The sequence below is a fragment of the Nuphar pumila genome, chromosome 17 (assembly GCF_984573655.1).
Source record: "Nuphar pumila chromosome 17, dmNupPumi1.hap1.1, whole genome shotgun sequence".
Lineage (NCBI taxonomy): Eukaryota > Viridiplantae > Streptophyta > Magnoliopsida > Nymphaeales > Nymphaeaceae > Nuphar > Nuphar pumila.
The window spans coordinates 84,014,692-84,086,780 of NC_143265.1; the positions used below are offsets into that span (position 1 = coordinate 84,014,692).

Here is a 72,089-nt window from a genome sequence, read left to right on the forward strand (position 1 = left end):
TGCCTTCTCAAATTTTAGAAAACAAATCTCCAATTGAAATACTTGTTAAGACTACTTTCAATTTGAAAAGATTAAGAATTTTTGGCTGTTAATGTTTTGTGCTTCTTGAAAAATACAACAAACTCTATCTTAAAGATATTGAATGCGTTTTTATTGAATATGTCGATAATAAAAAAGGCTATCAATGTTCTGATTCAAAAAATGATAAGCTTTATGTATCTAGAAATGTTATATTTCTTAAAAAAGAAAAAGGATTTGATCAACCCGAGTATGTCTTTTTGTTTGACTTATTGCCTAAGTCCAATTATGATAATAATGATGATGAAGTTAGTGATAATGTTCAACAAAATAATAAACCAAGAGAAGAAAGATAACCGACTTATAACCTTATACATTATTCTAGACATCACAATGAGGAGCATCCATGTGCTTTTGAAAAATATCGTTACTACTAAATATAGAAGAACCTAGTGTTAGAAGATCTAAGCGAATACCTAGAATTTCAAGAAGGTTTGTTTCATATGAATCATTTTCTACAAATTATAGGGCACATCTTCTTGCTATTCACTCATATTATGAACCATCTAACTATAGAGAGGTCAAAGACATAAAAGAATGTGTTGAGACTATGAAAATAGAATTAGATGCATTACATAAGGCCCATATTTAGAAGTCTAAAATCTTTCCAAGAGGAAAAAGACAACAGGATCTAGATGGGTATTTAAGGTCAAAACAAAGAGTGACAGATCCCTACAAAGATATAAAGCAAGATTAGTTGTGAAAGTGTATTATCAAGAATATTGTATAGATTATGAGAAAACCTTTGCCCCGATAGCTCACATAACTATAGTTAGGACTGTAGTTGCTATTGCATCTATTAAGAAATGACATATATATATCAGTTAGATGTTAAAAATGCTTTCTTAAATGAAAATTTAAATGAAAAAGTTTACATTGATCTTTGTCCTGGTCTGGTTATTGAAAATGATATGGTTCTTAGTCTTCGAAAGACTTTATATGGGCTTAAACAAGCCTCTAAAGCATGAAATGTTTGGTTTAATGGAACTATGATAAATTTTGTATTTAAATCCTGTTATTACTGACACTGCTCTTTTTGAAGATCTAATCTTGTATGTTGATGATATGATCATCGTTGAAAATGATCAGAAGAAAATTGAAGAAATTAAAATTATGCTTAAGAAATTTTTTTATATGACTGACCTTGGTTTTTTGAGATATTTTTTAGGTATTGAAGTAGCATATTCACTAAGGAGATACATTTTGTCTCAAATAAAGTTTGCAGCTGATATTGTTGCATGTTCGAAAATGACAGACACAAAATATGCTAACACTCCTGAAGTAATAAATACTAAAATGCGAGCTTAAGACAGAGTCATTAGATGATCCAACTCCTTATAGGCAACTTATCAGATAATTAATGTACTTATCTATTACTAGACTAGATATTGCCCATGCAATACATATTACTAATCAGTTTCATCCTGCGCATACATCAATTCACATGAGTGCTGTGTTAAGAATAGTTTGATACATTAAAAAAACTATATCTAAAGGGTCATTCTTATTCTCTTTCTCATCTTTAAATCTCATTGCTTATACTGAATTTGATTGGGGAGGAGATCCCAATAACCAACACTCAACCACAAGTTTTTGTGTGTTTGTAGTTGATTCTTTCATTCCTTAAAGATGCAAAAAGCAGCAGAAAGTGTCTTTATCTTCTACAGAAGTTGAATATAGGGTGATGGTTACAACAAAAAACCAGGTCGTGGATGGGATCCTTACTTTCAGATATGAGTGTTGATGTTTCAGAACCTTCAAAGGTGTACCGCGATAACAAGAGTGACATTTATATAGCCAATAATCACACGTTTCATGAAAGAACAAAGCATATTAAGATGGATTGCCTCTATGTTCGAGAAGAGTACTTGAAGGGGACAATTACTATATCATATGTCTGTCCGAGTTTCAGATTGCAGATTTTTTCGCCAAAGCTCTTCCTCTACTAAGATTTTTGTTTATTCTTAACAAACTTTCGGTGATGTCACCATAAGTTTGAGGGAGAATGTTAAAATACTGTATATATGTTTTTTATATGGCTGATATACGTATATTTCTACAATATACTTATATTAGGGGTATTTTGGTCTTTTTATGTCCTATAATAAATACAGTCCAATATGGACTATATAGTCTTTTTTTTATTTTTTTTGTTTTTTATTTGTAAGTCAAATACAAAGTTACCGAAAGCTTCTTAGGTAGGTGGGAAGCTCGCTTCGGAAGCGCGATACTCCTCGCTTTCGAAACTTCATGGGAAGCTCGATTCCCCACGCTTCTTCTTTGCTTTCATACACATGGTCTATGCATACCATATACTTTTCTCACGCTTCTTTTCATCTTGTTAATGTATTTTCTCTCACGCTTTCACTCACTTTCCATGTACTTTCTTTAAATTGGTAACCATCATTGTTAGATTTTAACAAAAATTTAACTCTTTTACAGGAAAATCATGAAATATAAGAATGATCGATTTTATTTTAGTTTTTATTTGTTTCTTGTTTGATTCTATATTGCTTCATTTTTTATTCATATTTCGCTTTTAAATTGAAACTTCGCTTCCCGCTTTGTATAAATTTTAAAATGCCTCGCTTCTAGCTTCTGCTTCCCATATCGTTTCTCGCTTCCGCTTCCTAGTTTGGCAACCTTGGTCAAATATGACTGGTGGGAGGCAGGCGTAAGGCTTAAGCCTTGGATTTTTTTCTTTAACTTTAAAAAAACCTTTAAAAATATCTACAAATACAAATAATTAATAGAAATGATTTATTGCTAAAGTAACAATCAATAAATAACAGAAAATTGCAAATAAATAGTGAAATTAATATTTTTTTCTTCTTCTACGAAAAATTGCAAATATAAATAATTTTATTTCTTTTTGGCTCTCTATCTTTCTCTCTTTCTTTTTCTTTCTTTCTTTGTTTCTTTTTCCTTCTTTTTTTCTTTCTTCCTTTGTTTCTTTTCCTTTCTTCATTTTCTTTCTTTCTCTTTCATTCCTTCCATTTCTTTATTCTTTCCTTTCTTTTCCTTATTTCTTTCTTTTCCTTTCTTTTCTTTCTTTGTTGCGATATTTACCTGCTCCTCAAGGCGTAGAGGGCCTCGCCTCAAGGCGAGGTGTGCTATTTGCGCCTTGAGGCATGTTTTTGATAACTATACTCCCAACAGTCATAAATATGACTGTTATGACTGTCCAACGATTGTTGGACTACCTCCCTCTTTTGCATGTGAGTCTTTATAAATAGAGCCCCACTATTCCATGTATTTTATGCTTTTCACAAGCATATGTATGGTGCTATAAAAATAATTATTTTTCCATTGAGCTCTTGTGAGATTGTATTTGACCCAATAGTGGTCTTTGTGTGTTTGCGATCTCTTATAGCCTTTTGGTGGCGTTTCATTGTGATTGTTATTCACCTCATTTCATAGGATTCCAATAAAGAATTATTTGCTACAATTAGGGATGACACTGAACCAGGGCGGGGGGCAAGGTCTCCACCTCCGCCCCGTCTTAAAATTTTGCCCTCCATCCCCGCCTCCATCCCCACATGGGTTTTGATTTTAATCTCTATCCTCGGTTCATTCCTCGTTTCATGTCTTCCATCCCTTGTCCAAACTGGGTGAGGTGGGGTGGAGCCTCGTTTTCCTTGTCCTTTCGTCATTGCCGCCTTTCGATATTAGATGGAGAGGAGAGAAATGGGAGTTCATGCATCTCATTAGAGGAAAGAGAGAGAGAGAAAGGAGAAATTTGAGAAAAGGTTTTATGTTAGGGTTATATATATATAAAAGGGTATAACAGTAATTTTCTTAACGCGGATCGGGGACGGGATGCGGTGGGGCGGGGCAAGAGTAAGTCCATCTCCGCCTCCATCCCCGCACGAGTTTTGATTTTAACCTCCATCCTGGGTTCATTCTCCGTTTCATGTCCTCCATCCCTGGTCAAAACGGGGCGAGGCGGAGCGCGGACCCGTTTTCCCCCGGTCCAGTGCCATCCCTAGTTACAATTGATGATTTCATATCCATCAAGCAGCAATTAAACCTTTTTATCAGTTGTTTTATCTAAGATTGAAGCAGATTTATGGTCAACGCCATTAGACAGTTAGAAGTTAGAACACCTATGAAAGTGAAGGGAGAATTAGCACATAAGAGGAGTTCACACTCATAATTATATACATAAGTGCTATGAGAGGGTGTATTTCATGAATTCATAAAAAAATTCAGTTGTTTTCCTTGTTAGCTGCTTCATGTGGCTGTTTGAGCATCTGCTCTATACTTGTTTGTCCTGAACATTGTCCATGATTGTATGATTTCTTAAACAAATTGTATACTTTGTAGTACATGCATGTGTTTGTTGGGTTGTGGTCTTTGTTCAGTCGTCTTTGTCAAGGAATTTTCCGTTAGTGGCCTGCCTTTTACATGAAATTCCAGAAAAGGAATGTCCTTAGTGTGTATTAGATTCTGACAACTGCTGTAAAGATTTGGGATTTTATGTTGTGTTCGTAAAATGTTTTTTTTATTAGGCACAATATTGTTACAACTGGTGATCTCTTTTTACTGCAGACATCTTCTACTTGTTATTTGTTTTGTCCGGTTGTTTTTTCACCATTGAGAGTTTCCACTTCTACTATCCTTGTCATGGTGCACCCCTTACAGGACGTGTACCAGTTCTGTTTGCCTGCTTTAAGGAACAAAATAGCAAAAATACGGAAAAAGTGAAAACCATTCATAACTTGCATGTCTGTTGAGAAGTCTAACGTGTCAGCTTTCAGCCCTTTAACCTTAGACAGCACTCCAGACTGCATGGACTGCTAGCTAGTGTTCCTGCCTAGAACTTACTGGTGTGATGGATGCTGGCCATAAGTCTGTACAAGCAAGAATTTTGCTGGCAGTATTTCTTCTGCAAAGGAACCAGCTGGAATTTTCTGCTTTCTTCCCTGTTATAGGTCCTGTAGTGTCTTCAACTGCTACCTACTTTAGGCAATACTTTCCAATTGTATATGACTTGGGATGCAGTTATGCACCTTTAATTGCTTCTATTCTATGTTACCTGGGTACGGGTGCGAGAGGGTGTATGACATGGCAATTCCAAAAAATGTGGGTATGTTGACATGGCTATATATATGTATATATATATTAAATATCACATAAATACAGAATAAAATCAAAATAAACTGAATATAATCTAAATATATATGCGTTATCTAAAATATATAATATATACTGAAAATATAAAGTTATAAACTAAAAGTATAATTATAAATTATAAATTGAATACAAACTTGTATGTACGGAGGGTAAAATGGCGTGTCCAGGTGTTGATGCGTGTCAACACGGGGACACACGTGTCAACACAGGTATGGAGGGCAAAATGGAGTGTCCAGGTACCATAGCTTCTATTGGATTTCTGCAAACTTGCAATATTCGTAGGTTTTGTGTTTTGCCCATTTGACAATTGTTTCGTGCTGAAATTTAACTAATTTCCATTGGTTTCTCAGGACAAGGATTTCAGTCTGATGGCGATCTAAGTAACACGACAGTAAGTCAATATCTATATGCTTCTTGAAACTCCACCAGTTGAGATGGTTTTGCAATAATGTTTTTTGTTGTAGATATTTGTTGGGGGACTTGATCCAAGTGTCGGTGATGAGGATCTCAAGCAGACCTTTTCTCAGTATGGGGACATTGCATCTGTTAAAATACCAGTTGGCAAAGGATGTGGGTTTGTGCAATTTGTTAACCGGTATGTCTTCAGTTGATTTTTTGGGTTCTCACCCTAAGCATTGTGATTTCTTTTTGTGATGTGAATCTCAGCAATTTTTGCTGTCTTTGAAATTGTCCTCTTACAATTTTGTGCAGGGGGAATGCTGAGGAGGCGTTGCAGAAGTTAAATGGTACTGTACTTGGGAATCAGACAGTTCGCCTATCTTGGGGCCGTAATCCTGCAAACAAGCTGGTAAGTTTCCATGAACATAGCATTTATACACGGTAATGCCGGTGAGTGGTTTAGTCCATAACTGAGTTTAGAGTTGCATGGGCTCAGGGATGCCTGATAGTTTTTCTCAGCCTGGTTGGCATTGGCAAATGTTTCTGCTAGCCAACCAAGGCTTTGTCTTGGCCCACATACATTCAACTCTGGAGTCCATGATTTTGCAATTTTGCTTGTTAAACTATATATCTCTTTCTGATGCCATTAGTTGCTTATGCTGCATCTTTTGTTCATGAAACACCAGCCTCGAGCAGATCCGGGAAACCAATGGAACGGTTCTTACTATGGGGCACAGGTTTATGACGGTTATGGATATGCTGCACCACCGCAAGATCCAGCTATGTATGCTGCTGCTTATGGAGCTTATCCTGTTTATGGAAACCATCAACAGCAGGTAAGCTGAAGAGTTTTGAAAAGCTGTAGCATTTCTAGTTGTAGGGAGAATTTTTTACTTGGATAATGGTAGTTGCTGTAGTGAAATAGTGATGTAGTGTATCATCAATGCCTTTGTGAAAGTGAGCGTGTATTGGAGCACCAAATGCTCCTGTGGCTTTTATGATCTACCTTCTGATTTCTAAGGGGATGGACAACTGAAATGGAAGGCTCAGAGAAGGCCACATAGTGCCTCCATAAAGCTTTACCTTTCATCCAGGTTGGTGGGCTGCTTCAATGATTGCATGTTCTGCTTGTTCTGCTGCCTGTGCGAGTGGTGACTAATTCTGCTGCTAGTACTTTTAGGTTAGGTTCTGGCCGAGGGACTCAAGTTTGACATTTTTTTCCATGTGAATCGATAAAGTTATCCTTGAACCGATTTGCTTTGTTCTTTTACTGGTTGTATTGAACTCTTATTATAGAACTGCACCATTTTACGGATGTATTATTCCCGACTTGAAACGCTTCGGCAATTTGATGTGTGATACTTCTGACAATTGGTGGTGGATTTGAAGCACCGCAACTTTGCACGTGAGCAAATATTTGCTTTAGGTGATTTGCATGTTGCGTTCGGAGGTCAGCGACCTTAAATCATGTGGTTGCCTCGTGCGTGCATGTGTTTCCACTGAAAGGAGAGGAGTGGAGAGAATAGAGGCCAATCTTCTTCTGCTGGTTAGTTGGACTTGGAGTGAGTTTGTGCCATGCTCCCTTTGGTAGGACGATGATGGATTAACCGATGATCAGGTATGGGAAGTTTCTGTCAATGCACCTTGCTGTCCCAACTGCGCCCTTTCGGACAACCACGTAGTACAGCTTGGAGTGTGACCACGTGTGGAACCCTGCCGGAAGCAAGCTTCTTTTTAGGTTTAGTTTCACTTGTATTCTGCCATGACATGCTTGAGGAGAGGATCGCTTAGTTGGGAGTAGGAGTTTTTATGCCCCACCTGTCTGGTTGTCCAATAGGTTAGTTTTGGTGTCTTGTCTTATATGGAAAAGAAACTGATTCTTGCAGCTCAAGTATGTGAAAGAGAGGCGTTGTTTTACCAAGGGAATATCCACCTAAATATTAAAATTGGAGAAAGGCTGGCATGCTATGCGTTTTTTTTTGTCTAATTTAGGGGCATGAGACAAACCGTCCACCTCCAACAGGAATGAACATTGAGGGTTTCGACACTGCATGAGTTGTGTGCAACCTTGTTCCAGCATCTTTATCTTAATCCCGAACTCTCTCTCTCTCTGAAAAAGGGATGCCCAAAACCTGGTGAAAACTTGATTTTCAGCATTAATCGGGTTTTGAGTAAATTTTCAAGATTTTTAATTTCTTAAAACTATGTAAAATTTTATTTTTTTTTCTTTTTGAATAAATAGCAAAAAGCTTTTGTACTTAGATTAAAAATCTTGAGTGTCAGAGTATCTGAAAAACCAACATTTTATATATACAGTTACTTACAAAACATGTACATATTGAGAATTTAAAATAAAATCTTTTAATTAGTCCTGGATCTTGAAAGTTTTGATCTTTGATGCATCTCTTATCCATTGTTCCTCACTATTTAAAGTGATTAGTACTTGGACCTGTATTTCACGTGATAATATGGCAAGTAATTATCAATTTTAAGTAATTTAAATGTAAAAATATAATTTTAATAGTAGGTTATTTAATGAAGTATTTAACAAGAAAATGCATGCTTTAAAAAATAATTATATAGAAAAGATTGTAATTAAATGTAGATTTAACAAGACATATTTTTATATCAATTTGTGTGAAGGTTTTTGTTTTGATATTTATTGTCCACCTTGGTACGTTGGAGACTACTATTGTATCAAGACTAAGCATTTCAAAGATATATTATTCTAATATATTTTACCCAGGTGCATCACTGGACCAGATCCAAAGCGGGTGGTTAACGATAAAAAATGATCCTTGCTAAGGTTAAATCATTTTAGGATGCATTCAAGATTAACTGCAGTAGTTGTGGTCTATTTGTTGATAGCTGGACGCTCCTTGAGATGCTTTTGCTCCCATAAAACTTTTACAATGTAACTCCTAGTTGTACTATTTACCCCTTTTAAGGTAAATACCGTCTTGAATGTGTCCAAAGGGTTGTCTTTATTAAATGGATCACGTGCCTCATAATTGTAAGAAAACCAGGGTTTAATAACCCAAATACCCTTTTTGGATTTTATTTATTATGGTCATATGCACTCAACCCATTCAGTAAATGTATGCTGTGAATTTGAGGGCATTGATCCCATATGATCTCTGCAAAGGCAAGGATTCATCATTTATGATTGACATTTGCGAATGTGGCAAATGATAAATCATAAATGAGATACATGTATCTTTGTGCACTTTCAAATATGAAAGTGATAGGCATTAACCCAATGTTTTCTTGAATGTGAAGATTTGCTATGCGTGTTTGGTATTCGTAAGTTTGGTGAATAAATTACGATATGCATGAGATGCATAATTGGATAGTGTAAAAAATTGTAGATATTGACCCCTCAGTGCAACTATGTATATCTTTTTGTTTCACCATATATATTCTTTTTGAAAAGACATGACTTGGAAAAAAGGTTCTTGTAAGATAAGGTAGTGCATTGAACTGCGGTCAGGTTGAAGTTCTGTTGTAACTGCGCTGTATAAAATTGAGTAAAATTCAACACTAGTGCATTGAATTACGGTTAGGTTAGAGTCCTATCGTAGTTATATTAATATTAATCGCGTAAAAGTCCTGTAGTAATGCATTGAATTTTGGTCAGGTTACAGTCCCACCGTAGCTGCATTAACTACGATCATGTTAGTCCTATAGTAGTCTCACCCTGAAATATGGGATAACATTGACTCATACTATTGAATTTGAGCAAGTAGGTCAAATGTGAACCTACACAGTACTAACCACTTGGTAAATGAGAATATGTATATGGATGTCATCTCTGTTGCATCGGTTGTGAAAACTCTTTTTTCTTCTCTTTCTTTCTCTTTTTCCTTCCTTGATATGAAATTATATCTCTTCATTTCATTTGGTTGTGAACCTGATGGTGGCATGCCCGAGTTGCTTTTAAGTAAGGTTATATACCTGAATGGAATTTATGCAGGATTGTATGCATTTATGAGCCTAATGATAGGTTTGAATGAAATGCGACATAACTGTATGCATGAATTGTATGCGAGCATAACTGTATATTCGAATGACCTGTATGCATAAGTGTATGCGTTAGTATAGGTGTTTATGATTATATGTTGTATTGCTTGTATGTATCAAATTATACATGAATTATATATTTACTTATGCATAAAGATACACACAAGTTGTTTATTTATGGATTCATAAACTATATGAGTGCATTGGGTAATTATCCACACATATGGTTATGCATGATTCATATTTTTACTACATCAACTTAGGATGATGTCAGTGTTACACTGTTAATGGTAACTATTAGTATGTGATTGTCTTTCAGACCTAGTAAGGGTCTAAAAAATTGTGCTAAAACATGATGTGTCTTATATCTCGTACTTTATGTATTTCAGATCCGCACAGTAGACGGATGAACACCATAACATGGGGACTAATAGCATATGGAATGGACTTGACTAAACAATGAATGATTTGATTCTTTGTTATATTTGAATTGCAATGGTTTGATTCTACCTTGTGATGTGCTTTGGTCTTGGGGTTGCTTTGAGAAGTCTTCCACTATGTTATAAAAAACACACACACACATATATATATCCCTTCTAGTTATAAAGGTTGAGGCGTTATACTGAATTTGAGATCCGACCTACTTGGGCCTCTCTTGGACTTGGGAGCCATCCAAATCATTTGGATGAGTCTTGGGTCTAGGTTTCTACATATAAACGGATCCAAAAAAATACAAAACTACCCTGATCCCACATACACCCTCCGACGATGCAAAATAAATCCTAACAATCATCAGAACTAGTCCTAATAAGATTATAAAAATTACATTGTTTCAAAACTGAAAATAAAAGTTACATTGATTAAAAAAGCTACACAAAAATATCTCAGGTATGATCGAATGTGGTCCAGGTGGCCTCCAGTCTTTCATGCTTGGTGCAAGCTTGGATTTCTCACTCGATTTCGATGATATGCTTTCTCGAAGTGTGTCTTCAGCACACTCTCTTTAAGATCTTCAAGTTGCATTGCATCATGTTCACATTTTATGGATTCTTGCTATGTACTTGGCTTGATGAGTGGCATGCTCAAAAGAGTTGGGTTCATTTTCATGGATGAGTTCACTTAGGAGTCCCACTCCAAATGCGTATCTCAAGGCTATAAAAGTAATATTCAATAATTTTCTTGACTTTTATAGTTTTAAGACAATAGAAATTTCGAGGTATTTTTCATGACTTTTGAGTATACCATTGCGTTCGTATCAAAATTCTGAGAAGAATGATCCTTATTTCTTCAAAATCAGAGTTGAAATGAGTACGGAGTGCGTTTGACAAGTTTTAGGGTCATTTCAGTCATTTTTGGGTTGTTTTGAAGGTATTTTCATCCTAAAGGACATAGTCATCCAACTTTGAGTTGATTGAGTTAGTCAACTACATGAGAAGACATATCCAATATTATTTGAATTAGTTCAATAGTATTCTTGTAATTTGTTTTGAGAAAAAAGTTACATTTGGGCTAAATGAGCACTTTTTCCCTTTTGAGGGCATGTCGATCTTTTCTGTTGGGACAACAGCTGCAGCTACTGCCCAAATCAGCCAATACTAACAGGTCAGACTTGCCAGGGTCAACTGGATCTTACCACTTGGTTGTTTACCTTTTGGTTAGGTCAACTAGGTGGGGACCTATTTAACTCAACTAGTGGGCTAACTAGGAGCCCACACCCCTTTTGTGATTGCGATCTGATTGGAACCCAATTAGATCTGGACCACTTGGATCCAGTCTTACCCAGACCCATACCCTGAATTTTAGAGAGCCTATTTAAGCTCAATAGGGAGAAATCTTCTTTTTCCCCTCTTGTGCTCTCTCTCTCTCTCTCCCTTTACACTTTCACCTTCTCCCTCACCCTTGGTGGATGAGGTTCATGCATTGTGGACGTTAGATGTTCCTTGCTAGCATGGTTTCCTTGAACCACGAGGACATTTCGATCCTCGAAGTGAAGGTTGTTTGCGAGTTCATAATGTTTTTTTAGAAATTTTGTTAGGATTATTGCCATTGAGAGATGTAGAGTTTTTCATCGATTTGGTGTCTGATATAACTTCTGTATCTAAAACACCATATTGTATGACGCCAACTGAGTTAGCAGAGCTGAAGAAACAATTAGAGGAGTTGTTGGAGCAAGGTTTTATTTGGCCGAGTGTTTCACCGTGGGGTGCACCTGTCCTTTTTGTCAAGAAGAAAGATGACTCATTGAGATTGTGCATCGACTATAAGATGCTCAATCAAGTAACAATTAAGAACAACTATCCATTACCGAGGATCAAGGATTTGTTCAACCATCTCAAGACAACCAAAGTGTTCTCAAAGATAGACTTGAGGATATAATGTCATCAATTAAGGATCAGAGTAGAGGATGTATCGAAGACAACTTTTTAGACTCGATATGGGCATTACAAGTTCTTGGTGATGCTATTCGGGTTGACGAACACACCTGTAACTTTTATGGATATGAAGAATCATGTTTTTTATTAGTATCTGGATGAGTTCATGATAGTGTTTATCAATGATATTTTGGTGTATTTCGATGATGTTAAGTTGCATAGAGCTCATCTTCATATTATGTTGGAGACGCTGCGAGAACATAGGGTTTATGCTAAATTCTCAAAGTGTGAGTTTTGGCTTGACCATGTGATGCTTTTCGATCATGTCATTTTCGAGAATGGTATCGAGGTAGATCCAACAAAGGTTAAAGCAATGATGGCTTGAAAGCAACCAAAGAGTATTATCGAAGTTCGTAGCTTCTTGGGTTTAGCGTGCTACTATAGACAATTCATTCAAGACTTCACTAGAATAGCAGTCCTGATGACAAAGTTGTTGAGGAAAGGAGCCAAGTATATGTGGACTTTGCAGTGTGATGAGAGCTTCAGGATTCTCAGAGAGAAGCATACTTCAACCCCGGTGTTAGCCTTCCTAGTGGTTCTAGAGGCTTTGTTGTTTATAGCGATGCCTCAAGTATTGACTTAGGTTGTATTTGATGCAACACGATAGGGTGATCACTTATGCCTTGAGACAATTGAGGACTCATGAGCGTAATTACTCGATGCATGATTTAGAATTTGTTGCAGTCATTTCACTACAAGAAAATAGGCGATTAGCGATGAAATTATTCCATCGCTAGTTAGCGATGAATTAACGAGAGAAACACATCCGTCGCTATAATCAATGAAATTTACGAAAATAGCGATGCAATATATGTCGTCGCAAAATTCGTCGCTAATTAGCGACGGATTTTGCGAGGGAATATTTTGTCGTAATGGACACACCATTTAGCAACATTTTTGCGACAAAACATATTTTGCCACGATTTAGCGACATAATATATTCCGTCGCCATTTTCGTGTTTTGATTTACGATGACTTAGCGACAAAATTAATTCGTTGCTAAGCCGTCGCTAAATGTCGCATAACCCTAATCCCAACCCTCTTTTTCTTTTCTTCTTTTGCTGCTCCCGCTCGCCACCCTCTCCCTCTCGCCACCCTATCCGTCCCGTCGACATCTCTCTGGCCCCATCGTTCACCGTTCACCGGCTGTCGATCTCCGTCAGCCTTTCGTTGCCGCCCGGAGACAGGTAATTTGTAAAATTTTGGCAGAGGGTCGACCCCCTGCGTTTTCCGGCAGGGGTTCGCCCCCTTGCTGTTCCGGCAGGGGGTCGACCCCTTGCATTTTCCGACAAGGGGTCAACCCCCTGCGTTTCCGGTAGAGGGTCGACCCCCTGCATTTTTCGGCAGGGGGGTCGACCCCATGCGTTTTTTGGCAGGGGTCAACCCCATGCGTTTCGGTAGGTCATTGGGTGTTGGGCTTCTCAAGGCCTATGCAAGATGTTTTTATTTGCCTAAGTTTTTTTGGCAGGTGGTGACTTCATTTTAAAACAGTGTTTTTTGCAGATTTCTCAACGTAACCAGCTTGTGCTCAGCCACCCGTGTTAAGTAAGTGACAAAAATAATGCAAATTGGGTAAATACCCGTGGTGAGTAAGTGATGCAAGCGCATCACATGTTATTTAATTTATTGGATGTAACACTTTATTGTTCGCATACTCACTTAGTTGTTGATATCTAGGGCTGCTTTGTTGGAGTTCGGAGATCATGCTGAGCATGATTTTAATGTATGAGAATAAAAGTGTTCTTATTTTTGGAGTACGGATTCCATGCTAGGCATGGTAGTAGTTAGTGGAATATTGAAGCGTGTTTGCTGCAGGTACATGTTTGACATTTGTTTGATATGAATGATTTCGATGTATTGCAATGTTTGATGTAATTGTATACATGCTTGCATGTAGTTACTTTCAATTTGATTATGACTTCCATGTGAAATTATATAATGAAAGCATGCTTCAAATGAATGTATTGTGTCATTAATAGTTTGCACATGAAAATATTAAGTTATCAATGCATGCATCATAATTCTTGTTATTGTATGACATCATATATTGCATGATAAATTTGATATTTTCTTCATCATAGCATTCTGATAGTTCTCTTTTAACTGGTTAAGTTATTTTTCGTAACATCATACGAAAATGACTGCAAACCGTGAATGGATGTACCGTAGGATAGTGGACAATGAGTTATTGCATGAATATATGAATGGTGTTGAAAGTTTTATTGAATTTGCAATGACAAGTGTCAGTACAGTGGATCCCACAGGTCAGATTAGGTGTCCCTGCAAGATTTGTAAGAATAATCGATTTGTAGAACCTCATGACGTTAGACATCACCTATACAGAAAAGGTTTTGTGAGTGATTATCAAAATTAGACGTTTCATGGAGAAGAATTTAGAAACAATTTTAATGCACGAGTGAATGTGGTGCACGATAATCCATATATAGATTTGATATTTGATGCAACAGCAACAGAACTAGGTTCTGCTATGAGTCCTAGTGATATAAGAACTGCAGTAGATGAAGAATCACCAAACGATGCAGCTAGTAGATTTTATGATTTACTTAGAAATGCTGATGAGCCACTTTGGAACGGTTGTGAGAGTCACACTATCTTGTCTGCAGTTCTTCAACTAATAAATTTGAAGTCCGAGTATAATTTGAGTCAATCATGTTTTGACCGTTTGTGCATGATTGTGAAGAGTATGTTGCCCAAAGATGAGTAATTGCTACAAAATTTCTATCGTGCGAAAGTTATGGTCAACGCTCTAGGTATGGGGTATAAAAAGATTGATGCTTGTCCAAATCACTGCATGTTGTATTTCAAGGATCAGAAAAACAATATATTATGTCCGTTATGTGGGCATCCTCGATTCAAGCCAAAGACAAGAGACAATGGTAGCACGAGATCAAAGGAAGTTTCATACAAGTCGCTCCGCTACTTTTCTATCACTCATAGATTGCAACGATTGTATATGTCTTCAAGGACAGCTAAACACATGAGATGACATGCAAATAAAGTTCAACACGATGAAAACAAGATCACATATCCTGTTGACGCTGAAGCTTGGAAGCACTTTGATCGTACTCATCAGAACTTTGCAATGGAAGTGCGAAATGTTAGACTCGATCTATGTACAGATGGATTTAATCCATTTAGGGGTATATAAATTCCATACTCATGCTGGCCAGTAGTTGTAACTCCATACAACCTTCCACCAAACTTGTGTATGAAACGTCCAAATCTTTTCTTGTCTCTGTTGATCCCTGGTCCGACCTCACCTGACCAAAATCTTGATGTATATTTAAGGTCATTGATTGATGAACTAAAAGTACGGTGGGATGACGGTGTTACCACGTTTGATGCCCACAAAAAATAAAATTTCAATATGAAGGCCGCTGTTCTATGGACAATTAGTGACTTCCCTGCATATGGTATGTTATCTGGTTGGAGCACACATGGAAGGTTGGCATGTCCGTACTGCATGGAGGATTCCAAAGCTTTTAGATTGACGCATGGAAGGAAGTCTTACTGGTTTGAGTGCCATCGTCGATTTCTACCCAGCGACTATCCGTTCCGATGACAAAGGAATGCATTTAGAGGAGGCACAACTGAAATGAAAGGTCCATCCACAAGATTGTCTGGCATAGAGATTCTAAGAAGATTGCGATACTTTTCAGATGTATTAACAGATGCCCGCAGTCCAACACCCTTCCATGGATTTGGGAAGAATCACAATTGGACAAAGAAATCTTTTTTTTTGGAAACTACCATATTGGCCGACCCGCGACTATCTGTTCCGATGACAAAGGAATGCATTTAGAGGAGGCACAACTGAAATGAAAGGTCCATCCACAAGATTGTCTGGCATAGAGATTCTAAGAAGATTGCGATACTTTTCAGATGTATTAACAGATGCCCGCAGTCCAACACCCTTCCATGGATTTGGGAAGAATCACAATTGGACAAAGAAATCTTTTTTTTTGGAAACTACCATATTGGCCGACCCTATTGATACAACATAATTTGGATGTGATGCATGTGGAGAAAAATGTGTTTGATAATATGTTTAATACAATAATGAATGTTAAAGGAAAAACAAAGGATAATCCGAAGGCCCGTATGGATTTAAAAGTAATAAGTAAAAGACCAGAATTAGAACTCAAAAAGTATAATGGCAAAGTACTGAAACCTAAGGCAAAGTACGTGCTTGGACCTGATCAAATAAAGCATGTATGTCAATGGTTGAGACAATTGAGATTTCCAGATGGATATGTCTCTAACATTGCTCGGGCTGTGAAGATTGACAATGGACAATTATATGGGTTGAAGAGTCATGATTGTCATGTCATTATGCAACGATTGATACCCCTAGCATTCCATGATATGTTAGACAAACCTGTATGGGGGGTATTGTCTGAGTTGAGTGAATTTTTTAAAACATTGTGCGCATCGGAAGTCGTAGTATCTGATATAAATAATTTTGATGACTCTTTCATCACCACTGTTTGTCTGCTAGAAAAGATTTTTTCGTCATCATTTTTCGATGTTATGGAACATTTGATTATACATTTGCCATATGAACTAAGGGTTGGTGGCCCTGTGCAATATCGATGGATGTACCCATTTGAAAGGTATATGTTTTTTTATATTTGTCTCTTTAATGACAGATATTTCAAATTTGAAATATATATTTTTGACAGATGCATGTTTGACCTAAAAAAAAAGGTTCGTAATAAAGCAAGAGTAGAAGGCTCTATTTGTGAGGCGTACACTTTAGAAGAGATTCCAAATTTCTCATCTATGTACTTTGAACCTCACATTTCAATACGTTACACATGCCTGCCTCGTAATGATGATGGAAAACATGTAACTGTAGCTGACAAGCTGTCAATATTTCAACCACTTGAGCATGTATTTGGTAGTTGCCGATCAAGGCTCTTGACAGATCGAGAGCAAGACGCAACACACATCTATAAAATTTTTAATTGCTCAACGATTGACCCATACATCGAGTAAGTATATGTAGACGCAACACAATTATAAATCCTTTTATGTTCTATACGTGCATACATGGTTCAATAATATAAGTATTTGTGATTTGCAGACGATTTGATCTGGAGTTGCGAAGAGAAGTTTCACATCTCACTGATGCAAAAGTAAAAAAAGAACGTGAAACTAAGTTTGTGGAGTGGTTGAAACAGTTGGTAAGACGCTAACATAAATTTTGTACTTATAAACATTACTAAGTTACTTAATTGGTCGTGATCATAATCATTGTTTATGTTTGTTCATAGGTCAACTATGGTGATGTTAAAGATCAAGGAATATGTGATTTAGAAAATGGTCCGACCAAAGTTGTGCAATGCTACAACGGGTACATCGTAAATGGTTATCAATTCCATACAAAAGATTACGGTATAAACAAATCAATGATGAATAGTGGCGTGTGTGTCAAGGGTAGTAGCTACGGTGAAAATGAACATGATTACTACGGTGTTATAGAGGAAATAATGGAGTTGACTTACTTAGGCATAAATAATAGGGTAACTTTATTCAAGTGTCATTGGTTTGATTCAACTGCAACAAGACTCGACAAAGCCTCAGGCATTGTGGAGGTGAATCATAAATCAAGGTTTGGAACATATGAGCCATTCATATTAGCCTTGCAAGCTCAACAAGTTTATTATACTTCGTATCCGAGTATAAAAAAGTCAGATAGAAATGAATGGTGGGCAGTTTGCAAGGTGAAGTCCAAACTATACCCTGAGTATGATCAGTTACAGGAAGACAAGTTAGCTGAAGACAGTGATTACTATCAATCAGATGATATCTATGACTTCTCTTATGGTCACGATGTTGCGCATGATATGCATGTCATATCTCAATTGACCGATGAAACATTCATAGAAGAATGTGATCCAAATGATATACCAAGTGGATGGGTAAACAATGAAGAAGAAGAAGAAGAAGAAAAAGAAAAAGATGAAAGTCAAACAAGTGACGAGGAAGAATTCTCAAGCTAGTGAGCAAAATCTTGTAATACAAACCTCTATTTGAATGCATTGTAATACTTGATATGAATGATTTGAATTATTTGAATATATTGTAATACTTGATGCGAATGAATGAGTTGTATTGCAATACTTGATGTAAATGATTTGAATTATTTAAATGTATTGTAATACTTGATACGAATGATTTGAATGCATTGCAATACTTGATGTGAGTGATTTGAATGTATTGTAATACTTGATGCGAATGAATGAGTTGTATTGCAATACTTGATGTGAATGATTTGAATTATTGGAATATATTGTAATACTTGATGCGAATTAATTGAATGTATTGTAATACTTGATGTGAATGATTTAAATGCATTGCAATACTTGATGTGAATGATTTGAATGCATTGCAATACTTGATGTGAATGACTTGAATGTATTGTAATACTTGATGTGAATGACTTGAATGTATTGTAATACTTGATGTGAATGACTTGAATGTATTGTAATACTTGATGCAAATGAATGAGTTGTATTGTACTTGATGTGAATGATTTGAATTATTTGAATGTATTGTAATACTTGATGCAAATGAATGAGTTGTATTGTACTTGATGTGAATGATTTGAATTATTTGAATGTATTGTAATACTTGTTGCGAATCATTTGAATGTATTGCAATACTTGATGCGAATTATTTGAATGTATTGTAATACTTGATGCGAATTATTTGAATGTATTGTATGACATTTTTTATTTGTTAGAATATGGTTAATGGAGGTTACAATGGTCGTTCATCCAGTAGTAGCCAGGCCCAACCTTCTTTTTCATGGTCTCCTGTGATAGGTATATCATTTAACTAATTGGATGCTTGATTAGTTGAAATGCGCATTCTGAGAATTTCTAACGTATTTTTTTACAGATGATATTTCGCCTGTACACGACTCACCACCAGTTGATCACAAAAGTCAGGAGCCAATACAAGATGCAGGGTCTACTCAGTCTGATACAAGAAGACTCATTCGAATAGTGTATATTGATAATCGACCGTAAGTATTTTATTTTCAATTATTGCATATCGTATAAATATTTTATATTGATATTTACTGTATACCAATTCATATACATCACGAGGTTTGAGCCACAAGAAGTAGTACACGAAATTAGGAATTCACTTCTTCAACATCTACCAGGACCAGTTGCTCAATGAGAAGAGTATCCAAAAGAGGTGATAGACAGATTGTGGTCCTCATTCATGATATACAGTTGTTTGTCATAATTAATGTGTTTCATATTTAAATTTTTTTATAATCATGTCTACTAACTTTTTGAAAATATATATAGGCTTCGAATCGTTTCGCGACTACAGTGGAAGAACATGATGCAAGGAAGGTGTGGCAGAGGGTGACTGTCAATCGATTTGCAGACATGCTGCACAATATGAAGACTGCAGCAAAAAAAGCATCTGGCGGAATAGATGATCCACTACAGTGGAAGGGCCATGACCCTATTACTATCAGGAGAGATTATTGGGAGGAAATGTGCGACAAGTGGGCGGGGGATGCATTTCAAAATCGCTCTGCGAAGGCTACACAAAATCGAGCGAAAATGCCAAAGCCCATCTACACATAGGTGGATGTAAGACTTTTGGGAGTCATCTGAAGAAAATGGTAACTCATCAATATATAATATCAATTTTATAAGTATTGTTGCAAACTTGTTAACTAAATCTTTTATCATTTAATTTCGCAGGAAGAAATATAAGGAGACATTGTACCATATAAGGATGTGTTTGTTGAAACACATAAACGAAAGACCACGAAAGACTTCGTATCAGAAAAGGTGAGAACGACAACGATATGTATTTATTCTATTAATAATCATTGCAATATGCAAGTTATCATAATGTTATCATTAATTATTAATACATACTATAAACATTATTTTGTAGGAGGCATATGAGCAACAAATGGTAGAGCTATATGACGATGACGCTACTCAGCATCCATTATTTGATCCTGCAGCATGGGTGACTGCAGCAGGTGAACCCAAAAAGGGTCATGTGTTCGGGTTTGAGAGTAATATGAACACTTCACATGTTATTGCTTCTTCCAGTTACGGCTCACAGAATTCTTTCGTCGACATAAGCTCCAAGCAGCATCCTATTCTTTCCGGTGATGATGTACGCCAGATCGTGAAGGACACAATGCGTGACTACTTCCATGAAACCGTCGCCGACGTTCTCTGAGCTGAGTTTAACAATTTTTTGCTAAACAGGGGAACTTCGATTGCAGGTCCCTCTTAGGTATGAAAGTATCATGCAATATATTGCATGTCGTTAGATTTCATGTAACTTTGATTGCCTTAACATATTCAGTTTTTTTGACTGTCTTAGAACACATATGAGCATGCTATAATCACATATTCAGTTTTTTTACTGTCGTAGAACACATATGAGCATGCTAGAATCACATATACAACTTTTTGCCTGCCTTAGAGCACATATGAGCATGGTAGAATCACATATAGAGTTTTTTTGACTGCCTTAGAACATATATGAGCATGCTATAATCACATATTCAGTTTTTTGACTGCCTTAGAACACATATGAGCATGATCTAATCACATATATAGCTTTTGTCTGCCTTAGAGCACATATGAGCATGCTATAATTACATATAAAGTTTTTTTCCTATCTTAGAGCACATATGAGCATGATAGAATCACATATAATGTTTTTTTGACTGCCTTATAACACATATGAGCATGCTATGATCACATATTCAGTTTTTTGACTGCCTTAGAACACATATGAGCATGCTAGAATCACATATAAAGTTTTTTTACTGCCTTAGAACACATATCATTCATGATAAAATCACATATAAAGTTTTTTGCTTTGCCTGCCTTAGAGCACATATGAGCATGAAAGAATCATATATAAAGTTTTTTTGACTGCCTTAGAACACATATGAGCATGCTATAATCACATATTCAGTTTTTTTACTGCCTTAGAACACATATGAGCAAGATCGAATCACATATATAGCTTTTTTGCCTGCCTTAGAGCACATATGAGCATGGTAGAATCACATATAGAGTTTTTCTGGCTGCCTTAGAACATATATGAGTATGATATAATCACATATAGAGTTTTTTTACTGCCTTAGAACACATATCATTCATGATAGAATCACATATAGAGTTTTTTGCCTGCCTTAGAGCACATATGAGCATGATAGAATCACATATAGAGTTTTTTTACTACTTTAGAACACATATGAGCACATGATAAAATCACATATAGTGTATAATTTATTTCAATATATTTTGTTTATTAATACTGACTGTTCTTTTCTTGTGTAGGTTGCTGGCGATAATCAGCGTAGCGGAGCTGAAGAGACAGATCAAGGCAATGAATAAGAAGACACACAAAATCTTGGCGATGATTAAATTAATGTGTTGAATTTTTTCTATTTTTTTTTTGTTTTGAAAATGTAATTATTGAATTGTAAATAATTAAACTTGTGAATTTTAAAATGGAACGATTAATTGTTTTAGTTTCCTTTTATATGTAATTTGATGTGTACTTTGTTTTTTATTTACAGGAAATATAAATTGTAGCGTTCTTGATATTTAATTTTCAATTATTTTTTTTCTTGTTTGCGACGGATTAGCGACGAATATATCCGTCGCTATACATATAATTTAGCGACGGCTGTAAATTCATCGCCAAGCCGAGGTCACCGTTTAGTACCGACGGATTTGCGATGGAATCCATCGTTTATTATTTCGTCGCAATTAGCGATGGAATGGGCGACAAATTTATGTCATCGCCAGTTAGCATCGAAATATTCGCGACATAAGATATCTGTCGCTACTTTGTCGCTAATCCGTCGCTAAGCTGGTTAGTGACAGAATAACGATAGAATGAGGTCGTCGCTAATCCACTGCTTTGTTGTAGTGTTTTTCCACTGAAGATGCAGTGGCATTATCTATATGTTTAAACTTTTGAGGTTTTCTCTTATTATAAGAGTCTCAAGTACATCTTTTTAAAGAAAGAGTTGAATTTTAGGTAGAGGAGATGGTTAGAGTTCTTTAAGGATTACGATTTCTCTATACCGTACTATCCAAGAAAGGCCTATGTTGTTACAGACACGTTGAGTAAAAAGACTTCAATTTCATGTCTGATCAATCAGATTTGAGATCTTCTATAGAGTTTTATTGATTGGCAGCCATTCGTGGAGAGTTTGGGTCATATTTTGTGCTCAAATCTGGTTGCTAGGCCAGAGATTCTAGACAGAATCACTCTTGCTTAGAAAGCGAGTCCTAATTATGACAAGTTTGTTGCAGAGGTTAGTAAAGACGAGTCACTTTTTTATGCAGTAGTGATGGAGTTATCCAATTTATGCAGAGATTATGGGTTCCTATTGATTCCACCTTGAGACAAGAGATTTTGTCAGATGACCATAAATCGAGGTACTCTATCCATCTTGGGAGTACCAAGATATTCAAGGATCTTCAAAGGAGTTTTTAGTGGAATTGTATGAAGAAGGATGTAGCCAATTTTGATGCGAGATGTCTCACCTACTAATAGGTGAAGATAGGGCACCAGAGACCCTGAAGGTCTTTTGCAGCCTTTAAAGATTTCAGAATAAAAGTGAGATGGCATCACCATGGATTTTGTCGTTGATTTGGCAAGAACCCATAGAAATAATGACGTGATTTTGGTGATTGTGGATAGGCTGATGAAGTCGACACATTTCTTGCCAATCATTAGGAACAAATCTTTGGAGATTATGACAGATTTATAAATTGAGCAGATCATTCATCTTTATGGTGTTTAGCGATTCATTGTATCAGATCGTGATCCTCGTTTCACTTCAAGATTTTGGATGCAGTTTCAGAGTGCGCTCAGTACAAAGCTAAGGTTTAGTTCTACTTTTCATCCTCAGACATATGGTCAGTCAGAAAGGACTATTTAGACTTTGGAGCATATGCTTCGCGCTTGTGTTCTGTAGTAGACAAGAGAGTGGGACAAGCATATTAAGCTAACAGAGTTTGCATATAACAACAACTATCATGCGAGTATGATGCTTTATACGAGAGGCCTTGCCAATATCTGAATTGTTGGAGTGAAGTTGGTGAGTGAGCTCTTGAGTCGCTAGGGTTCATTCAGCATTACTCGGATCAGGTGCAGATGATTTGTCAAGGGTTGTTGACAACACATAACATACAAAAGAGTTATGCTGACAAGAGGTACTGAGATTTAGTTTTTGTGATGTGAGATCACATCTTCATGAAGATCTCTCCCACTCAGAGTGTTTTTTGTTTTGGTAGGAAGGGCAAGTTGAGTACTAGATACGTCGGGCCTTTCGAGGTGTTGAAGATGATTGGTGCATTAGCTTATCGAGTGACTTTATCGCCACATTTTGTGCCATTTTATGATGTATTTCATGTTTTGATGTTGCAAAAGTATGTTAGAAGTCCCTCTCATGTGATCTGATATGAAGATATCGAGGTGCAAAAAGATTTGGCAGTAGAAGAGAGCCCTATTGAGATTGTAGACCGCCGAAATGAGATATTGAGAAACAAAGTGATTCTTTTGGTCAAAGTGAGATGGCAACACCATGTTATTAAAGAATGCACTTGAGAGCCAAAAGCAGATATGCATAATCGTTACCCTTCGTTGTTTGCTTGAATTTCGAGGATGCTTTTTTTAGTGAGTAGAATGTAATATCCGATAATTTTCTTGACTTTTATAGTTTTTGGATAATAAAAAATTTGAGGTATTTTCCCATGACTTTTGAGTATACCATCATGTTCGTATCAAACTTCTCAGAACAATCCTTATTTCATCAAAATCAAAGTTGAATTGAGTTCAGAGTGCACCCAACAAGTTTCAAGGGTATTTTAGTTAATTCTGAGTTGTTTTGGTGGTATTTTCATTTCAGAGGACATAGTTGTCCAAATTTGAGTTTATCAGGTAAGTCATTTGGGTGAGGGGACATATCCAATATTATTTGAATTAGTTTAATGACATTCTTGTGATTTGTTTTGAGAAAAAGGTTAGATTTGGGGTAAATGAACACTTTTTCCTTTTAAGAGCATTTCAATCTTTTTTGTTGGGGCAGCAACTCCAGTTGCAGCCTAGCTCAGCCAACCTCAGTAGGTTAGACCTGCCAGGATCAGCTAGACCTTGCCACTTTAGTTGTTTTGCTTTTTAGGCTGACCTAGTTAACCCAACTAGTAAGCTGACTAGGAGCCCACACCCTTTTTGTGGTTGGGATCTGGTTGGACCACATGGATCCACTGTTGCTCAGACCCATACCCTAAATTTTAGGAAGCCTATTTATGCTTAAGAGAGAGACAAGTATTTTTTCCCTCTCTTGTGCTCTCTCTATCTCCATTTACACTTTCACCTTCTCCCTCACCCTTGGTGGATGACCCACCTGTTCCACCCCTAGCTTGTGGCGAGCCGCATCGTTTCAGGAGGTTGTTGTAGCAGGAACATAGTGTGGAGGTGCCCAGTCCGTGTTTGAGTTGTACTTCTGTGTGGACAACTCTTTTGGTCATGTGTGTTGGAGCCTTGTATTGATACATTGGGAGTGTTCATGTTGCATTTGTTGTGGCCCTATTCTTGTCAGATTTAGTGAGTCGAGGTAGGTGTTCAATCTCTTCTCGTAGGTAGTGAGCATGCTAGTACTACAAGTCATTTTGTTAAGATTTTTGAGAAAAAGTGTGTTTTGAATGTTTAGTAGAATCATTGTTTCAGTGATGTTTTTAGTTGTCGAAGTGTATTTCCTCTTGAAACTCCCCTATTTTTGTCGGATTTAGCGATTCAAGGTAGGTGTTTAATTTCTCTTCTCATAGGAAGTGAGCATGCTAGTACTACAAGTCATTTTGTTGTGATTTTTGAGAAAAAGTATGCTTTGAATGTTTGGTAGAATCGTTGTTTCAGTGATGTTTTTAGTTATCGAAGTGTATTTCCTCTTGAAACTCCCCTAGATGTGTTGGGGTTGAGTTTCGTTGGAGTTGGGTGCTTTGAACCTTGAGTTTTCAAAGTTTAAGTAGTGTGAAACTGAACTAAAAATGCCTTAGAAGTCGACTCCTATGCATTTTCATGTTCTGGTTAGCCTGCGAGTCGATTCCGGTTGAACAGGGGTCGACTCCTTCATGTTTGTTCTATCTATTGTTGTTGTGAGGCAAAAGAGTCCCCTTTTGTGAAAGAGTTGTCTCATTTGTGAAATGGTTGACTCATTCTAAAAAAAAAGAGTTCACTCCTTTTGTAAAAGTCAACTCCTCGACCAAAAGAATCGACTCCTTTATGTAATGAGTTGACTCCTAGAGTGAAGAGTCGACCCTTTTATGTTGTTTATACTACAATTGGCCTGAGGGTCGGCTCTTGAGTTAGAAGAGTCGACTTCTGGGTATTATTTATGCTCAATTTAGCTCAGAGTCGACTCCTGTGCTTTTGAGAGTTAACTCTTGAGTGAATTTTGCGATAAATATGTAGAATATGTGTGATTTTTGGACTATTATGCCTGAATTTTGGTGGAACAACCCAAAGCAACTGTGCATTGGTTGGTTGAACCAATGTTGTTATACATTTTTGAGTTGTACTCATGTTTTTCATGAATTTTTAATTTAATTGTGTTTTATCAAATCTTTCCTCAAGTTATAATTTAAGAACAAAAAAATATATTTTTGTAGTTATGGGGTAAAGTGTATATACAAATCTATATCATTTGATATTGCATAAAGTGTTTACAATTTGATTTTTTATCACAATTCTATAAACTGAAATTTCTATAGCTCTCTCTTGTTTCCAAAGTATTTATAAATGTTTCTTTACATGTTAACTAAACAGAAATTTCTATAGTCTGTTCCCATTGCAAAGTGTGTTTGAAAATATGGTTTTGTACCCGGTACATGAATTAAAAATTCTGTTTTAACTTGATGGTTGTTTCTAAGAGTGTTTTACTTGAAATCAAGACTATTGTTTTTAAGAAAAACCTATGTTTTAAAGGTAAAATTTTCAGTGACCTCTAAAGAACTTTTCATGCCCCTTACCTCTTTGAGTGAAGAAAGTAATGCTGGTATTTTCACTTGGTGGACTAGGTTGACTGGTCTTTGGGAAAAGGATTTGAAGACACTTCTCTTGATTTAGAAGCATCTCATAGACTTCCACAAATTTAGGAAGCTTTCCAAAAGTGACGATGTTAGTCACAAAACTTTCATATTCGCTGGGCAAACTGTTTAAAGGATATTGAACAAGATAACTATATGATGTCTCTTCCTCCACAACACTTGCGAATTGGCCAAAAATTTTATTTTGTTCAACTAATCAATCATGCTCAACTCATATTTTTTAAAATTTGGGCAGACTGGTTTTGGATATGAAATTTGTCTGACCTGTATAGTTAAGCCTTTAATGAGTCTGGTCATAATGGTTCAGGATGACATTGTCCTGAGCACAAGCACAAGTCCTTACGTTTTACGATGTGTTCAGCTGGGGTTCAATTTAGGAATGAAACGAGTTGGAGTAAACGCTTATAGAAAACTAAAGTTTGGGCCTTTAAATCCATTTACGCATTTTTGTCTTAAGGTTGAAGGGGATTTTGCCAATAGCTACGTCTGACCTTTTAAATATGATCTACATGTTTGATTTAGTATAACTGATCCATTGGATCATGTTCTCTTGATGTGTCTGTTACATTTTTTGGAGTTTGAAAAATCAACAATGTGTCAAATTTTCACCCTTCAAATAGCGTCTTTTTACGTCAAAATAAATACAATCAAGAGTCATTTTCAACAATTTTGATCATTCGGGAAGCACCCATGGTTTCAGATCTGACCAGTTCGACCTACCCCTGTGTCGAAAAAAAAGAGGAAACGAACGACAAGGCACCATTAACCATGCTGGAGAAGATGGGGCCACCTCCATGAATCTGACTCATGAGTCCAAAACGATGGCTGACATCACTCACAGTTGGATCCAAATATGCGCCTAGTGGTTGGACGTAACATCATTATATAACTAAATAATATATATATATATATATATCGCACAGAAAAGAAAAGAAAAGGATTGGTTGACTTGATTCGAAGCGAAGTAGGTAAGGAAGCAGGACTACCAACCTCTCTTATTTGTGGGTCCGAAATTTTTTACTTTTATGGCCGTCTTTTCAGAGGGTACAGTTTTCATGTCATGCAAGCAACCTACTCTGGGGTTATTGCACCGCTTCCGCATTGACGGTGGCTTCACGAAGAGATTCTATGACGCCGATCCGGTGATTGGACGGAGACCGCATCTTCCACGTCTAACCATCAAAGGATTATCATGGACTTGGGTTTAGGGTCTTTGAGTAATGTGACCCGCCAGCCGTCCCAGCTCCAGTCAATGAGTAATCTTTTCATACCTCTCACCCTGATGGGCCACACATGTCTCCTAAATCTGCAAGGGCTTTCATAAAATCCGTCCTTTTCTTTTCTTCACGTCAACTTGGAATGGACATGCTCGTGTCATCAGGTTGGGTGTAATCCTAGTAATCCTACATCCGACATAAATTCAATACCGTTTAGTTGGATCCCGTTAACAATCAGATCTGAATTCAGTATTGAGTTTTGCAAGGAGAGGTTTCCCATGATGGGGGTGGAGGGTGTACTTCGACCAGAATCCAACACTGTTTAATTGGATTTAGTAGCCAAAGTTCGATCAAGATTCAATATTGAGTTTTGCATCCAAATTAGAATATGAATGGAACTAAAGATCCGAATTTAAATGTGTAAATGTCAGATATTGAGCTCAACATATTCGTATTAAGTTTTAGATGATCCTAATCGACTCTGAATCTCAATCAAAATCTGATTAGGCCAGATCTTAGGTCAGACACGATCATTCCTAGATCCGACCCGTTTACATTCTCAAGCACCCCAAGTGCAAAGAGATTAAGGATATGTTTGAAACTGGTAGTGGGATGGAGATTATGCATTTGAAAAGGACAGGACCTCACTTCCCATCCCACCTTTTTCCCATCTACCAGTTTTCAAACGTCGACCACCAAGGTAGTTTAACCTGGTTTTTAACCATTGCATTAACTCTCATTAGTCACAGCTAGAACCTAAGAAAAAGGAGAGGTGATTTTGTTCGGTGTTTTGGAATTTGGACTTGTATGAAAACTAAGAAAAAAGAGGCGGCGGGTTGTGGTTGGTCGGGGTGGGGGGTTGGTGGGGAGAAGGAAGAAGAACATTGAAATAGTAAAAGGAGTGGGGCTGTGGCCTGTAGAGGGCAGTCCCCACATGCAGCTGACGCCAACATGCATTGCGATTACCCTAGTCTGGGGAGGGAATAGAGATGGAGTGCTAAGGCCTAACTCCTAAGGGCGGCCCTCTCCTTTAAAAGGCCCAACACCAGGTCGCTCTTCCCCGCCGCTGCCACCCACCCCCAGAGCCTCAGAGGGAGCCCTCCTTCCAATACTCTAATACCATGGCATCCATCTCCACCATCACCCCTCCTCTCGACCCCAAGACAACACATGAGGAGGAGCAACACACTGGCTCGGACTCATCATCTCGATTGGTAGAGGACAACAAGGTTCCCTCGCCTCTTCCTGTGCGGGTGCGTGACCCTTGCCCCTCCTTTTTTCCTTTGTTGTAGTTCAGTTGTTTGTTTTCCTTTAACGTGTTTTGAAGAATGATCGTCTTTAGTTGGGTAGTTGACAATTTTGTGTTTGGGTGACATTGCTCTGTACTCCTTTCTATCCGTTAGCTAACTGATGGGGCTTTTCCCTTTTCTTTTCTTTTTGGCCCCCTTTTCATGAGAGAAGAAGGTCAATTACTTGGTTTTTTCCGTGTCTTGAGTATAAATTGGTGGCCTTGTTATGGATACTTTTTCCCTATTACTGGGCTGGTGCGGGGTTTCGATGAAGGCTCTAGTTTGTGGGTGCCAAGATATCTGTCTAAGGAATGGTTTCAGGGCCTTCATATCGTTAAACGGAAAAGGGTTTAGATCACTGTGTGGACGGTTTATTTTCGGTGGTCGATTTCTGGGCTCGTGGCGCGCGCGCGTGTCACGAAGCAAAGCTCCCATGATGGGGTGTATGACCGGGCTTGGTGATCCATTCCATCCACCCCAGCAAGAATCTCCTCTGTTCACCTCTCAACCATAGGGGGTCGATCGCCGGCCTGTCACGTACCAACTACCTGATCCCGTCTCTTTTCGATTACCTTAGTGATAATGCAACACATCACTGAAGCGTGATTTCTTGGCGATTCAATCTTTCAGTCTCCAAGACGCAAATAGATTAGAATCCAAACTGTTGTGGATTGACGGTGTCCATGAAGGAATGATATAGGAATACAAAGTGCACACACTTCCGGTTGATACAAATAGCATGCCTGTTTTTGTGTTGAGGAACCATATAGCCGCTTTATCTACTAATTTTCATCAAAAGTTGCATGTGATAACCACCCAACTGAACCATGAACATGTCCTGAGAGCTTGTTTTGCACCATATTTCTCAAGCTTATAACAGTTCCCACTTAGACTCATTTAGTCGGAGGGCACTCATTTTCAAAAACTTGCAATCAAAGATCGCTACTACATGTACATGTTTGTGATGCTAAACTGTTTGGTGTCTCGCTTTTGTGGATTGCAAAAGCACTTGAAGACACAGCTCCTGTTTTCCTATTATCATAAGTACCAAATAGCTCCTGTTTGCATGTGTTGTACATTCTCTTTACCCTTTGCAGCTGCATATGAGCCTATTGCTTTGCTGCTTTAGATTGTAACTTCCAGAGTGGAGGTTGGGGACAATGATGGTTTCCAAAATTGAACTCTTCTCATAGCCATAGATGAATGAACACCATGATGGTTTAGTTTGAGAATCCAGCTCTGCAAAATCATGCCTGATTATTATAGTATTTGTGGGAGCCAAAAAGATCAAGGTGACGTAGTGGTAACTATGAAGGGCTTCTGTATATTTAGAAGTAGCATACTAGCATAATTTATAAAGATATCAAGAGGGGAGGATTGGGGCTCACAATGTTTTAGTTCCCAAGTTTTTATTTTTATTTTTTTGAAGATTTCCTGGAGACTAGGAATAGTCACTCTGTGATGCTTTTTCAGAATGTAGATTGGATTCATTTCTGCCTAACATGTGGCATTTTCGAATGTCAAATACAGGAGTACGTAAAAACAAACTTTAACTAGGTATTGGATAAACATTTTTTCTAAAACTCATGTTGAAAAAGGGCTATGTTCTGAGGATATTCATTTGGTCACTGTAGTTTGGAACTATCCAACTAGGCATGAATAGGCGGGCTGTCCGAGAGAGGCTATCACCGCCTGTGTTTGGTTCAATATCGATTGAAACCAGATAGCAAAACCAAGGCCACATATATACTACAAAAAAATAGGACTGGACAATGGACCGGGAGGCCCACTGGTAGCCTATAACCCAGCCCTTCTGGGCCCAGCTTGGTCCTGGCTTTTGAACTAGGGCACGACCGGAACAGGGCCTATGCTAGGCCCGGATTTTAGCGGTCCAAAAACGGGCTGACATGGGCCAGCCTGACTCACCTATATATATATATATATATATAGACACACACACACACACACAGTCGGACCCTCTTTCGTCAGACGAAAGTTGAACGTGTGGTGCAATGCCGCACACCTTTTTTTTGTTTTTAAGACGTTTAGCAGCTGTTTTGAACCGCCGTTCGCACAATCAGAGGTGCGAAATGGACCGATGTATCATCAGACACTTTGTCTAATGATACACCCTACTATATATGGGTTAAAGTTTGTTATAGTCATTTGTATATCCAAATAACTTTGCAAACTCACTTTTCTATTTTTTTTTGTGTCCAAACAGCCCCATGGATGTGATCCACATGTTGCTTTTAGTGGGAACCAGCTATTGAATCCCCAGGATCCCATTTGTGAACAAGTATTTCCAACAATGCAAAAACCAACGTCTGTAAATGCATGTTTTTTCATTGAAAAAGTATGTTTTTCGACTAAAAAAGCATGTTTTTCATTGAAAAACGTGATCTAAGAGGACGGTTTCCACTAAATTGATCATGCTGAACACATCTATGATGTTAGATCGAGTCACAACGACAACTAGATTGTACTTATAATCTACTATATATATATGATAGTCACAGATATTGATGATATTTTCAAAATATCATGATATTATCGCTGTAAATTCAACAAATGATAGTATAGGCAAAATATCGTGACATTTTGAAAATATCGCCAATTTGATAATATTGCAATATTATCACTAGAATATCACAATATTATCAATTAGTTTTACTGTTTTCATTTATTTTTTATATTTTTACTTATTTTTTTATTATTTATGTATTTTTTGTCTAAACATGATATTTTCTTACTTATTTTTTAAGCCCCGAGATTTATCACCAAACCTATAATATCGCGAGAAATAGCTGACCATATGATATTTGTGACTATATATATATATATATATATATATATATATATATATATATATATAGAGAGAGAGAGAGAGAGAGAGAGAGAGAGAGAGAGAGAGAGAGAGAGAGAGAGGAATGGGTGTGCATGACTTAGGTGTGCAAGTCTCCAGTGCATTGATGTTAGTCATCTTTTTCCTGTGATCCAACTGTACGGATGTGTTCAACATGTTTCATTTGCTAGGAACCAGCCCTTGGTTTGTGTTTTCTTAGTGAAAAAGTGGTTTTATAATGTTATAAATTTAAAAATTTGTGGTTCATTGATTTTTCAACCCTTGAAAAAACTACTTGCATGTTGGAATCAGATGATTCAAAAGCCAGTTCCTACTAATTCAACCATGTAGAACACATCTGTACAGTAAGAATTAAAAAAAAAACAAAAAAAACTTTGGTGAAATTTTGAGTACATTCCTTGCCTACATATACATCTGTCACTACAAGAAAAATGCGTATTAGCGATGGTCGCTATCCGTTGCCAAATCCGTCGCTAACGTGTTTAGCGACGGATAACGTCTGTCACATAACCCTAGTCGCTAAACTGCGACAAAATTTATCTGTCGCCAATCTGTTGCTGCTTAGCGACAGATTAGCGGCGGATCATGTCCGTCGCTAAATAGAGACTAATTTGGTTATGTGACGGAATTTAATCTGTCGCTAATCCGTAACAAGGGATATATATCCGTCGCAAACCAACGACTGATTTAAATTGGCGACGGATAATATCCGTTGCTAATCCGTCGCTAATTTTAAAAAAAATTTTAATTTTTTTTTGAAATATTCTGAAACTCGAGAAAAAATTCTCGTTATACAATTCATATAACCTGCTTATAAAAGACAAAGTACACATAAAAAATACATATACAGGTGAAACAAATTTAACACAAGTTCTAAGTTAAACAACCAAATACAGTCCTTGCCAAGTTATAATTAGTTACAAGTACGTCAAACAAATTAAACACATGAATCTAATCCTCGCCAAGATTCTGGGCATCATCTTCTTAATTTTCTCGATCTGCCCCTCCCTCAGCTCCTCTACGCTGATCATCACCAGCATCCTACAAGAGAACCAAAATGTTAGTATTTATAAACAAAATATAATGAAATAAATTATATGCAATGCACCTAATCTAATGCAACAAAGTAAATGACTGAATGGCACATAGACTAGCAATAAACTGAAGGACATTAACAAAATTCAAATATGTGTAGAATTCAGATATGTGTTCTAAGACTGAATTTTTTTTATAGTGATTCAATCATGCACATATCTGTTCTAAGGTTGTCAAAGAATGTCACAGTGATTCACACATGCATATATGGTTTATAAGGCTGTCAAATAAATGTGTTATGTATCGCAATCATGCATATGTGGTACAAGGTAGTAAAAAAACTTCCACTGTAATGAAATCATGCTTATATGTGTTCTAATGTTGTCAAAAAACTTTCATAGTGATTCAATCATGCTCATATGCATTTTAAGGCAGTAAAAAACTTTCATATTGATTCAATCATGCATATATGTGTTCTAAGGAAAATTTTATAGTAATTCAATCATGCATACGTGTGTTCTAAGGCAGTAAAACAATTTCATAGTGATGAAAGCATGTTTGTTGAAAGAATGTAGCAATCCCTAACAAGGATTGTTTCTTCAACACTCACAAAGAGGATTTACGAAACAAAGGCATTCACACAAAAGAGCTCACACTCGTACACAATACCCCAAAAAGGGTATACCTAAAATGAAGAACAAGATTTCATAAACTTGGGAGAGAACTCCCACAAGAACAAAGAACAAAGAATTACTTTACAAGGGGAAACAACCCCATATTTATAGAAGAAGGGGAGAGGAGCCTCAAGGGAGCCATTGGACTCCCAACAACTCTATTAGAGCTGTTGGGAGCCCAACGGCTCCCTTGGAGCTGCACCTTTTTGACTTGGTCAAAAAGGCCTTTTTGACTAGTCAAAAAGGTGAAGCCTAAAGGTGTCCTAAAATTGGGTATTAAGTGAGTTCTAGTTGGGTTTAAACTAGAACTAAACTAACTAAAAGAAAGAAAAACATCACAAGGGATTACATGAGCTGTCTATGAGATTATATATGAGATATGAGTTGTCTATGAGATTACATATTTTAACACCCCCCTCAAACTTACGGTTGGATAACCGAAAGTTTGCCTAAGAGAGTGAAATCTAGGAGCAACAAAAGGCTTGGTGAAGAAATCAGCCAGCTGGTATTCTAAAGCAACATAGGGAAGATTGATGGTGCCGCGCAAGAATTTCTCCCGAACATAATGACAATCCATTTCTATATGCTTGGTACGTTCGTGGAATGTCCGATTGCTTGCAATGTAGATAGAGCTCTTGTTGTCACAACACATGTCAAATGCTTCTGAACTTTCAACTCCCATGTCGGAAAGCAGTCGTCGAAGCTAGACTACTTCCATAGTTGTAGTAGCCATTGCTCTGTATTCAGTCTCTGTTGATGAAAGTGATACTTTCTGTTGCTTCTTACATCTCCATGAGATCAATGATTCCCCCAAGAAAACACAAAAACCTGTCATTGAATGACGATCATTCAGATCACCTCCCCAATATGCATCAGTATAAGCAAGAAGCTTGAGATTAGAAGAAGCAGACAAAAATAGACCCCGAGATATAAATTTTTTAATGTATCTGATAGTTCGCAAAACTGCTCCCATATGAACAGAGGTTGGAGCATGTTGAAATTGACTGACTGTATGGACATGTGTAATGTCAGGTCTTGTAATGGAAATGTATGACAAAGCTCCGACGAGTTGTCTATACAGAGTTGGGTTTTCAAGAGGTTCTCCATCATCACTTTTCATCTTGACATTTAAAACTTCTGGAGTGTCCACATGTCTTTCATCTGAAATGCCTGACCTGACAACAATATCCCAAGCAAACTTAGATTGTGTTAACAAATATCCTCTAGAAGAATAAACAACTTCTATACCAAGAAAGTACTTTAAGAAACCCAAATCACTCATTTCAAAGTGAGTTTTGAGAATTTTTTTAATATTGCACACGCCCTGTTTGTCACTGCCAGTGATGATCATGTCGTCGACGTAGAGAAGGAGGATAATGATACCTGCATTAGAATTCTTAACAAACAAAGCAGTGTCAGTAAGACAAGATTGAAAACCAAAATCAAGCATCACCTTGCTAAATTTATCATACCAAGCCTTCAGAGCTTGTTTAAGTCCATATAAGGCTTTATTTAGACGGAAAGTTTTTTATTTAGGAACAACAATTCCTGGTGGTGGATCCATGTATACTTCTTCAGTTAAACTGCCATTTAGGAACACATTCTTAACATCCATTTGATATATGTAGCATTGCTTTATAGAGGCAAGGGCAATTAGGATTCTAACTGTGGTCATTCTGGCTACTGGAGCAAAGGTTTCCTCATAATCTATTCCATATTCTTGAGCGTAGCCTTTGGCAACTATTCTAGCCTTAAACCGCTCAAGACTGCCATCACTTTTAGTCTTTACTTTATAAACCCATCGACAACCAATAAATTTCTTGTTAGGCGGAAGTTCTTGTATAGTCCAAGTGTTTGCCTTTTCTAAGGCTTCTAATTCCACTTGCATGGCTTTTACCCATTCCGGTTGAGTTTTGGCTATAGCATAACTGGGAGGTTCTTCGTAGGAGTGAATTAAGGCTATAAAGACTTGAAATTTTGGCGAAAAAGATTTATATGACACAAATTTCTCAAGAATTTTTGAGATCCTAGTAGATTTTCTTGTTGACATCTTGGGTTCTGATTCTACAAAGTACCTTCAAGGGCACATGGTCTTTTTGAGTTTCCTCGTCTAGAATATTGAATGAACTCTTGGTTATCACTAATTGGTTCAATAGGAGAAATATCACTTTAATCATCTTGCTCAACGTTACATTCTTCATTCTTTGAGACTAAATCAAATAGAAAGGAATACTCATCTATTTCTGCAGATGTTTTGGTTTCAAATGGACTTTCATTTTCTAAGAAGGATACATTTCTTGAGACATATAATCTGTTATCTCTAAAGTCAAAACATCTATAACCCTTTTGATAACTTGCATATCCTAAGAAAACACAAGGAATAGCTCGAGAGGAAAACTTATCATTTTTATCTGAGAATACAAAACATTTGCACCCGAATACCCTTAACCTGGAGTAATCAAGAATTTGTTTAAGAAGCTTTTCGATTGGAGAAATATTGTTTAACGACAAAGAGGGCATCCTATTGATGAGATAAACAACAATTAACGCTGCTTTATTCAAGAAAATTTTTGGTACTTGATATGATATGAGGAGGGTTCTTGTTGTCTCAATAATGTGCCTATGCTTTCTTTCAGCTAGGCTATTTTGTTGAGGAGTGTAGGGACATGACTTTTGATGTATAACTCCATATTGATTTAAATAATCTTTGAATTCCTTTGATAGGAATTCTCCCCCTGAATCAGTACGAAATATTGAAATGTCCTCTTTAAACTTATTTTTGACCATATTATGAAAGATTTTAAAATGCGAGAAGACTTCGGATTTATATTTAAGAAAATAAATTCAAGTGTGTCGTGTAAAGTCATCTACAAAGATAGCATAATAAACAAACCCACCTTTTGATATAATTGGTACAGGACCCTAGACATCAGAATGAATCAACTCAAGTGGTCGTGTAGAAACAAAAGTTCTTTTTGGAAAATGTAATCTTTTCATTTTTCCAAGAATACAATTTTTACATGTAAAAGTCTCAAAATTACAAAATTTTTCCATGTTCGGAAAGTGTTGAATCTTGGATATACAAGGATGTCCAAATCTTTTGTGCAAAAGATCCAAATCCAACTTTTGAACATTGCAACACAGTGTGCTCTTGGGAAAATCCAAAAAATCCATGTAGTACAAGCCTCCTTCTCTATGGTCTTCCCCAATCGGCTTCTCTGACTGGTGATCCTGTACTCGACAATTACGAGAGGAGAATAAAACATTACACCCATGATCAATTAACTGAGATACAGATAAAAGGTTTAAATTAAGTTTGGGTATATATCTAATTTTTGGAACACGAAATTTGTTTGAGTTTTGAGAAGAATTTTCAAAACATCCTATTCCCTTAATCTCAAGAGAACTGTCGTCGGCAGTCAAAATGTTTAAACCACTTGAGTTATGATATTGAGACAATAATTCTATGTTAAGGGTCATATGAAAAAATGTACCAGAATCAAGAAGCCAAAGAGGTTTACCTGGATTAGAGATGCTTAATGAAGAGACCGCAACTCCAGCAGATGGGGAAGCTCCTTTAAGAAGTGGTTGAAGTGCCTCCACTAGCTGAGATAATGACATGCTTCCAATAGATGTTTCTTTTGTCTCTTGTTGGGCTTCAACAGTAGCAACCTTCTTTTCATAAGGCTTCTTTAACTTTGGGCAGTACGTCTTGACGTGCTCAGGTTCACGACAATAATAACAAATTACTTCTTTTCTTTCCACCTTACTTCCGTATTTCTCATCATATGTTCTTCCAAAATGTGGAGGTTTATATGGACGAACATGATTCCCTGGTCTTGAAACAACTAAAACTGAGTCATCATCATTTTTTGAGATTCTTTTCTTCAGTCGGTTTTCTTCCATACTCAATTCTTCAATTGTGTCCTCAATAGAGGGAACCTTCCCTCGATAAAGAAGAGCGGACTTGGTTGTCTCAAATTCCAGTCTTAAACCATTAATAAATTGAAAAAATGCTCTGCATTTATTTGATTTTGGCGAAACTCTATCTTGTGGACAATGCCACTTTGGTTCAAGGAGAGTCAATTCTTCCCATAGCTCAGACAAGCTATTATAGTATTCTCTAATACTTTTATCTCCTTGAACCATATTGCGAACATTTTCTTGAAGATTACATATATGGACAACATTTTTAAGAGAATACATTCTCTTGAGATAGTCCCAAGCATCATTAGTGTGTTCAAACTTCGCAAGGCTTGAACACTTCTTTATATCGACACTGGAAATGAGCCAAGACATAATTTTGGCGTGACCCATTCTCCATTCCTTCCACTTTTTCTCATAAGTGGAAACGTCTTTAACTTTTTCTACCTCCGAAAGAGGTATTTTTTTTCCTTCTTCTTCTTTAGTCAGCATTAGTTTAGGTTCCTCATCGGTTTCATCCACTAATCCCCATAGCCCCTTTCCCCAAATGAGGTGCTTCATGATAGAAGCCCATATTACATAGTTAGAATCATTGAGTTTTATGGGCTTAATGGTGACATTATCATTGTCATCCATTTTACAAGCTTAAGAAAGAAAGAAGGGGAGAAGAAGGAAAGAAAAAGAGAGAAATACACCACCATAAGAAGCAAAAACATCTAGTCTTCCAAGCTTCCAAGGCTCCACACAACTAGCCTTTCAAAGAGACTTCTTTCCTTTGAGAAAAACACAAACGACACACTTCCCAATGCACAAGAAGAACTCTAGACTGATTGCTTCTATCAACCTTGCTCTGATACCATGAAAGAATGTAGCAATCCCTAACAAGGATTGTTTCTTCAACACTCACAAAGAGGATTTACGAAACAAAGGCATTCACACAAAAGAGCTCACACTCATACATAATACCAAAAAAGGGTATACATAAAATGAAGAACAAGATTTCATAAACTTGGGAGAGAACTCCCACAAGAACAAAGAGCAAATAATTACTTTACAAGGGGAAACAACCCCATATTTATAGAAGGGGAGAGGAGCCTCAAGGGAGTCATTGGACTCCCAACGACTCCCTTGGAGCTGCACCTTTTTGACTAGTCAAAAAGGTGAAGCCTAATGGTGCCCTAAAATTGGGTTTTAAGTGAGTTCTAGTTGGGTTTAAACTAGAACTAAACTAACTAAAAGAAAGAAAAACATTACAAGGGATTACATGAGCTGTCTATGAGATTGCATATGAGATATGAGTTGTCTATGAGATTACATATTTTAACACTTGTATGTGTTCTAAGGTTGTCAAAAAACTTTCATAGTGATTCAATCATGCATATATGTGTTCTAAGGTTGTCAAAAAACTTTCATATTGATTCAATCATGCATATATGTGTTCTAAGGTTGTAAAAAAACTTTCATATTGATTCAATCATGCATATATATGTTATAAGGCAGTAAAAAAACTTTCATATATGCTAATATCATACTCATATGTGTTATAAGGCAGTAAAAAAACTTTCATAGTGATTCAATCATGCTCATATGTGTTCTAAGGCAATAAAAAAACTTTATATGTGATTCAATCATGCGTATCATGTTTTAAGGCAGTCAAAAAATTTTATAGTGATTTAATCATGCATATATGTGTTATAAGGCATTAAAAAACTTTCATATATGCTAATATTAGGCTCATATGTGTTCTAAGGTTGTCATAGTGATGAAAACATGCTTGTATGTGTTCTAAGGTTGTCAAAAAACTTTCATAGTGATCCAATCATGCATATATGTGTTATAAGGCACTAAGAAAATTTTATAGTGATGAAATCATGCATATATGTGTTGTAAGGTTGTAAAAAAACTTTCATAGTGATTTAATGACACATATATGTGTTATAAGAGTGTCATAAAAATTGTATAGTGAATCAATCATGCATATATGTGTTCTAAAGGTGTAAAAAAAATTCATAGTGAGGCAATCATGCATATATGTATTCGGGGGCGTAGCTAGGATTCATGTGAGGGGGGGGGCAAACAGCAAAAAATTTTATTTGTGCGATAGTCGGGTGTTCGGGGGCAGCGCCCCCGAAAATTTTTTTTTGAGATAAAATAAAAAATGGCTACAATTATTAATAAAAATCTATTTCATATGGACAAATCAAACTATTTGCTGCAGTCAGGGCTGGGCTAGGACTGGGCTGGGCTACAAAAATGGATAAAAATCTATTTCATATGGAATTAGGACTGGGCTTTTTAAAAAAGAAAGAAAGAAATTTAACTGTTTCGGGAGGCAGGACTGGGCTATAGCCCAGTCCTGCCCCCCCTAGCTACGCCCCTATATGTATTCAATCATGCATATACTAGCTTGAAATCTAACAACATGAATCTTTATACCTGACGGGCATCGGAGCTCATGTTGAATGCAGACGAAGTTTCTCTATCCCGAAAAAAGTTGCACAACTCATTATGGACAATGTTGATAATGACTTCATTTAAAAAGTATTACATTTTGTCCTCAAGACGCTGACAGACATGATTCTAAGACATAACAGGGTCAATCGGACGTTGGAAGTTGATGCTGGTAGGAGAACTCTGAGAGCCATGGCTGCAGGAGGCAACGACTGCTGTGGTGTTCATGTTACTCTCAAACCCGAACACACGACCCTTTTTGGGTTCACCAGTTACAGTCACCCATGCTGCAGGATCAAAAGGTGGATGATGAGTGGAGTTATCACTCTACCATTTGTTGCTCGTATGACTCCTACAAAGTAATGATTAGAATATGAATTCATAATTAATAATTATAATATTTATGATAACGTAATTCATAGTAAGTTCTATATTACAATGTTTATTAATACAATAAATACATATCGATGTCACTTTCGTCTTCTCTGATACAAAATCTTCTGTGCTCTTACGTTTATGTGCTTCAACAAACACATCCTTGTAAGACACATTGTCTCATTTTTCTACTTCCTGCAATGTTAAATGATAAAAAAATCAATTAATAAGTATGCAAGAATACTTATAAATTTGAAAATATATATATATATTAATGAGTTACCATTTTCTTTTGGTGGCTCCCAAAAGTCCTAGATCCACCTGTGTGTAGATGGGCATCAGGCATATTCGCTCGGTTTTGTTTAGCCTTTGCTGAGCGGTTTCGAAATTCATTGTTCGCCCACTTGTCGTACATGCCCTCCCAATAATCTCTCCTGATAGTAGAAGGCCCATGGCCCTTCCACTGCAGTGGATCATCTATCCCACCAACTGCTTTTTTTGTTGCAGTCTTCATATTGTGCAGCATATCGGCAAATCGATTGATAGCCACCTTCTGCCACACTACCCTCGCGTCTTTCTTCTCGTGCGCAGTCGCGAAGCGATGAGAAGCTTACAAATACTTTCAGAAAGTTTGCACACATGAGTATAACAAAAAATTAAATATGAAACACATTAGTTATGATAAACGATTGCATACCATGAATGAGGACATTAATCTGTCCAACACCTCCGTCGAGTACTCTTTCCATTGCGCGACCGGTCCTAGAAGATGCTGCAGTAGTAACTTCCTAATTTCTCGTATTACTTCTTTCTGCTCGAACCTCGCACTGCACAGAAATTGATACACATTAACAATGGACTATCGCTATACACTATTTATAAGATAAATATTGGACAAGTGACAATGAAATACTTATGGTCGACTATCGATATACACTATTTGAATGAGTCATCATGTGTCACACTGAGAAGACCCTACATCTGGCATTGTCTCGTGATGTGTATGAGTAGCTGGTATAGGTGGGTCATGTGTAGGCGAAACATCACCTACAAAATAATGAGTTAGAAATTCACACAATGTACATTTAAACTAATCAAATATACAATTATTTAAATGATATACCTATCGAAGCATTGCGTGAAGACGAAGGCTGAGTTTGCCTATCACTGAACCGGGATCCTATAAAGACGATTAACAAGTAATAACGTTTATATCAACATATAAGCAAAAACATAATAAATGCCTATATTTAAATAAAACACAAAGACATTTACCTAATGATGTCCCACGGCCTCCACTTGGTCCTCGACCACTGTGACCTCCACGAACCATATTCTAACAAATAAAAATGTTATTTAGATCAGTTACATGATATGTAATTTCATGGATACATATTCAAATCGAAAATAACTTCATGCAAGCATAGATAACAGTCACATCAAACGTGGCAATACATTCAAATCATTCATAGCATATCAATGTCAAACATGTACCTGCAGTCCGCTAACTACTACCTCATAATTACTACCTCATCAAACATGGCAATACATTCAAATCATTCATAGCACTCAAACATGTATTTTACTAGATCAAGTATGCTTCCTCATCACTTTTACTTTCATATTCTTCTTCCTCCTCCTCTTCGTCTTCTTCTACATTGGGTGTCCATCCACTTGGTATATCATTTGGATCACATTCTTCCATATATGTGCCATTGGATAATGGAGATGTGACATGCAGACCATGTGTGACATCGTGACCATAAGAGAAGTCATACATATCATCTGATTGATAGTAATCACTCTCTTCAGTTAACTTGTCTTCCTGTAACTGATCATACTCGGGGTATAGTTTAGACTTCACCTTACAAACTGCCATCATTCATTTCTATCTGACTTCCTTGTACTCAGATATGAAGTATAGTAAACTTGTTGAGCTTGCGAGGCTAATATGAATGATTCATATGTTCCAAGCCTTGATTTATGATTCACCTCCATAATGCCCGAGGCTTTGTCGACTCTTGTTGCTGTGGGATCAAACCAATGACACTTGAATAAAGTTACACTATTATTTGTGCCTAAGTAAGTCAACTCTATTATTTCTTCTATAACACCGTAATAGTCATGTTCATTTTCACCGTAGCTTCTACCCTTGACGCACACGCCACTATTCATCGTTGACTTGTTGACACCGTAGTCTTTTGTATGTAATATATAACCATTTACGATGTACCCGTTGTAACATTGCACAACTTTGGTCTGACCATTTTGTAAATCACATATTCCTTGATCTTTAACATCACCATGGCAGACCTATAAGCATAAATAATGACTGTGATCACGACCAATTAAGTAACTTATTGTTGTTTACACGAAAAAATGGATGTCATCATCCTTACCAACTCTTTCAACCATGCCACAAACTTATTTTCACGTTCTTTCTGTACTTCTGCATTAGTGAGATGTGAAAGTTTTCTTCGCAACTCCAGATCAAATCGTCTGCACTTAACAAATACTTATATTACCGAACCATGTACGCACGTATCGAACTTAGTGTTACATATTAAATATACTTACTCGATGTATGGGTCGATTGCTGAGCAATTAAAAAGGATATAAATTTGTGCTGTGTCTTGCTCTCGATCTTCCAAGAGTCATGACCGACAACTGCCAAATGCATGCCCAAGTAGTTGAAATATCGACAATTTGTCAGCAATAGTAAATTGTTCTCCATCATCATTACGAGGTGGGAATGTGTAACATGTTGGAATGTGAGGTTCAAAGTATATAGATGAGAAATTTGAAGTATCTTCTAAAGTGTACGCCTTACAAATAGAGTCTTCTACTCTTGCTTTATTTCGAACCTTTTGTTTGAGGTCAAACATGCATATGTCAACAATATACATCTCGGATTACAATAAATTTCTCAATACAATTGAAGAGAAAAATATAAAAAACATATACCTTTTAAATGGGTGCATCCACCGATATTGCACAAGACCACCAACATTTAGTTCATATGACAAATGTATGATCACATGTTCCATAGCATCGAAAAATGCTGGCGGAAATATCTTCTCTACCTGACAAATAGTAGTGACGACAGAATCCTTGAGATTCTTTACCCCAGATACTACAACTTCTGATGCACACAATGTTCTACCCCCCATATAGGTTTGTCTAACATATCATGGAATGCTAAGGGTATCAACAGTTGCATAATGACATGACAATCATGGCTCTTTAACCCATATAACTGTCCCTCGTTTATCTTCACAGCCCGAGCAATGTTAGAGACGTATTCATCTGAAAATCTCAACCGTCTCAACTATTGACATACCTGCTTTACTTGATCTGGTCCAATCACGTACCTTGCCTTTGGTTTTAGTACTTTGCCATTGTACTCTTTGAGTTCTAATTCTGGTCTTTTACATGTTACTTTTAAATCCATACGGGCCTTTGGATTATTATTCGTTTTTCCTTTCACATTCATTACCATATTGAATACATTATCAAACACATTTTTCTCTATATGCATTACATCTAAATTATGTCGTATCAATAAGGTCGACTAATATGATAGTTCCCAAAATATAGATTTCTTTATTCAATTGTGATCCTTCTCAAATTTAAAGAAGGGCGTCGGGCTACGGGCATCTGTTAGTCCACATGAAAAATATCGCAATTTTCTTAAAAACTTTATGCCAGACAACATTGTGGGTGGACCTTCCATTTCAATTGTGCCTGCTCGAAACACATTCCTTTGTCGTCGGAACGGATGGTCGCTGGGTAGAAATCGACGATGACAATCAAACTAGCATGACTTCCTTCTAGGCGTCAATCTAAAAGATTTTGTATTCTCCATACAGTACGAACATGCCAACCTCTCCCGTGTGCTCCAACCAGATAACATACCATATGCAGGGAACTCACTGATTATCCATAGAACATCAACCTTCATATTGAACTTTTGTTTTTTGTGAGCATCGTATGTGAGAACACCGTCATCTTACAGTATTTTCAGTTCATCAATCAATGACCTTAAATATACATCAAGATTTTGGCCCGGAGAAGTCGGACCAGGGATCAATAGAGACAAGAAAAGATTTTGATGCTTCATAAACAAGCTTGGAGGAAGGTTCTATGGGGTGACAAATATCGACCAACACGAGTATGGGGTTGATCTACCCCCAAATGGATTAAATCCATCTGTACATAAACCTAGCCTAACATTTCTCACTTCTATTGCGAAGTTTTGATGAGTATGATCAAAGTGCTTTCAAGCTTCTGCGTCAATAGGATGTGTGATCTTGTCTTCATCATGTCGAACTTTATTTGCATGTCATATCATTTGTTTAGCTATCCTCGAAGACATATACAATCGTTGTAATCTAGGGGTGAGAGGGAAGTAGCAGAGTGACTTGTATGACACTTCTTTTGACCTTGTGCTACCATTTTTTCTTCTTTGGCTTGAACCGAGGATGCTTACATGACGGACATGATTTGTTATTTTCTTGATCTTTAAAATACAACATGCAGTGATTTGGACAAACATTTATCTTTTGATACCTCATATTTAGAGCGTTGATCATAACCTTCGCACGGTAGAGTTTTCTGGCAATTTCTCATCTTTAGGCAACATACTTTTCACAATAAAGCACAGACGATCAAAACATGATTGACTCAAATTATACTCTAACTTCAAATTTAGTAGTTGAAGAACAGCAGACAAAATAGTGTGACTCTCGCAACCATTCTACAGTGGCTCATCAACATATCTAAGTAAGTCATGAAATTTACTAGCTGCATCATTTGTTGCTTCTTCCTCTACCCCAGTTGGTGCATCACTATGTCCCATAGCAGAACCCATTTCTGGTCCTGCGACATCAAATGTCAAATCCACATATGGATTATCGTGCACCATATACACTCGTGCATCAAAATTATTCCAAAATTCTTTATCATGAAGCGTCAAATTCTGATAATCACTAACAAAACCCTTCTTGTATAGGTGATGTCTAACGCAAGAGGTTCTACGAATCGATTGTTCTTACACATCGTGCAGGGGCATCTGGTCCGACCGGTGGGATCCACTGTACTAATACTTGTCGTTGCGAATTCAATAAAACTGTTAACACCATTCATATATTCATGCGACACCTCATTATCAACTATCCTACGGTACATCCATTCACGATTCACAGCCATTTTGTCATATAATGTTACAGATATTATCATCACCAGTTAAAATAGAATCATAATAATGCTATGATGAAAAAAATATCTAATTAATCTATTAATTCTTGTTTGGTGATTGTTTGTGAGCAATTTTTTTTCCAGTTAATACGTAAATTTTCTTCTCGTTTATACTATATACATGCTTAACATAAAATGCAATTCCATGAACTATTATGCATACATTGATAATTCAATATTTTTTTGTGTAACACCATCACATCATATTTATACACATCACGAGGATATTTAGAAATATGAAATCACATTCCATAAAATGATACATTCATTTGAAGCATGTTTTCATGATACAAATTCACATGGAAGGCATAATCAAATAGAAATTTACATTGTACAATTTCACATGCAAACATGGATACAGTCACATCAAACATTGCAATACATTCAAATTATTCATATCAAAACAATGTCAAACATGTACCTGCAACAAACACACTCCAATATCCCGCTAACTACTACCATGCTTAGCATGAAATCCGAACTCCAAAATAAGAGCACTTCTATTTTTATACATTAAAATCATGCTCAGCATGATCTTCAAACTCCATCAAAGCAGTCCTAGTTATCCACAACTAAGTGAGTGTGTGAACAGAAAAGTGTTGCATCGAAGAAATTAAATAACATATGATGTGCTTGCATCACTTACTCACCACCGGTATTTACCCGATTTGCATTTTGCTTGTTTATTTTCGCATAACATTTTAAGTTGCATGCGATGCTTAACATTAAGCACCGCACATTTTTGCTCTGTTACGTACCTGCAATGCATATTACTCTTGCCCGCTAAAGACAAAGACACAAGAAAGTACTAGCCCGACAGAGCAAACACAATGGTAGGGGGTGGATCTCCCTGCCGTTGTTGCTTAAACAAGGGCAGAGGGCGGGAGCCCCCTATCGAAAAGTACCAGCGGTAGGGGTGCGAGGCCCCCCTGCCGGTCGAGCAAACAGAACGGAAGGGGGGGGGGGGGGGGAGGATCCCCTACCGCTGTTGCTTAAAAAAGTGTAGGGGGGCCTGCAAGCAGATCCCCCTATCGTTGGAAAATACCAGCGGTAGGGGGGCTCCCGCCCTTGCCGGCAGAGCAAATAGAACGACAGGGGGGGGGGGGAGATCCCCCTGCCGCCCTTGCTTAAACAAGGGCAAGGGGGATGCCCCTCCTGCTAGAAAATACTAGCGGCAGGGGGGCGGATCCCCTGCCGCCCTTGCTTAAACAAGGGCAGGGGGTCCGCCCCCTTGCCGGAAAATAACAACGACAGGGGGGGGGGGTGGATCCCTTGCTTAAACAAGGGCAGGGGGGTGCCCCCCCCCCTGCCAGAAAATACCAGCGGCAGGGGGGGCGGATCCCTTGCCGCCCTTGCTTAAACAAGGGCAGGGGGGTCCGCCCCCCTGCCGGAAAATAACAGCGGCAGGGGGGGGAGGGGGGTGGATCCCCTGCCGCCCTTGCTTAAACAAGGGCAGGGGGTGCGCCCCCCTGTCGGAAAATAACAACGGCAGGGGGGGGGGGGGTGGATCCCCTGCCGCCCTTGCTTAAACAAGGGCAAGGGGGGTTCGCCCCCCTGTCGGAAAATAACAGCAACAAGGGGGGGCGCGATTCCCTGCCACCCTTGCTTAAACAAGGGTAGGGGGGTTTGCTCCCCTGTAGAAAAATAACAGCGGCAGGAGGGCGGATCCCCTGCCACCCTTTGCTTAAACAAGGGCAAGGGGTCTGCCCCCTGCCAGAAAATAACAGCGACAGGGGGGGGGGATCCCCTGCCGCCCTTGCTTAAACAAGGACAGGGGGTCTGCCCCTACCGAAAAATAAGATCGGCAGGGGGGGGTGGATCCCTACCAGAAAATACCACCGGCAGGGGGACAGGTCCCCTGTCGACAAGTTAGAAAGAGGGACAGAGGGGAGGCGTAGGTATGGGAGGCGAGCTCACCAACGTACTTTCTTGTCGGTGGGTCGCCAGAGAGAGGGGGTGGTCGGCGAAAGAGCGGGGGCGGAGATGGCCGGGGCGGTTGCCGGAGAGCAGCACAGGGGTGGTCGGTGGAAGAGCAAGTGCAGAGATCACCAGATAGCGGGAGGTGGACGGGGCAGTTGCCGGATAGAGAGAGGTGGCTGGGGCGGTCGCCGGAGAGCAGGAGGTGGCCGGGGCGGTCGCCGAAGTGCGGTAGGTGGTCGAGGCGAGCAGCGTGGGGGTGGTCGGCGGAATAGCGGGTGCGGAGAGGGCCGGGGCGGTCGCCGGAGAAAGGGAGGCGGCCGGGGCCGTCGCCAGAAAGCGGGTGGTGGCCGGGGCGGTCACCGAAAAGCGGGTGGTGGCCGGGGCCGTCGTCGGAGAGCGGTAGGTGGCCGGGACGAGTAGCGCGGATGAGAGAGAGAAAGAGCAAACACAATTTCGTGCCCTAGATGGGCGTTTTACGTCGAAAATTAGCGACGGATTCGCGATGAAACAATTCTGTCGCCAACACCGACGCTAATTAGCGACAGAATAATATCCGTCGCTAAGTTCCGGCATATTTTGCGACGGAATAATATCCGTCGCTAAGTAGCAACAAATATTATTCCGTCGCTAATCCCGCAACTAATTCCAATTTTAGGGATGACTCGTTTTCTCTTGCTAATCCGTCGCAAAATTGCTTCGGATTATTTCCGTCGCCAATTTCCGTCGCTAATTGACGTTTTTCTTGTAGTGTGTCCACACTCACCCCTTACCCCACCCAGTCTGGTTTAGACCCATGGGCCTAACAGGCGGGCCATAGGTTTAGCCTTAGGTCTGGGTCTGACCTGAATTGGGCTGATCAAGCCCATCCAAAAAGCGGGCTGGGCTGGCCCGGTCCAGCCTATTGTCCAGCCCGACTGAGGAAATGCACTATAATTACAAGTGCTCCACATATTTGTGGCTATAAAGAGAGTAACAGGGCAGGAAAGTGTCAGGCATGCAAATGCGCACCATGTGTTGTAAAAAAGACCTTTTAGCGGCGGTTTCAGACCACCGCTAAAGGTTGTTTTAACTCAGAATTATCGCACGCTCATCCGACGACATTACTCCCATCTCTCTCTCTATATATATATATAAATGCTGATCCTTTTTTTTTCAAAATTATCATGTTTTTAAGGGATTTTTTTTCTTTCATTTCAACATTAGTGACTACTTTCAAAAGGCCCTTATTAGTGATTTAGTGATAATATCTCACAAATAGGTGCGCTCTATGCAATGCAGTACCTAGTTTGATTTGCATATTCATCATATATATATAAATCCATGACTGTATTCTGTGGTAACAAAGAATCTTCTTGTAACTCCACAAGAGCCATTGTTGTAATTTTCAGTTAATCTGGTTTTTGTGCATGTCATTCTATGACTAGTTGCTTTCTTTACTGGTTTATGTGGATGTCCATGACTGTAGCATGCATAAACATGTATGGGAGGAAAGGGATGGAAGGTCATACTAAGTTATATGCTCCCAAGAAAATGTGGCACACAGAATACCTGACTCTTTTCTTGAGGTTTGGACACCATCATGATAGTATCTTGTCATTCTTTCTGCAGGCCTAAAGGGGTTTGACTGACATTTTTTATTTTTCTTTCAATTTTCCACTGCCCTTTTCTTTATTGTTGACTGTATAGGCCATTGATATTAATATATGATCATAGTTGTAACTTCCTGGAAAATCCCAGGAATCAGTTTATTTCATAAGTGAATGGTCTATACTTTTGGAGTTATGCATTATTTATGCTACAATATGAAAATCTTTTCACGTTTTTTCTTGTTGCATCTCTATCCTAATGCTTCTACAGAGAAAAAAACTACAATAAAAATTCTGCTATTTGTGTAAGATCTTTGGTGTCAGAGATCTGCTTTATATCCTTGTATGTTCTTAGTTGTTTTGGTGCTGCAAGGTTTGCTGGGTTCTCTTCCTTGCATTTTCAGCTTAAACATGGCCTTTTATGCCAACTAGTTCTTCCCTGGCTTCATGGTGGATCCTAAGGGTGAAAGTATCTTATAAATATTTTGAGTGCCATATTTTAAATAGTAAAGTTCATTTATGTATAGCGGTGATATGGTGATTGAATAATGTAAAAAAGACAGTGGGAATTAGCAAAAACAGCCTAGGGAAAAAATTAACTATAATTTTATGGGTGGTGTCAGAAAATTCTGTGAATATTTTTCCTCGTGCAATCATTCACCTTCCATGTGCATATCAATTGACATAGTATGTGTCTCTGCTAAATTATTGCACGCTATGCAACTTCTACCAGAGAAGAGCCAAAGTAGTGATGAATAAACTTTGATGTTTTTGGATTTTCCGGTACATGGTGATCTAGATGAATTAAGATGGTTGGAGATTGCTTTAAGTTTGGGGAGCAGTGTTTTATGTTTTCTTGAACAGTTCTATGACAAAAAATTTAAGTGATGGAAGTCGACCGCTATAATTTATTTGAGTTTTTATGCTGTTAGTCACGTGAGACTCTTCGACCAATAGCACCTTGAGCGAAATGTGTACGGTGGTTGTTTTGCTTAACAAAATAACCCTTATTGGTGTTCGCAGTTGTGAATTGTTCCAGTATCACGTTAATCTTGAGTCAGGTCCTAGAGTTTGTGTTTCTTATAATAGTTACTCTGCCCTCAAGTATCACTGGTAAATGAGCTGAACAAGCTAATCTTGCCTTGTTCAAGCTTGGCTTATTTTGGTGTAATACAAGGTCAATCTCGAGCCTGAGCTCAAGCCAAGTACGAGCCAGGCCATTTGAGTGAAAAAGGTATAGTTTTTTATGAGGTACAAAGAGAAAACTTGAACTCACAGGCTTGGTTATATAAATATTAAAAAAAAAAAGTAAAAAAAGAATGATAAACAGAAGAATCGAACACCCAGCTTCTCCTATTTAAGCAAGTTTTAGCAGTCAATTCATCTTTACATTGTTGTATCATGCAATATCCTACAAAAACAGGCTTGTATTTATTCTCGTCTCTATCATTGGTATGGGCAGGTCTCCAAGCGCTTGGAGAAATTTAAGACTACCATCTTCAGTCAGATGAGCATGCTTGCCATCAAACATGGGGCAATAAACCTTGGTCAGGGCTTCCCCAACTTCGACGGCCCAGAATTTGTCAAAGCGGCAGCAGTCGAGGCTATAAAAGAAGGAAAGAATCAATATGCACGTGGCCATGGTGTTCCTGTTTTGAATGCTGCAATTGCCGATAGGTTCAAGAAAGATGCTGGCGTGACTGTTGACCCTGAAAAAGAAGTCACTGTCACTTCTGGATGCACCGAGGCTATAGCTGCGACTGTGCTCGGCTTGATAGATCCTGGCGATGAAGTCATCCTCTTTGCTCCGTTCTATGATTCGTATGAGGCAACTCTGTGCATGGCTGGTGCAAAAATCAAGACCGTCACCCTCCGCCCACCTGAATTTGCAGTCCCCACTGAGGAGTTGAAGACCGCATTCTCTAAAAATACCCGTGCCATTATAGTAAACACCCCGCACAACCCTACTGGGAAGATGTTTACCAGGGAAGAGCTTGATCTCATTTCGTCCCTCTGTGTTGAAAACGACACTTTGGTGTTTGCAGATGAGGTTTATGATAAACTGGCATTTGAGGCCGATCACATCTCCATGGCTTCACTTCCGGGCATGTATGAAAGGACGGTGACGCTGAACTCTCTTGGGAAGACTTTTTCGTTGACCGGTTGGAAGATTGGATGGGCCATAGCACCTCCTCATTTGTCATGGGGCTTGAGGCAAGCACACTCATTTCTCACATTTGCCACCTCAACCCCAATGCAGTGGGCTGCTGCTGCAGCCCTACGGGCACCTGATTCGTACTATGAAGAGCTCAAGAAAGACTATAAGGCTAAGAAAGAGATACTGGTGGAGGGGCTCAGGGCGGTTGGGTTGACTGTGTACCCTTCACGTGGGACCTATTTTGTGGTCGTGGACCATACGCGGTTTGGGTTTGAGAATGATATCAAGTTTTGCGAGTATCTAATTCGAGATGTTGGCGTGGTCGCGATACCCACCAGTGTATTTTACCTCAACCCAGAGGATGGGAAGAATCTGGTGAGGTTTACGTTTTGCAAGGATGAGGAAACGTTGAGGATGGCCGTTGAAAGGATGAAAGAGAGGCTTAGGTGATCGTGCACTATGGCTCGGTTCATGTAAGCATGGTGGCCTTAGCGCTTTTATGTTCGTGGCAAAGAACTCGGAAGCTATCTGAACCTGTTGTTATTTGCAAATTCTTATTATAACTCATCTTCGGAATTAGTTGACGCTAATCAATCTCATTATCGAATAAAGTTTAATCATCAAATTTATGTTTCTGTGCAATTTGAGCGTGCCTGATATTTGTGTCTACTCAAGTCGTCCAGATTTTGTCGTGGTTCTAGTAGAAGTAACCAACTCGTTTGTGAAGCCATTCGGTTTCACTGTTTAACCTGAATCTGCTTCAGATAATTTGACTATGTGCAGAGGGAGATGCAATTCCAAATGCTTGTAGCAGACAACAACCTAATAAATTCAAAAATTTATTAACGGTAGCTGATGGTTTCAAAAAAAACAAGGCTGCGCTTTGTGAGCTAGAGAGGTCGAGTGAATTTATGGAGTAGAAAAAGTGGCAAATGTTACATTTTGCCTCAAGTACCTCTTAAATTCCTCAAATATCGTCTCTACTCCTTTTTTCCGGTAGCAACCATTAGTAGTTCAGTTTGGCTGCACTCAAACCCAATTTCTCAATTCCAACCTCAACAACCCGCTCTCAGAGACTTCGCTCTTCCACTAGACCTGGTGGCAGCAACTCAATGGATTGAAAGGCTCCTGTTTAGTTTCGTTTGTTGGCTTGGTTTTTTAACCAGGCAAAACACTATTTTGATTAAGTCGTTGGCTGATTAGATTAATTATGAAAGAAAAAAAAACAGATCGTCTTTTTTTGTTCTTTCACTACTGGCTCAATTCGAGTTATACCATGTTTGCCAAAAACTGATGAAAATATAAGATAAACAGCTCCAAAGATTACATTCCTACTGCTTAGGATAAATGTAATCTTTATTATTTATATTTTCCTCTAAATTCAACCTTCCTGGAAGAAGAGAAAAAGGAAAAGAAAAGAAAAGGCAAAACAAGAAAAATAAATGAAAAAGGCAGTTCAACTGAAGTTCCACAGACTGACATCAACTTCATCGCACTCTTCCACCATTGGGAGAGAGAAGAAATGATCTACACACTTGGGTGAATGTAAAGCATCACAGTCAATCCACGCATCGATCTCACCCTCTCCAAGATAGGAAGGCAAAGAAGGGACTGAGGTTGGTGGAGGCGGTAGCTGCGGTGGTGCTGGCAGAGTTGGTGAATGGGAAGCAGACTTATGGTCAGCGGAAGAGCAACATGAAGCAGAAGCGGAAGCAGCTGCAGCAGCAACTCTTTGAATGGATTTGGGAGATAAGAGTGAGTCGGGGAATCTATCAATGGCGATGGTCGCCGACTCGGGGAAATTGAAGGAAGCGGAAGAGCCTTTGAGACAGAGAAGTGCAGCGTCGTAGGCTCTAGCAGCAGCTTCTGGCGTGGCATAAGAGCCCAACCAGATGCGGGTCTTCTGATGCGGTGCTCTAATTTCAGACACCCAAGATCCCCAACTCCTCATCCTAACGCCCTTGTACCTGCTGCTGCTCTGTATGCCTGCGTACTTCACCATGGTCTTCAACGGAAAGAATACTGAACAATGTCACACGATGAGAGAGAGTCGATGGGGACGTGCCTCTCTCTCTCTCTACATATACACATAGAGCTAAAAGATGGGCAACATAGGGTGCCTGGAGGCAGCTTCCTGGAACGGAGTGAGGGGCACTTCCAGCCATACTTAATTAGCTGTTGCATTACTGGCTCCCACGCCGCTGCTGCCGATTCTGTACGCGTCTCTCTTGGGTGGCAAGCATCTCTCACTCCCAGGGTCAGGGTTTTGATTTATATAATTTGTTTAAATTTAGAAAGGTTTTAATATTCGATACAATCGACAGCACCTAGAATCTATATACTTAGCACAATTATTTTTGTTATTTTTTTTATCAAATTTATCCTATAGATGTCATGTATAGGTTTCAATCCAAACGGATCGGATTGGGATAAGCTAAATACATGGGAGAGTCGGATTTGGATATGTTGGAACAGCCAAAATTAAATCACAAAACCCAAATACTGGATCCGACCCATTTGCATCCCTATGTTTCATTTCGTAGGAATCAGCTTTTGGATTGCAAGAATCTGATGTGTGTATACTTTTTTCTGTGATGCAAAAATCAACGGTCATAGATGTATTAATTTTTTTTTCTTAACATATTTTTTTGTCAAAAAACACAACCTGAAGTTCAGTTTTTACTAAATTGTCGCCAATATTATCCAAATATTGCCTATTGTAAAAACGTCATGATATTAACCTCGTAAGCACATGATAAAAAACACTTTTCAGTTTTAATTTTTTATATTTTATTTTATATAATTTATATATTTGCATATTTTATATTTGCTGGCATTTCTAGAGATTTAACAGAAAAATATATCACAAGATTTTCCCTTGTCAAGAAAATCCTGATACCATGACTTGTAACGTTGATGTAAACGAATCCATGATCCAAAATTGCAGGTTCATGACGATAAGTGGGATTGACATGGTCAATTTTTTTTATCATGCTATCAGACTAAAACAACTTTTTAGATGTCCTAAAGATTTAATTGAGATGTAAGGTCTGGTTTACCACTATATATTAGGGGTGCCAACGGGTCGGTTTTACCCAGACCAAACCCTATAAGGTTGGGGTATGGTGATAAATAATAAGACCTGATTAAGACCCATTCGGACCTGAAGGTCCAATTAATACATGGATCTGGGTATAGTTTGTGAAATTTTATACCAGACCTGGGCCCAACCCGAGTTTCAATTAAGACCCACAGATTTTCAATGTAAAAATGATAAAAGATATTATTTTATATCGGGTATGGTCCGGGTGTGGTTCATGTAGCTCTTATCGAGTCCGGGTATGGTTTCCCTTATAGTAGACCTGAGTGCGGATCCAATACCATACCTGAAAGTCAGGCCCAAGTCTGGTTCTACTTGGTCCGAATCAAGCCCTACCGGTTGACACCCCAACTATAGATATGCATAAAAAATTTAGGGTAGTTAAAGTTTCAACCTTTTATTTGCAAAATCTCACCATTGAAATTAAAAGACAGCTTGTTCTTTTTTAAATTGGGGTCCACTTCAAGTGAGATCCGAGATTTGTGAAGTAGTTTTCTGTAAAGAAAGATGCGGCATGACAAGTATGTGATAAAAATCCAAAATAATTAATGAACTAGTAGAAACTTAGAAAATGTAAGATTAATACTTACCGAGTTTGAATTCTTCTTACATCTTTGGCTTATACACTGGAATTGAGCAAAGTCTCTCCTTTGGACAGAGATGATAGAGGATGACTTTAAACTCGGTTCGACCGAGCTTCCGTGTAAGATGTTACTCTAAAGTCTTCAATGGGACAGAACCTCCACATGAAGGACCTTTTTTTTTTGGATAAAATAACTGGGGGATTAAAAAACATGTTCATCAGATACAGACATTACAATCCAACAGCGTGCATAAGGTGATATAGGGCAAGTTTGGAAGCGAGAAATATGTATGAAAAGTGATGCAAAATGGAAAATCAGTACGGATTTTCTCATCAGACTTTTTTGCTAAGAGAGTTTTTCTAAAGAGTAATTTTTGATAAGAAACATTCCTCCATGAGAAAGGTAGATAAATGTTTACTACCAAGAAAAAAAATATTTTTACAATTCCCATCACTCATCTCACCATCACCACCACCATCTATCTCACTACCACCCACCACCACCCTCCTCCTCTCATTTTTTTCATATTTTCCCACTCTGTTTTTCTCATGCTACACAAACAAGCTAAAAACTTTTTTTAGAAAACTTCTTGTATCAAAAACTCTCATAGGCAAAACTTTCGTTTCCTATCAGAGTTTTTCTTTCTTCCAAACATGCCCATAAGGGTTGAACCAAGAGAATCGGCAAGTGGTAAGCAGCGAATTAAGACACGGGTAGTTGTTAGACACCCCTGATATGCCTTCCGCTAGAGCTGTAAGATGGGAAATCCAGCGCCGACGATGCGAAAAGATATGGATGGGAAGCTGACTCTCATGAATAAGATTTAACTCTTTTCTAAAATAGATGTTTCATGCATTAAGAAATCTGAACGTGTATGGACAATACCCACGATCACAAAGTAACCTTCTGGCCTAGGAGCACCATAGGCGGTCTTGCATGTTGGATGATGAAAGGAGACAGCAAACGGTATCAAGGCATGGGTGCAGGTAAGGTCTCTAATTAAGGGGTAGGTAATACTCTAAACTTTACCCATGGTATGTAGTACTACTAATCGCTCATGGTCATTCCAGGCGAACTTATAAAAATTTTCCAAGCATGCCTGCCAAACTTCATTTATGGTTGCCAATAAGGAGCAAGAAAGATCCCCATGAGCAATAAGACTACGAATCAACCAAATTCTCCAGATGGTAAGATGAAGAGTATGCTCCCAACAACGATATACAGCCAAAGCAAAGGAACAGGTTCTCGAAACCACTGAACAACTAATTGATTGTAACTCGTGAGGACTAAAATGACGATCAAATTTGAGGAAGATGAATCGCCCAACATTCGAGGTAATGAGGCAGGAATTGAAAATATGCTGGTGAGATTCCTCGTGAAACTGACACAAATAGCACCGATTGACCAACACCACACCTTTGGAGACTATCCAAGGTGGGAAGCTTACCAAAGGCAAGAAAGAGTGTCCAAGCTTCTCTTGGTAAATTCCGGTGGCACCAAATGAACTTGCACCAGGACAGACTGTAAACTTTGGTCTAATCTCTTTCCACAATTCCTTCCTATTTATAACCCGATTCTGCAAGCTTATCCAAATAATCTCGTCGGCAGTTGAGTGCAAGGTAAGCGAATTAAACTAAATCCTGTTACGAAAGATGCGTTGGATCATCCTTATAAATACTGAGAGACTGCGTCCGAAAATTCTTTGTCAAAGCCAAATTTTCGCTTTTTCAAGTGCCGGTGTGTCTATTTCTTTGTTACGGATCGAGCTTTGCATGCTCAATAACAAAGGGGTATATATAGACGCTCAATTTTTTTATCAAGATGTTTTTCACCACAAAAATTCATGTTTTCTCATTTTCAATCTGATTTTGGCCATTCAAAATGACTTATTTAAATTTTTTCACCAACAAAAAAAGTTGTAGAGGACATTCTTAGCCTAGCAACACATTAAAAATCACATTATTCTAACATCGAAGTAGAAAGTTATGGCCAAAATACCATCCTCTCTCTATAACGACAACTCAACTTGTCGTTAGACTTCTTTAAATTGTCGTCAGAGCCTCTAGGTTTGTCATTGTTGCTCAAAAATTGTCATCAAAGCTTTTTAGTTGTTACCATTGATTTTGAGTTGTCGTCAGAGGGACCTCCCCATTCTGAAAGGTGACGCCATCCACCTCTAATGACAACCTGAGTTGTTGTTAGACCCCCTCCAGTTGTCATCATTGTCAACCCTACTAGAGCTTGACGTTAACGACAACTTGAGTTGTCGTTAAAGTTCAGTTATCATCATAGCTAGTTATTATCAGCTGCCTTTTCCAGCATACCTCTAGAGTGGGATTCACCCTCTCAAACTTTTAAAACCAGAATAGAAGACCACCCCCTCTCAAATCCTCTTTCCTTTGCGAGAACCTTCATCCAAAGTAGTAGAGCCCGAATCTGATCTCGTCCATTCATTCAAAACCAACCCTTTATCAACCGTCCGTCTATATGAATCTCGAATACGCAAAAAACGTATCCAAATCCACCTAAAAAACTATAAATAGAGACACATTCTCCCCCATTTCATCATCTGGTCTTCATAACTCCTAACATTATCACTCTACCAGAATCTCGATAGATCTCAATCTAGCCTAGCCGACCTATCTGAGCCCACTTGACCTAGTCGACCAGCCTAGTCTAAACCTTCATTGAGCCTAGTCTAGGGCCCAGATCCCTAGTCTCCCCTGTCTTTTGGAGCCCGCGCCTAGCTGAAGTGTTGTTCATGCTCTCCCACACTCATCAACCATAGGAAGGGCTACCTAAGCCCAATGTGAGACTTGATTTTTCTTTTTGTCCTCATTTCTATTTATTTAATATGTTTTTCTTATGTTTTGCCTTGTGTGATTTTTGAGTTTTGGTGGTTCCCACCACCAAACTCATTTTTTTAGGAATCGTGAATAAGGTATAAATCTTCTCAACGTCCCACCGCCATTTTCATTTCTTTCTTTTCCTTAATATATTTTAATGAATTTCAAATAAATACAATGTTTTTAAAAGTAATGTCCAGTCAAGGGGGTAGTGTCAGCCCACCTAGGGGGTGTCTCGCCCTCTTGGTTTGGTTTACTTAATTAAATATTTAATTAAGCTTTATCTATTTAGCTAAAACCTCAAATTTTCAAATTAAATTTTTGAACCAATTTGAACATTGGATTTTATACCAAATCTAAATCCCATAAATTTTCAAACCCAAATTTGGATCTAACTTCACATACTAAGTCCAAATTCATTTGTAATTAAATCCCAATCCAAAATCCATTTAAATTCTAATTTGCATGAATTTAACCCCGAGTTAAATTCAAATCTCAATATAACTCTAGTTAAAATTCTAATTCAAGTGTAATTAATTTTTTGAATTATTAAGCCAATTAATTCTAATCCCAACACATACTTGAATGAATAAAAATCCTTAAATTAGACATAAAAATTATCTTTATTTATTAAAATAATTATAAAAAATTATGGGTATTACAAGGATGATGTGTGAATATCCAAGACACAAAATCATTTCAAGTCTTAATGAAAAGTACTATAAAGAGAAATCACTATATTTATTAGTGATGCAAATTTATGTAATATCATATCAGGCAAGTATATTTATTATTAGATTTTAAAAATTAATTGACCAAATATCTCAAAATTTTGTAGTCAATAATTTTTGTACTCATGAATGTATATTGATATAACAGAAGGAGAAGTATCTAGACAAATGGTTGTCTAATGATGAAAAATGCTCAAGAATGAATATTTTTTTTGAAAAAATGAGTAGTTAATTTTTTTGCTTGTTAATGGCACTCTCATTTAAAGAGCCCTTGAGAGATGATATGTACATCAAGGGGAATGGGTCTAAGCCTATTAAAAATAATTATCTATGATGGAAGCTCAACCACATGATATGGATCAAACCAAGTCTACCAATTTAATGAGAAGAAAAAGTCACTAGAGTAATTGGATGAGTAGTTATATAAATATAAAGATATAGCGTATCTTTATCCCATTCGTGATGCCAAGTGCTCAAAACCTGTGTTTCTTAAGATGAGTTTATACTGAACTCTTAATGAGATCTGTATGCCTTATGGTTAAAGTGTTTCAAATATGTTTATCACCTTTGACGAACTCACTTATATGAGTGTGAATGTAGTGATGCAGTCGTACATCATAACCTACCTCAGGATCTCACACTGCGGCTCACCACAATAGACGCACCCAGTGCGCAGGTGACTTACAACAATTGGCCCTGTGCAGAGGGCTTATTACAAGACTGTGAGCTCTGCAGTGCACACAGGCACTAAGCTAACACAGAAAAGCACACTCGGCTTGCGGCGCACGCAGGCGCTGGCACAACCATAGGCGACTTGTGTAGGGATGCATGCACAGACACAAATGTTAATGAGTAGGTGTGGTGGAAGGCTTGACGCACGCTGGCACGAGCGACAGTTGTGCGCACAGATGCAGGTGATAGGCTCGTGCAGGAGGTCACACATGCAAGCACACTTGGTGCACGCCAGGCATCGATCTGTCGGTGATTGAGGATGTCGGTGCTGCTTTAACTTGTTGCAACCACAAACAAGCAGCAAAGTCCAATAATAAAGGCTTTAAGCACACAGGAAGGATGTGCTTGCACTTAACTGCACTGAGAGTTACGGTGCAGTGAGCAGAATGCTCAATAGTTGTAAGATGTAGAGGATACGTGGATAGGAGACTGCTCATGGCGATCAATTGTGTGATAACAACGCACAAGTATGTGCGTGTGAGTAGTGCGTGTGCAGGCTTGCTGTACACAAACTACACAAGAAATATGTGCATAGAGTAGTTAAAGTCATAGAATTAGCAGATTAGTCCAGGTCATTGCGAATGCACTCATCTAATTAATATATTAGACAATCTAGAGCGTTTTAGGCTCTTAGATTTGTCGGTGCATGCGCACAAGCCAAGCCCTGTGCTGCGACGGTCTTGCGGTGTGTCAGCTGCTGCAGAAGTGTCGACTGAAGCATGATAGAGACTGAACGATCCTCAAGTGATGCAAACAAGCTGCAATGAAGACAATCATACGCTGTGAAGAAATGTCTCAGCTAGAGCTAGACATCTCAATGCTTCACGCAAGGGATAAGGAAGATGATGAAAGAATAAAAGAAATTCTCCTCTCTAAAATCTAAAAGAGAAGCCTAATCCTCAATTAAGGCCAATCTCCAAGTCTAGAGCCAAGGGGAATTTTATTCCAAAAATCTTTCAAAGGTTACATAATGCACAAATTACAAATCAAGCAGTATTTATATTGTTCACAGTTGAGTTGGCGCCAAGCATTAGGTGGCCCCAACATCAATTCCTGCTGGAGATGACCCTAAACTCTTTGCTGAAACCATACCTTTTCTCAAACTCCTTATGTTGTTGGCACACATGTGCATTGTTTGGCCAACTGGCTGTTGCACTCGCGTGCCCACGCTGCTCGTGTGGTGGTCGGCTTGGCCTGTGCTGAAGATGTTTATGTCGCGGTCATGTTGGCGCATGTGTCGACTAGAGGTGGCTGCTGTGGGTGTGTCACTCAAAGTTGGGTCCACAACAGTAGGGTTGCTTTCTATGAGATTTAGGCTTGTCTTTAGAGCCCTCATGAATACAGGATACTGCTTAGGATCCTTAATACACAACTTCATATATGGTAGACACATATATCACCTGAAGTAAATGTGTTTGTTATGGAGTCTAAAAAGTTCATTAGGATCTTTAGTTCAAAGCTAAGCTACTAATGATCCAGTCTTATAATGACAAAGTAACATTAAGTGAAGGTTCAAATACAAAAGGTACCTTCGTTTATGCATAGGAGCTTCATGAGTAGCTTTATTCTTTTCATAATTTTGATCCAAGTGGTAGATTATTGGATTTATGTCTCAAAATTATGCATTCACCTAACTGAAACTATTGACTTGACCTTGACCAAGCTACCCAGCTGGGTTAAGCTCATGGTCATGCTTGGTTTGAATTGACTTTTTACACTTTTTCAAATTGTCTGCTAGAGGAATTGATTATCGATTGTTAGGCACTTCAATAAGCTAGTCGTTATATGATTGTTATACATTTATTTGTGACCGTTGAACATTTATTAAACATTTACTCACCTAGGTGTGTATATATGAGAAATTCGTTGTGAACTGCATCTTTTTCATTCTCTTGTATCTCATTATTTCCCTTTCTTATCTAAAGCTACTTAAAGGCGATCATATCATGGCGAGCGGCTTTCGTAGTGTAGATTGAGGGTCATGTTTAATGCAAGATGGTATGACTTTGTTGTACCCTGAAAGCAAAGTTGCAATCAACCTCATTACTTTAAAGAGAATGCTTGTATGCATGTCTCCAAGCAATTTCTCTATTTCTTGTTTGATAGTCAACATGTGACACTAGCACTGAGTACATTTAGAAGTGCTAAAGGGTCTTTGCAGCCTTTAAGCCCTATTTTCTCATTTTGCAAAACCTGTACACAACAAAAACAAGCTAAACCCCACGTTCTTTCTATGAGCGCCATCGCTTTTAAGGGCCTTCACTATGTCAATAGTAAATACTACAACTGGGTCACTACTCTCTATTGTCAAAGAGTGTCACGAGCTAAAATTATAAGGCCAACTTTCGCGACTTTCAAGCCAAGGAACACCCGTGCGGCACTAGGCCTTATGGCCTAGTTAGACTCACAACACGTGTTTTCTATACATAATCTTCTTACACAATATAACTTCAACTTAGCAAACTTTCCTTTCCTTTAAGAGATCCTTTCGACATGGTTGTCACACATCCGATAGCCACTTACGTGCATAACCGTCCCATATTGGCTAGCACCTCCAACCCAAATGACCAAACATATATCGTCGCTCACACAGGCAAGTGTACGCTGTCATCAGACAAAACATACCTATACAACACTACCGACTTAACCAATATCCAACAAGGGTCATAAGGAGCATGACACATCCCCAAAGCCTTTATCGATGCATGCCAAGCCCTCAAGAGTCATTGCAAGCCACCTTTTCTTAATCCAGTCACCCAAGCCAACAACACACAGATGCCTTAGCCTCGCATGTCATGGAGCATATCGCGACTCCATGCACACAACATCGCAAAACCTCGTCACCAAAGGGACAAGGTCTTTTGACCCCCAATCTGAAGACCAGTTGATGATTGAACACCATAGCGAAGAGCACCACCCAAACTCATTCGTCGGCTCCTAGGCATTCACTCACCTAGCCCCAAGTCACCGTACTCGGTTGAAATCACCTAATGTGATCCATAGGAGAATTAGCCCTAACCCACACACACCCGCGTGTGTCCAACTACTACGCATGAGAAACTCTTACAAACCGAGAGGTCCTTAACCAAATCCCCAAATGCAACATTCTCTGATCCGCTGGAACTGCTTAACCAAACCCGCTGGCACTGCTTAACCAAACAATGCTTCATGTCTGTCCCGCCACACAACGATGCACTAGCACTGATATCATTGCTTATCATGTGTGGCACTATCATCACGCATCACCGATCAAGCCAATGCATACCATGCGCTCCTACCCTCAATACATTTTCCACTCAGTAGAGCTCCACACTGCACATGCTCCATTCCAAAAGATCGGCTCGAGGCATTTTCTCCCACTCAAACCATTGTCGTTCTCGACAATGTCGGTGTAGGTAAGAACATAGTCTTCACTAATATGCCAGTTTCTCTTTGTACTTATCTTTGGTTTACTCATTTTCTTCACCCTACTCAACTTGTTCTTGATTCCCACTACAAAAAAACAGTTGATTAGCGACGGAATTTAGCGACGACATTATTCTGTCGCTACTTAGTGACAGATTAACGAGAGAAATGCATCCGTCGATATAATTGGAGAATTTTACGACAATAGCGAGAGATTATTTTCCCTCGCAAAATCCGTCGCTAAGTAGAGACAGATTTTGTGAGAGAACTATAAGCACATATAAAATTTTTTGCCTGCCTTAGAGCACATATGAGCATGCTATAATCACATATTCAGTTTTTTGACTGCCTAAGAACACATATGAGCATGATAGAATCACATATAAAGTTTTTTTGACTGCCTTAAAACACATATGAGCATGCTATAATCACATATTCAGTTTTTTGACTGCCTAAGAACACATATGAGCATGTTATAATCACATATTCAGTTTTTTGACTGCCTTAGCACACATATGAGCATGATAGAATCACATATATAACTTTTTGCCTGCCTTAAAGCACATATGAACATGATAGAAACACATATAGAGTTTTTTTATTTCCTTAGAGCACATATGAGCATGCTATAATAACATATAGAGTTTTTTTATTGCCTTAGAGCACATATGAGCATGCTATAAGCACATAGAATTTTTTTTGCCTGCCTTAGAGCACATATGAGCATGCTATAATCACATATTCAGTTTTTTGACTGCCTAAGAACACATATGAGTATGATAGAATCACATATAAAGTTTTTTTGACTGCCTTAGAACACATATGAGCATGCTATAATCACATATTCAGTTTTTTGACTGCCTAAGAACACATATGAGCATGTTATAATCACATATTCAGTTTTTTGACTGCCTTAGCACACATATGAGTATGATAGAATCACATATATAACTTTTTGCCTGCCTTAGAGCACATATGAGCATGATAGAATCGCATATAAAGTTTTTTTATTGCCTTAGAGCACATATGAGCATGCTATAATAACATATAGAGTTTTTTTATTGCCTTAGAGCACATATGAGCATGCTATAAGCACATATAAATTTTTTTGTCTGCCTTAGAGCACATATGAGCATGCTATAATCACATATTCAGTTTTTTGACTGCCTAAGAACACATATGAGCATGATAGAATCACATATAAAGTTTTTTTGACTGCCTTAGAACACATATGAGCATGCTATAATCACATATTCAGTTTTTTGACTGCCTAAGAACACATATGAGCATGTTATAATCACATATTCAGTTTTTTGACTGCCTTAGCACACATATGAGCATGATAGAATCACATATATAACTTTTTGCCTACCTTAGAGCACATATGAGCATGATAGAAGCACATATAGAGTTTTTTTATTGCCTTAGAGCACATATGAGCATGCTATAATAACATATAGAGTTTTTTTATTGCCTTAGAGCACATATGAGCATGCTATAAGCACATATAATTTTTTTTGCCTGTCTTAGAGCACATATGAGCATGCTATAATCACATATTCAATTTTTTGACTGCCTAAGAACACATATGAGCATGATAGAATCACATATAAAGTTTTTTTGGCTGCCTTAGAACACATATGAGCATGCTATAATCACATATTCAATTTTTGACTGCCTAAGAACACATATGAGCATGTTATAATCACATATTCAGTTTTTTGACTGCCTTAGCACACATATGAGCATGATAGAATCACATATATAACTTTTTGCCTGCCTTAGAACATATATCATTTATGATAGAATCACATATAAATTTTTTTGCTTTGCCTGCCTTAGAGCACATATGAGCATGCTATAATCACATATTCAATTTTTTGACTGCCTTAGCACACATACGAGCATGATCGAATCACATATATAGCTTTTTGCCTGCCTTAAAGCACATCTGAGCATGGTAGAATCACATATAGAGTTTTCCTAGCTGCCTTAGAACACATATGAACATGCTATAATCACATATTCAATTTTTTGACTGCTTTAGCACACATTTGAGCATGATAGAGTCACATATATAACTTTTTGCCTGCCTTAGAGCATATATGAGCATGATAGAATCACATATAAAGTTTTTTTATTGACTTAGAACACACATGAGCACATGATAGAATCACATATAGTGTGTAATTTATTTCATTATATTTTGTTTATCAATATTGACTGTTCTTTTCTTGTGTAGGCTGCTAGCGATAATCAGCGTAGCAGAGCTGAAGGGACAGATAAAGGCAATGAACAAGAAGACGCACAAAATCTTGGCGATGATTAGAGAACTGTGTTCAAGAAGTTCTATTTTTTTATGTTTCCTAATTGTAATTGTTGAATTGTAAATAATTAAACTTGTTAATTTTAAGGTGGAACGATTAATTGTTGTAGATTCTTTTTATATGGATTTTTTTGTGTGGTTTGTTTTTTATTTACAGAAAATATAAATTGTACAAGAAATATAAATTATACTGTTCTCGGTATTTAATTTTCAAATATTTTTTTTTTATTTTTTTCTTGTTTGTGACGGATTAACGATGGAACCATCTGTCGCTATTCATACAAATCTAGCGACGGCCTAGCGATGGACGTAAATCCGTTGCCAAGGCGTGGTAGTCGTTTAGTACCGGCGGATTGGTGACAGAATACAACGCTCGTTAGTCCGTCGCACTTAGCGACGGACATGGCGACAAATTTATTCCGTCGCCAGTTAGCGTCGAAAATTTGCGACGTAAGCATACCGTCGCCTCGTCGTCGCTAATCCGTCGCTAACAGTTGTAGCGACGGAATGTGGTCATCGCTAATCTACTGCTTTGTTGTAGTGTCCATCCACCATCGCCGCAACCTTTAACACACTAAGTCCCATTCTTTAATGTGCCTTCACTCACTTAGACAATGGTCTTCTGCTTTATCACCATCGAGCATTCTCTGCTCATGAGACCTCAGTGTAGTCTCATACCCAAGTAGGTAATCCTCGTCTGCACGACAAACTTGTCATCTTTATACACATGGCTAGGGTGCCTTCTCACCCAAACAAGGGTAATTTAACCGCACATCACAAACATCCATGCATCTGCTGCCGCACCTACGCTGCACCACGCCTGTGCACATGCCACGCCCCTTGGGTAGTCCTAGTGCCAAACCCAGGCACAGGACACCCTCTATGGTTGCAAGGCTTTCCGAGACTTTGTGTGCAACACCCTCCCCCACTCAAGCCATCGTTGTCCTCGACGATAATGCATACTCCTCTTTCACACCAAGCACCACACCAAGTCCCATACCAATGGCACATTGCAAGGCGCTTCGAGACTTCGTGTGCAACACCCTCCCCCACTCAAGTTATCATCGTCCTCGATGATCTGTTTGCTAACGATCAAGGAGTTTCCTTCGACAACATAACCCATCTGGATGTTGTGCTCCTACTGTAAACACCCTAAATTTTTTAGGTTAATCCCTGGATACGCCCCTCACAGATGTCGACCCCCTGTAGTATAGTGTAGGAGTCTAGCCTCCAAGACCATTCCAGTTTAGAGGTCATTTTACCCTATTTTGTCAGCAAAATTACCATTTTACCCTTAGGTCACACTAAACCCTTGTCAGTTAGACCCAACCAAGCTCATTTTAAGTTCAGAAGAGTTAGAATGACAGTTATTTCTAGCTCACTAGAGTTCATGATGAGTGAACTCTGTTCATTTCAGCTAAGTTTGGTTCATTTCATATAAAATGAGCTCAACTCTAGCTCGATTCTACCCAATTGTCTCTGAGTTAGTTAATTCCAGTCGATCTTATTTTCATGTATCTAACTTGAGCTCATCACAAGTTCAAGTGATTCAGTTTCAGCTCAAATTTGTTTCTCATATTGTTGGAGTCCATTTTAGCTTACTTAAGCTCATTTCAGCCAAAATTAAGATAACCTCAGTCAACCTAGCTAGTGTTTAAGCTCCAAATTTAGTTCACCTCAGTATAACTGACCTTCATTTTAGCTCACATTCAGCACATTCTCGTCATTCACTTCACTCTGTAATGAATTTCTTACAATTTCTTTGAGAATGGTGTCATTTCTTGATCACCTGGTCTACAAAGCTAGTTGAGTCAGTGTCTTTTTAGTTCATCTGATTTTAGAAATTTTAGAACCCAGTTCAATCCAGTTTAAACCAGTTCAATCCAGTGTCACTCTTCACCCTGTAGGGCAAAAATTATTTCTCGATCATTTTTATTCAGAACATTAATTCTGTCAGTTTTCAAGCTGGGACAATTTCTAATATGGACTCAGATCAATTCTTTTATCTGATATTTTATCTATATCCGAGATCCAATTTATATTTCAATTCAGACATTGGATCCAATATCGAATCTGATATCCATTCTCTATTCTGGACCTAGATCCTGTTATTCAATTCACTCTATTATCTATATCCAGAGTCTAATTTATTTTTTGAACCTGAATTATCTAATCAGATATCCAGAATCTAATCATTTGCTATCTCGAATGCGTTCTTCAATCCAAGATCCATTTCTGATCCAGGATCCACTTTTTAAGTCCATCTCTGATGAGGGAGCCATTCCATCTGTTATATCGAGATCCAAGATTAATTTTCCAATTCTATCCAGGATCTTTCATCATTTTTTAATATGGATCAGACTCATGGTTTGGGATCCAGATCCATTTGTCATCTTAAAACTATAGATCCATATTCGAATTCAAACTTTTTGCTAATTTCAAACCTTGGATTAAAAAATGATCTTTTAAATCTAAAACCCAGTGCTTTACATTTGATGTTTTGAAATGTTTTTTAAAAAAATATCTTTTTTAATGTGTCAGATCTGGATTCAGATCGGATTTTTGATGTGGATTTTATCAAACTCGAATTTCAAAATGGATCTTAGATCCAGTCCAAATCCAAAAAAACCCACCTAGGTGGCATCAATTTTGAATTATCCTTTCATTTTGTTTTTTGTCATTTCATAAGTCTAGTGGATTCAAGACTCTATTTTCGGTTTTAACTTTTGATTTTAACTTTATTTTTAAACCCATTTTAAAACCTTCATTTTAATCTCTTTAAAAACCAAATGTGGGGCCCACCTAAGTGGCGTCACATTTGGGCTTTTCCCAATCCACTTAGGCCTTTTCTTAGAGTTCCAATTAGTTAGAAAAACAAAAAGGCAAAACAAAAACTTAATTAGAACTCCGTTGGAAAAATCGCCCCCCTATAATTGCCTAATAATTTGCTAATTAGATCAACCCTCTAGAATCCCTATCACTTTCTAAAAATTATTATAAATAGGGCTCTCTAGTGGATATACAGCCATAGACATCTCATCCCCCTCTCTCTTAGCTCCAACTCCTCCAGCCCAAGGCAAATCCCTCCTCTTCTCTTTTTTTATTTTTCTTTTACTTTCCTTCTTTTTCCATATTGCCATCCCTTATTTTGTTGCTTTCTTCTTCTAATTTTTTTATGATTTTCATATGGTAGCATCAAGAACATGATCAAATGTATGAAAACTAATCTTTTTATGTTTTTTGTTCAGAAATTTCGCTCTTGAATGCTGTATTTTATTTCAGCCACAAGAAAGAAGGAGATTTGATCTTTCATAGACCGAATCCCTCTTTTGATCGGCTATATCAAAGCAAATCCCATGCTATTTTCATTTTCTGTATTCTTCTTTATTTTATATGCATATTAGATTTAGTTTTACATTATTTCATCCATAAAAAAATATTGGATCTATAGTTTCCTTTTCGTTTATTCATGTTAGATCAAGTTCTTTAATGTTCTTTGACCATCTTGCACGAATTTTGATTCTGGCCATGTGTTAATAGCGTTATTTCATGTGCATATTTTTCGTCATTTTGATCTGATTTTTTATGAGGGTTATCTCCATATATTTTCATGAATCTGCTAAAATTTTATGATTTTTGAGGATCTGATGACCCATTTATAAATTCAAGAACCAAAACCTATTTTCTACACCGTCAAAACGCTGTGCAGAATCAGGAACAACTTGCCAGAGTCATATCTCCCTAACCAAAAATCATATTTCAGATTTGTAAAAAGTGACATCTTTGTTTGCGTATCTAGTTTACTCTGTGAGAGCTTTGTAATTTTGATGCTCCTTTACTATTTTATTTTAGCCCAACATCAAAACCTGTTCTTCTTGAATCGTCAAGCACAGTTCAGACCCAGGATCATCTTGCTGGAGTGATATCTCCCTATTCGGAGATTTTATTTTTGATCCATAAAAAGTGATCGATTCATATGCATGTCTAATTGCTTCTGTGCAATTTTGGTGATTTTTGACTTTCATTTGCTATTTTTTATAACCCAAAACCAGAATCTTCCTTTCCTAAATCGTCGGGCATTGCTCAAATCCAAGACCATCTTGCCGGAGTAATATCTCTCTAACCGAAGATGATCTCTCCGATCCATAAAAATTGGTCTCTCCATTTACATGTCTAGTTTCTTTTGTGTGATTTTGGTAATTTTTTTAGGTCATGTTCTATGTTGTTTTAACCATGAACCAGAATCTATTTTTTTTTAATTATCAGGCATTAGCTAGAATCAAGATCATCTTTTCAGAATCATATCTCCCTAACCAAAGATATTTTTTCTGATCTGCAAAAAAGAGTTTCTTTATTGTCATGTCTAGTTTATCTCTATCAAAATTCATAAATTTTTATCTCTATTTAATATATTATTCTGATCTGACACCGTGACAGGCACAAAATAGCCTATTATTCAACTTGATTTAACTTTTAATTTAATATTTATTTTCAGCATATGCAATAAAATTTATTTTTCAATTATATGTTGTTTTTAGGGTTGTTAACAATGTCCATGTCGATTTTCATGATTTTTGGAGGTCATTTGATATTCCATCTTGATATTTTGCAAAACTGATTCTCGTAGGAGCTCTGTTTCGCGAAAATACAGGCAAAAATCAATCTTTTTCATTATTTCATTTTTTATGAAAAGTTTCATATTTTTATATTCTGATTATCTTATTAATCATGTCAGGGTGCTCTCCACCCAATTTAGCATCATTTTGAAATCGTTTGATCTTCGGATCACGCGTATTTTAAAATTATTTTATGAAAAACCCTGATTTTCAACCATGTTTTGCAATTAATATCAATTTTCAAGGGTATTTTAGTCACTTTCCCCTCAATTCTGAATTTCCAATTTTATAATGAGTTTAGTTTCATAGTTTACTAAATTCTATATCATCTTTTAGTTTATTTAGAATTTTTATTATATTAATGCATGAGAAAAAGCTTATTTCAGGATAAAATCCCTCAATTTCTAGATATTATTGGATAAATCTTGAAAAGTCTATATATTTTTACTATGTTTGCTAATTTTGTAGAAAAGTCCAAGATTATATTTTCTTTATATTTTCTTTTTATTATTATTCAATATAAATTATAATCAAATATCAAAAATAGTGAAAACTTCCTTTTCTGCATAGATTAGGGTTGCATTTGCATATAGTTAATTTTAAATATTTACTGCTATGGTTTGTCATGCATATGCATATTTCAAATTCTACAATGGTCAACATGAATGACACATGCACCTTCTTCCAAGAAGTCAAGAAACTCAGTGGAGTTCGTATATGTGGCCATTATCAGAATACAAACAAAACTCAGATTTATTAATTTATTTTAATTCACAAACGACCTACACTCTTAGGTCATCTTCAGAAATTATGGCATATTTCTAATGATTATCTATATTTTAAAACCCTCCTATTAGGATTCATTGAGGTATATTCAATACATATTTGTGGCCATAGTCAGCTATATATGGCGAATTTATCTTGTTCAAATTCTATAAGGCACAAAAAAACTCTTTCTCTTTTTGCATAAAACAATTTTCTAAAACAAAGGGGATTTCTCAATAAATTTTTTCAAATCTTTTTCCAAAAAGAATTTTGATAAATTGCATTCATGCATCACTTAGAATAAGGATGCATCATAGAGCTACATGCCCAATCATCTGAATTTTTCTTCTTTAAAAATCAAATTTCTCAAAACATCTCCTTTTAAAGCATTTTTAAAGTATTTTTCAACCATTCCAAACATGCATCATGTTTTCCACAAACTTTCCTTTCCAAATCATGTCATGTATGTTTTTCTGCATTCTAGAATTTAGAATAATTTCTTAGACATTTAAACAAAAAAGGATATTGTTCAATCCTTGGTTTGATTACCCTTGGTAATGGCGCCAGGAACGGTTAAACCTCATACCGATAAACGAGTCCCTTTTCTCAAAATTTTCCATATTTCCAAAACAGAAACGAGTTTTTAAAATCTTTTTCAAAAGGTTAGTTGACTTGCGAAAGTTAAATTTTGCATGATAACAAGTTTGGCGATTGTGATGGGACTTGTCCTTCAAATTGGTTGAACTTATGCCTTGTCTTGTTTAATTCTCTAAGTTATTATTATACAATGTCAGCCTTTATTTGTAAAACTAGGAGCCTAGAATCTAACCCAGCCGACATTGGTTCATGTAAGCTTAGGCATGGTTTGGTAGGACTGATTGAGGAGATCTATTCATATTCACTTAGACCTAGTTCAAATACAACCCTCTTCAATCTAGGCTTGAATGCAAACCTTGTATGCAAGTGTATGCTTTTTTTATTTTAAAGTTCTATCTTAGGTCAAATTGCATTAGAGCCCTATGATTTTGTGCATGATTGAATCATATTTCTAAAACATCCCCTACCTATATTGTTTCGGCCACCACGTTGCTAGGCTATCTCCCTGAACCATAGTTCGGGACAAAGCCTTACAATTGGCCACTTATTTGGGCTAATAACCCTCTGCCATATACTAAGGGCCATAGTCCAAAGTATATTGGTAGACACTCAAGGATATCGAAGAGCCATACCTTTAGAACCTTGGAGATATTTTATGCCAGGTACATTGAGCCTCGGCTCGAATATATAAGAATAGCATGATTGGACACAGATGATCTGAACCCTTAGAGTTAGGATAGGGTCCTATAAGTTTTTTTAAAAAAATTGCATGATAGAGTTAGCTTTTAGGGAGTGTTGTATGTGCATCTTTGTTAATGCAGCTTTGTTGTGATGAGAGTTTGACTCTGAGATCCTTATTTGCTTCCAACATTTTCTCATATTTTCAGAATAATTTTTCTCAAAACCCTAGGTGTCTTTTCTAAGTTCCTCCTTGTTTATTTTCAAAAAACCCAGTCGCATATCTTTTTTTCTCCTTTTTATTTTGGATCTTGATTCTTCAATAAGATTTTGATCCTGCGATATTTCATCTTCGATGAATAGAGCTCTTTTATTCTTTCTATCTTTCTTGAACCCCGTGTGTCTTCTGAATATCTAGAGTGGTGGGAAATTATCCGCCCACCTTCCTTTTATTCATAATATTTGATAAAGCTTTCTTATTTTCTCATATGGATCGTTTATTAAAAGACATTCCTTTTTTAAAACTTTGGCATTTTCATCATGATTGACGACCACACTTTGGTAACAATGCACATCTTAATTGTTTATTTCCTCTCACAGAATAACAATGCAATTGTCATAATTTTTGTGATAACTCAGATCCTGGTAATGAAACATCCTTGCGTAATTGTCAACCTGATTTTTGTCAACTATTTCTTTATTCCATACCTTTATTCTATTCATGTGACATCTTCAAA

At 37.7% G+C, this 72,089-nt stretch overlaps 2 protein-coding genes and 1 pseudogene across 3 annotated transcripts in view; 2 read left to right on the forward strand and 1 right to left on the reverse strand.

Annotated features, from left to right (window-relative positions):
- LOC149812569 (polyadenylate-binding protein RBP47-like) overlaps positions 1 to 6,984 on the forward strand; it is a 23,153-nt gene extending 16,169 nt beyond the window's left edge. Inside the window, exons 3-7 of one of the 2 annotated variants that reach the window (XM_089993954.1) lie at positions 5,565 to 5,605; positions 5,679 to 5,809; positions 5,926 to 6,022; positions 6,300 to 6,449; positions 6,572 to 6,984. In XM_089993954.1, coding sequence (XP_089850080.1) covers positions 5,565 to 5,605; positions 5,679 to 5,809; positions 5,926 to 6,022; positions 6,300 to 6,449; positions 6,572 to 6,574 — 422 coding nt within the window. In that variant the 3' untranslated portion in view covers positions 6,575 to 6,984. Of the gene's footprint in view, positions 1 to 5,564; positions 5,606 to 5,678; positions 5,810 to 5,925; positions 6,023 to 6,299 lie in introns of both variants that reach the window. The other variant, XM_089993953.1, reaches the window with a different exon arrangement.
- A 21,280-nt stretch (positions 6,985 to 28,264) lies between these two features.
- On the forward strand, positions 28,265 to 51,597 carry LOC149812570 (uncharacterized). Its single transcript, XM_089993955.1, has 2 exons — positions 28,265 to 28,691; positions 50,277 to 51,597. The coding sequence occupies exons 1-2, from the start codon at positions 28,560 to 28,562 to the stop codon at positions 51,420 to 51,422; spliced, it is 1,278 nt and encodes a 425-aa protein (XP_089850081.1). The 5' UTR covers positions 28,265 to 28,559; the 3' UTR covers positions 51,423 to 51,597.
- Positions 51,598 to 52,428: 831 nt separating this feature from the next.
- On the reverse strand, positions 52,429 to 52,974 carry LOC149812571 (ethylene-responsive transcription factor ERF014 pseudogene; annotated as a pseudogene).
- Between the last annotated feature and the right edge of the window lie 19,115 nt (positions 52,975 to 72,089).

Excerpts from the sequence above, each read along its gene's own strand:
- LOC149812570 (XM_089993955.1), top strand. The coding sequence starts at position 28,560 with ATGGCATCCATCTCCACCATCACCCCTCCTCTCGACCCCAAGACAACA. Across the intron at positions 28,692-50,276 it reads CCTCGCCTCTTCCTGTGCGG|GTCTCCAAGCGCTTGGAGAA; the intron begins GTGCGTGACCCT and ends TGGTATGGGCAG.